This window comes from Zea mays, chromosome 6, assembly GCF_902167145.1.
Source record: "Zea mays cultivar B73 chromosome 6, Zm-B73-REFERENCE-NAM-5.0, whole genome shotgun sequence".
NCBI lineage: Eukaryota > Viridiplantae > Streptophyta > Magnoliopsida > Poales > Poaceae > Zea > Zea mays.
Genome location: NC_050101.1, coordinates 121,445,829 through 121,517,350, shown reverse-complemented (window position 1 = coordinate 121,517,350; position 71,522 = coordinate 121,445,829). Strand labels below are relative to the sequence as shown.

Sequence of the window (71,522 nt, the reverse complement as noted above, 5' to 3'; positions counted from 1 at the left end):
ATACTACAAAAAGAAGGGTGGCGACGCCCATGTATGCCGCGAGTGGGACTCGGACGAGAGCTCCTCCGACTCCTCCTCCGACAAGGACGCCGCCAACATCGCCATCAACAAGGGCCTCCTCTTCCCCAACGTCGGCCACAAGTGCCTCATGGCAAAGGACGACAAAAAGAAGAAGGTTAAATCCAAATGCTCCACTAGATATGAGTCCTCTAGCGATGATAATGCTAGTGATGAGGAAGATAATTTGCGTACTCTTTTTGCTAACCTCAACATGCAACAAAAAGAAAAATTAAATGAACTAATTAGTGCTATCCATGAAAAGGATGATCTCTTGGACTCCCAAGAGGACTTCCTTATTAAAGAAAACAAAAAGCATGTTAAGGTTAAGAATGCTTACGCTCTAGAAGTAGAAAAATGTGAAGAACTATCTAGTGAGCTAAGCACATGCCATGAGACCATAGACAACCTTAGAAATGAGAATGCTAATTTGTTAGCTAAGGTTGATTCAAATGTTTGTGATGTTTCAATTCCCAATCTTAGAAATGATAATGATAATTTGCTTGCTAAGATTGAAGAATTAAACATTACTCTTGCTAGCCTTAGGAATGAAAATGAAAAATTGCTTGCTAAGGCTAAAGAATTAGATGTTTGCAATGCTTCCATTTCCGACCTTAGAAGTAAAAATGATATATTACATGCTAAGGTTGTAGAATTAAAATCTTGCAAACCCTCTACATCTACCGTTGAACATACTTCTATTTGCACTAGATGTAGAGATGTTGATATTAATGCTATACATGATCACATGACTCTAATTAAACAACAAAATGATCATATAGCAAAATTAGATGCTAAAATTGCCGAGCATGAACTTGAAAATGAAAAATTTAAATTTGCTCGTAGTATGCTTTATAGTGGGAGACGCCCTGGCATTAAGGATGGCATTGGCTTCCAACAGGGAGGCAATGTCAAACTTAATGCCCCTCCTAAGAGATCGTCCAATTTTGTTAAGGGCAAGGCTCCCATGCCTCAGGATAACGAGGGTTACATTTTATACCCTGTCGGTTATCCGGAGAGCAAAATTAGGAGAATTCATTCTAGGAAGTCTCACTCTGGCCCTAACCATGCATTTATGTATAAGGGTAAGACATCTAGTTCTAGGCAACCAACTCGTGCTAAGTTGCCTAAGAAGAAAACTCCTAGTGCATCAAATGATCATGACATTTCATTTAAAATTTTTGATGCATCATATGTCTTAACTAACAAATCTGGCAAGGTAGTTGCCAAATATGTTGGGGGCAAGCACAAGGGGTCAAAGACTTGTGTTTGGGTACCCAAAGTTCTTGTATCTAATGCCAAAGGACCCAAAACCATTTGAGTACCTAAAGTCAAGAACTAAACATGTTTTGTAGGTTTATGCATCCGGGGGCTCAAGTTGGATTATCGACAGTGGGTGCACAAACCACATGAGGGGAGAAGAAAATGTTCTCCTCCTACGAGAAAAACCAAGATCCCCAACGAGCTATCACATTCGGGGATGGAAACCAAGGTTTGGTCAAAGGATTGGGTAAAATTGCTATATCACCTGACCATTCCATTTCCAATGTTTTTCTTGTAGATTCTTTAGATTACAATTTGCTTTCCGTATCTCAATTATGTCAAATGGGCTACAATTGTCTTTTTACTGATGTAGGTGTCACTGTCTTTAGAAGAAGTGATGATTCAATAGCATTTAAGGGAGTGTTAGAGGGTCAGCTATACTTGGTAGATTTTGATAAAGCTGAACTCGACACTTGCTTAATTGCTAAGACTAACATGGGTTGGCTCTGGCACCACCGACTAGCCCATGTTGGGATGAAGAATCTTCATAAGCTTCTAAAGGGAGAGCACATTCTAGGATTAACGAATGTTCATTTTGAGAAAGACAGGATTTGTAGCGCATGCCAAGCAGGGAAGCAAGTTGGTGCTCATCATCCACATAAGAACATCATGACGACTGACAGGCCACTGGAGCTCCTACACATGGACCTATTCGGCCCGATAGCTTACATAAGCATCGGCGGGAGTAAGTACTGTCTAGTTATTGTGGATGACTATTCTCGCTTCACTTGGGTATTCTTTTTGCAGGAAAAATCTCATACCCAAGAGACATTAAAAGGATTCTTGAGACGGGCTCAAAATGAGTTCGGCTTAAGGATCAAGAAAATAAGAAGCGACAACGGGACGGAGTTCAAAAACTCACAAATCGAAGGCTTCCTTGAGGAGGAGGGCATCAAGCATGAGTTCTCTTCTCCCTACACGCCACAACAAAATGGTGTAGTGGAGAGGAAGAATCGAACTCTATTGGACATGGCAAGAACCATGCTTGATGAGTACAAGACTTCGGATCGGTTTTGGGCCGAGGCGGTAAAGACCGCCTGCTACGCCATCAACCGGTTGTATCTACACCGAATCCTCAAGAAGACATCATACGAACTCCTAACCGGTAAAAAGCCCAATATTTCATATTTTAGAGTCTTTGGTAGCAAATGCTTTATACTTGTTAAAAGAGGTAGAAAATCTAAATTTGCTCCTAAGACTGTAGAAGGCTTTTTACTAGGATATGATTCAAACACAAGGGCATATAGAGTCTTTAACAAGTCCTCTGACAAGTTGAAGTTTCTTGTGACGTTGTGTTTGATGAGACTAACGGCTCTCAAGTAGAGCAAGTTGATCTTGATGAGATAGGTGATGAAGAGGCTCCGTGCATCGCGCTAAGGAACATGTCCATTGGGGATGTGTGTCCTAAGGAATCCGAAGAGCCTCCAAATGCACAAGATCAACCATCCTCCTCCACGCAAGCATCTCCATCAACTCAAAATGAAGATGAGGCTCAAGTTGATGAAGGAGAAGATCAAGCAAATAAGCCACCTCAAGATGACGGCAATGATCAAGGGGGAGATGCAAATGAGCAAGACAAGGAGGATGAAGAACAAAGACCGCCACACCCAAGAGTCCACCAAGCAATCCAACGAGATCACCCCGTCGACACCATCCTCGGCAACATTCATAAGGGGGTAACCACTAGATCTCGTGTTGCTCATTTTTGTGAACATTACTCTTTTGTTTCCTCTATTGAGCCACACAGGGTAGAGGAAGCACTGCAAGATTCGGATTGGGTGGTGGCGATGCAAGAGGAGCTCAACAACTTCACTAGGAACGAGGTATGGCATTTGGTTCCACGTCCTAATCAAAATGTTGTAGGAACCAAGTGGGTTTTCCGCAACAAGCAAGACGAGCATGGTGTGGTGACAAGGAACAAAGCCCGACTTGTGGCCAAGGGATACTCCAAGTCGAAGGTTTGGATTTCGGTGAAACCTATGCACCCGTAGCTTGGCTTGAGTCAATTCGTATATTTTATTGGCCTATGCTACTTACCATGGCTTCAAGCTTTTCCAAATGGACGTGAAGAGTGCCTTCCTCAATGGACCAATCAAGGAAGAGGTCTATGTTGAGCAACCTCCCGGCTTTGAAGATAGTGAGTACCCTAACCATGTTTATAAACTCTCTAAGGCGCTTTATGGGCTCAAGCAAGCCCCAAGAGCATGGTATGAATGCCTTAGAGATTTCCTTATAGATTGAAAGCATCTAGGCCCCTGGTTGGTTTCAGTGATTAATGACAACGTAATGTTATATGTGACTAACGTGTGTTTTGCAGAGACAAATGGTAAGTTAGGTCGCATGACAGGTAGAAGTACTACAACGGTGAAAACAATCCTAGAGATAAGAACTCGAAGCGACGGCTAAAACGACGAAACAAAAGGTGATGGACTACAGAGTCCGAGTGTCAGGGAGATGTAGACACTCGTGATTTAGTTAGGTCTTTTATTCTCTTTTAGCCGTTCTATAAAGAGGGGTTGTCGATGAGTAGTTTGACCAAGAGAGTTCTAGTGTAGTGTTGGTGCACAATCACACTCACATAAAGTGCTAGGTGTCACTCTAGAACTCACTCACAAGTTAGAACGAAAACCGATTTGAAAATCAGCTGAAAAACAAGAGTTAGGGTTTCTGGCCCTGGGGCACCGGACTGTCCGGTGTGCATCGAGCTGTTCGGTGCACCCTCTGCCAGGTGGCGCCAGGCTGGTCCGGGGAAGAAACTTCCCTTCACAGAAACCCGAGAGCACCTGTTTCAGAAAGGAATTTTAGTGGCGCACCGGACAGTGCACCGGACAGTGACTTTCACTGTCCGGTGTGCCATGAGTCCAACGGCTAACTTTCAGAACTAGCCGTTGGAAACGACCGTTGGCGCACCGGTGGCGCACCGGACTGTCCGGTGTGCCATTGCGCAGTGAGATGCCTGTAACGGCTAGTTGGTGGGTGAGGGCTATTTATACCCCTTCCACCCACCATATTCAATGTCTTGCACTCCACATTTATTCCAGCACATTGCTAGAGCATTGCAAGCACCAAAAGTCTAGTGAGGAGATTAGAGAATCTTAATCCGCGTTTGTTCCTCATTAGCGCTAGCGAGAGCCACCTAGAGCACACACCACTTGCATTAGGCTTCTCTTGGTCAAGTGAAAGTCTACGGCTTGTTACTCTTGGTGATCGGCATCACCTAGACGGCTTGGTGGCGTTGGGAGCTCGGTGATCACCGTGAAGATCTTGTTGGTGACCCGACTCAAGTTTGTAAGCGGTCTCGAGGGATCCACCGCGCCGGAGTGGCAAAAGATCATCTCGTAGTGAGCACTTGGTTCTTGCGAGGACCAAGGGGGAGCGATACCCTTGCGCGGGTGCTCCAACGAGGACTAGTGGAGAGTGCCGACTCTTCGATACCTCGGGAAAAATTGGAGGAGTCTTCTAAACCTTGCTTTACATTCCGCACTTAATTCAAGCACTTTACATTGTGTATTTTGTTTATCAAGTATTTGAAGTATTGTCTTAGCATTGTTGCATTTCTAGTATTATATTCTTAGTGCTAGTTGTTGGGGTGAAGTTGGGCTCTTGCTTAGCTCTTGCTTAGGTTTTAATTAGTGTTGATTTTTAGAAAAGCCCAATTCACCCCCTCTTGGGCATCGTGATCCTTTCAATTGGTATCAGAACCTTGTTGCTCGTAGATTAGCTTAACCGCTAGAGTTACGATGTCCGATGGGGATGGACCTCCTCCCGTTTTTGATGGTGACGATTTTCCTTATTGGAAAATTCGTATGGAAGCATATTTAGAGGCTATAGACATTGGTGTCTATAAAGCCGCCACACAAGGATTCCCCGAACCTAGAGATCCCACAAATCTTGTAGGTGATGAGTTCAATTATGAGAAATGGAATGCTAAGGCCAAAAACACCCTTTTTAGAGGCCTTTGCAAAGATGTGTTCAATAGAGTAAGAAATCATAAAAATGCTCATGATTTGTGGATGGACATTTGTGCTCTACACGAAGGAACTAGAAGTGAGCGTGAGGAGAGATATCACATAGCCATGAGAAAGTTAAATTCTTTTGAAATGCTTGCTAATGAAAATGCAAATGCTATGTACTCACGTCTCAATATTCTTGTAGAGGAAGTTAATGGATTGGGGCTTACTCAAATCTCACAACCGGATGTTGTGAGGAAGATTCTCAGTGTCCTCCCAATAGACAAATATGGACACATTGTCACTGTGCTACATCAAATGGATCTTTCAGTTACCACACCTACACAGATTTTGGGAAAGATCAATGCCCATGAGATGTACATGCACATCAACGACAAAGAAGAATCATCTTCCAAAAGAAAGGATTTGGCTCTCAAAGCAAATCATGAAAGAAAAGAAAAAGCAAAAATACAAGTTGAGGAAGAATCCTCAAGTGATGATGACCTTGATGCAAACATTGCCTTGATGGTAAGGAAGACCACCAAGATGTTGAAGAAGCTAAATAGAGAAGGCATCAAATTTGATTCAAGAAAGAAGAAATTCTTTTCCAACAAAAGAAAGCCCATTTCTGAGATGGACTGCTACAACTGTGGTGAGCTCGGTCATCTTGCTCATCAATGTAACAAGCCCAAGAAGAATAAGTTCAAGGGCAAGAAAGAAGATGACAGCGATGATGAAAAGAAGGAAAAGAAATTCTTCAAGAGGAAGGATGGGAAGCAAAAGAGGTTCCACAAGAAGAAGAATGGAAAGGCATATATTGTTGGTGACTGGCTCACCGACATTGAATCATCAAGTGGATCTTCTTCAAGTGAAGAAGAGAATGATGAAAAAGTTGCCGCCATCGCCGGGGACTTTTCTTCACCACCACCATCGCCATCATCGACTTCTCACCTATGCCTCATGGCTAGGGGTGAAAGGAAGGTACAAAATGATATTAATATTGCTGATGATAGTGATAGTGATAGTGATGAGGAATTTGCTTCACCTTCATATGATGAGCTAGCTGACTTGCTTAAAGAATATACTCAAATCATTAGAAAGTCAAAAGCTAAATGTGATAGGTTGAAAAATGAAAATGAATCTTTAAATGCCAAATATGACATAGTTATAAAAGCTAGTGATGAAATAAAAGAAGAAAATAAAACTATGTCATCAACTGTAAATGAGCTCACAAACTCCCTAAAAGATGCTAAGGATAAATGTGACAAATTAAATGAAGCTAATAGGGAGTTGCAAAATAGACTAGTAAAAATCAAGGAAGACTATACTCAAATTAAATTTGATCATGACAATCTTCTTGTTGAAAATGAACTTTTATCTTGCAAAACACATGAGGCTATTAACCCTATTGTTAAGATTGATGTAGCAACCTCATGTGATGATTTGAGTCAAGAAGAGCAAACTAGTCTACATGCTGAATTGACTGAAAAAGTTGAAGTCCTGACTTTAGACAACCAAAAATTGAAGAATTACTTGACTGATGCAACTACTAGAGGAAAGGTTGCTATTGAGAACAATGATTTCAACAATGAGTTGGCAGTGGATAATCAAAGGCTTAAAAATGAGGTCAAGAAACTAAAAAGTGAAAATGAACATCTTGCAACAAGTGTGCAAAAGTTCAACAAGGGTCAATACCTCCAAAATGAGCTGCTTATGAACACTGTCATGAAAAACAACAAGAGTGGTATTGGATACAATGCTTTTGTGCAAAAGAAAGCTACCACTCAATACAAGCCAAAGCAGACTCACAGGCCTATCAAATGCTTTGAGTGTGGAAATGAAGGTCATTTTGCCCACAACTGCAAAGCCAAACCACCAACTCCCTTGCCTAAGCACTCAAGACCATTTGCTTTCAATGCTCATTATGTTCTAAGAAAGGTTGCAAATGGAAAGGTCAAAGTTACATTCCTAGGTCCACCAAACAAGAGTGGACCTAGACAAATCTGGGTTGCAAAGTCCTTGATTGAGAGAGTCACTGGTCCTATGCAATATAGGGCCCTCAAAACTCAAGCTTGAATTGTCTATGGATGTAGGTGAACTACAAGACCGGTGGGAGCCATTGGGTTATTGACAGTGGATGCACACAACATATGACAGGCAACCCACGGATGTTCACCTCACTTGATGAGAATGTTGATGGACAAGATAAAATCACATTTGGAGACAATTCAAAAGGAAAAGTGCAAGGACTTGGCAAGGTGGCAATCTCAAATGATTTATCAATATCAAATGTTCTCTTAGTTGCACCTTTAAGCTTCAATTTATTATCAGTGGGTCAACTCTGTGATCTTGGACTTCAATGCTTATTCACTCCAACAGAGGTTATTGTAACAAAGATGGATGATGAATCAATGGTGTTCAAGGGATTTAGATACAACAACCTCTACTTAGTGGATTTCACTTCAGAAGATGCAGACTTAAGAACTTGCCTCTTCACCAAAGCTTCTCTTGGATGGCTTTGGCATAGGAGGCTTGCACATGTTGGGATGAGCACACTCAAGAAGGTATTAAAGAAAGACATGGTTAGAGGATTAAAGGATGTGGTGTTGGAAAAAGACAAGCCATGCAGTGCATGTCAAGCTGGAAAGCAAGTTGCTAATACACATCCTACTAAAGCTTTCATGTCAACATCAAGGCCACTCGAACTACTTCATATGGATTTATTTGGACCTACAAATTATGTAAGTGCTGGTGGCAACCTCTACTGTCTAGTGATTATTGATGACTTCTCAAGATACACTTGGGTGTTCTTTCTCCATGACAAATCAGAAGTTGCATCTATATTCAAGAAGTTTGCCAAGAAAGCACAAAATGAATTTGATTGCAAGATCAAGAAGATTAGAAGTGATAATGGCAAAGAATTTCACAACACCAACATTCATGAGTACTGTGATGAAATTGGGATCAAGCATGAAGTATCTGCAACATACACACCTCAACAAAATGGAGTTGTTGAAAGGAAAAACAGGACCTTGATCACACTTGCAAGAACAATGATTGATGAGTACAACACACCGGAGAGGTTTTGGGCCGAAGCTGTCAACACTGCTTGTTATGCATCAAACAGGCTATTTCCTCACCGGCTACTTGCGAAGACTCCCTATGAACTGCTAAATGGGAAAAAGCCAGACGTCTCCTTCTTCCGGGTGTTTGGGTGCAAATGCTACATCTACAAGAAACGCCATCACCTAGGGAAGTTTCAAAGACGTTGTGATATTGGTTTTCTTTTGGATTATTCATTAAAGTCCAAAGCATATCGAGTATTCAACCATGCCACTGGCGTGGTAGAAGAAACATATGATGTGGAATTTGATGAGACTAATGGCTCCCAAGGAGCACTTGAAAATCTTGATGATGTAGGTGATGAGCCACTTAGGGAAGCAATGAAGAACATGCCTATTGGAGCTATCAAACCAAAAGAAGATGAAGAAGAGGTGCAAATCATTGATAGGCCTTCTTCATCAAATGTACCACAAGATGATGAAAAAGATGAGAGGCATGCAAATGAAGATACATTTGTCTCTCATGAACAAGCAAGGGTACAAGCCGAAGATGTTGATGCTCCAGGATCTTCTTCCCAAGTGGTTGACAGGAGAAACTCATCACTACTTCAAGCTCATCCTCAAAACCAAATCATCGGGAGTCCTTCACAAGGGGTTATTACTCGATCACATAGACATGCTTCTTTTATTGAACATCACTCCTTTGTTTCTTGTGTTGAGCCTACTTGTATAGATGAGGCGCTACAGGATCCGGACTGGGTGAATGCCATGCATGAAGAACTTAACAACTTCACCCGTAACGAAGTTTGGACCCTGGAGAAGCCCCCACAAGATGCAAGAATCATTGGAACAAAGTGGGTGTTCAGAAACAAACAAGATGATCAAGGTGTGATTGTAAGAAACAAGGCAATACTTGTTGCAAAGGGATTCTCTCAAGTTGAAGGCTTAGATTTTGGAGAGACCTTTGCACCGATTGCTCGACTGGAAGCCATCCGTATCCTACTTGCATATGCATCATGCTATGATATAAAACTTTATCAAATGGATGTAAAAAGTGCATTTTTAAATGGCTTAATAAATGAACTTGTATATGTTGAGCAACCACCTGGATTTGAAGACCCTAGATATCCTAACCATGCTTACAGGTTGTCCAAGGCGCTATATGGGCTAAAGCAAGCTCCAAGGGCTTGGTATGAGCGCCTTCGCGACTTCCTCATCGAAAAGGGCTTCAAGATCGGGACCGTCGACACAACTCTATTCACAAAGAAACATAATTGTGATATTTTCATTTATCAAGTATATGTTGATGATATAATCTTTGGCTCGACAAATGACTATCATTGCAAGGAATTTGGTGAGTTGATGTCGAAGGAGTTTGAGATGTCAATGATTGGTGAGCTAACATACTTCCTCGGCTTTCAAGTCAAGCAAATGAAAGATGGTAACTTTCTCTCACAAGAGAAGTATACCAAAGACTTGTTGAAAAGGTTCAACATGGAGAAGTGCAAACCAATCAAGACCCCCATGCCTACAAATGGACATCTCGACTTAGATGAGGGAGGTAACCCGGTTAATCAAACTCTCTACCGTTCTATGATTGGTAGTTTATTGTACCTTACCGCATCTAGGCCCGATATTATGTTTAGTGTCTGCATGTGCGCTAGATTTCAATCTAATCCTAAGAAAGCTCATCTTCGCGCTGTTAAGAGAATTCTTAGGTATCTCAGGCACACCACAAGCGTTGGTCTGTGGTATCCCAAAGGAGCTACTTTTGATTTAATTGGCTATTCTGATTCGGATTATGCCGGTTGCAAAATTGATAGGAAAAGTACTTCTGGAGGATGCCATCTGCTTGGTAGATCACTAGTTTCATGGACATCCAAAAAGCAAAATAGTGTTGCCTTGTCAACTGCCGAAGCGGAATACATTGCCGCAAGTGCTTGTTGCACACAAATTTTATATATGAAACAAACTCTTCTAGACTATGGCGTAGTTCTAGAAAAGGTACCTTTGTTGTGTGATAATGAGAGTGCTGTTAAAATTGCTAATAATCCTGTACAACACTCTCACACCAAGCACATTGATATCCGTCATCACTTCCTTAGAGATCATGTTGCTAAAGGAGATATCATTTTAGAAGGAGTGAGGTCGGAAGATCAATTAGCGGATATTTTCACTAAGCCACTTGATAAGACCCGCTTTTGCATGTTGAGGAATGAACTAAATATTCTTGATCTCAGAAATTTTATGTGAAATGTCAAATAGTGTTGTCAAGCTTGCATTGCATGTTTAAATTTCTTGTATTGCATCTAGGGCTTGTCTAACCTAGTTGAGATAACCTCCAACAAAGCGAGTGAAAAAGCTTAACTCGGATCAAACTTGACAAGTCTTAGTTGTAAGCTTTTAGCACTTAAATTCTTACTTTTTATGCAATTGTTGGTTCTTGAAATATGCATGAGGTACTGCACTTAGGGGGAGTATTCAAAACTCAAATCACTCATGAAAACCCTAGTGCAAGCCAAAATGCAAATTTCACCATTTGCCTATTTTCTCTAAAAATTATCTAGCCTATGGCAAAATATTTTGAAAAATATGAGAAAATATATGAGGGTGTCAATACCTGTCCCAACAAGTGTTATTTTGTGTGTTTATAAGTTGGGATTTGGTTTGGTTGGGAACTAGATAGAAAATTTCAAAAAATTCAAATTTTCCCTCTGTCTAGGCTCACCGGACAGTCCGGTGTGTGCACTGTGCAATGTCCGGTGCACCGGCTGCCGCGCGCTAAAACTCCTTTCTCTTGTGCGCTGTCCGGTGGTTCACCGGACAACTAATGTGCGTTGTCCGGTGTGCACCGGACAGGCACTGTAGACTGTCTAGTGCGCCCATATCGCGTTTTTAAAAAACCGCCTCCAGCCCGAGACCGAGCCAGAGGCTCATTTCTCCCTCTGTGCTCTCTGTTCTCTGCGACTGCTCCCCCTCGCCGGCGATCTCCCCTCCCCGGCGGCGATCCTCCGGCGACCCTGTGCCTGCGCTCGTCTCTTCTCCCTCGCTCGGTGAGCAGTCTCCTTATCCCTCTGTCTACTCTCTCCTCTCTGATTCAAACCAGTAAAGCACTCCATTTCCACCCTTTGATCCAAATTCAAAATTCTTGTGAATTCCTGTGACTCCTTTTGGTTGGAAGTGTTCCTATGTGCTACATTGAATCCCCTGCAGGTTCTTAGCTCCTTCGGGAGGGTTTTCATACCTCAAATGGCCATTTCCCCGAAAACCTAATTCACCGCACGTCACGTGTTCGGTGAAATGCCCAAACCAGCCAAAAATGCCCCGATTGAACCCAAATTTTTTAGGCACCTTCACAACACTTCCAGTAACATATTTGCCAAATTTCACGCCAATCCGAGATTCGAGGCTTTAATTTCACCAAATTCCCCGTTTCGAGCGATCGTTTCCGAGCCGAGTGCCCAAATCTCTTTTTCTTCGCCTAAATTCAAACCAAGCACACACTTCACTCATATTCTCCTATATAAACCTATTCGTGAAGTATCGGCTCAATTCCATGTCGTTTCGTGCCTCAATTCAAATTCCAAACCTCCTATGGCACTGTTTATCGTTCAAACGTCGTTTTCACGTCGTTTGACCTCTCGATCGTCTCATCTCTTGTTTTATGTGCCATATTTCTCTGTGTATGTATTTATTCACATTTCATATACTTATGACTATGTGACTAATACATGCTCACCTCTTCTGTCATTTCAGTGACCTTGATTGCCCGTGTGCCGTCTCCTGTCCTGCCTGGATCGTCACCTCTCGTGTGAGCTTTCTAGGTAGTCATCTCATCCTTTGCTATTCTATCGGATATTATCGATTTGTGCTTAGTCACTCTCTCTCATTTGCAGTCATCAGTTCAGGATGCCGCGCACGAAGAATGTGTCGGCGCCAGGGGGAGGCGATGATGAGGATCCTCGTTGCCCCTTCAGGCAGGTCAAGGGCAAGACAGTTTACTTGGAGCAGCAGGAAGGCCGCAAGAAGCGGCGTACGGACAGAGCAGCCCGTGCAGCAGCAGCAGCAGCCGCTGCACAGGCTGAGCTTGGAGATCAGCCACAGACTCCGTCAGATCATATTGCATACTGTGTTCGTCGTCTCGCCTCCCGGCCTCGCTCCTCCACTCACACCACTGCTTCCACTCCACCACCCACTCTGCCTGCTCCCGTCACCCCTGTTGCGCCATCCACCACCACAGCCATACCCGCTACATCCACTACACTAGCTTCCACTGCTCCTCCTCCCGCTCCCGCTTCAGCTCCTCCTATCCCTCCACCTCGATTCCAGGAGCGCTATGAGACTGAGGTACGACCCCTTGCTGTGGATCCCAGACTTTTTGATCTTCAGCGTGCTACAGCGGCATGGGTACGTAGGTTTAGATACGTACCCGTAGAGTCTTGGTTACCGGCTCAGAGGGATCCTGCTGCAGTTGACCTATTCAGCACCCGTATTCAGGAGTCCTTCTTTAGGGCACATTTGTCTGCACAGATTGCTCTGCGAGTGCATCGACTTTTGGATCTTCCAGCTTTTCTGCTTGCCGCCGGTGCTGACTCTGAGGCGCACCTCACATATCTGCCTGGCCTTCTGACCCTTTTGACTACCAGCGGCAGGTATGTTGAGGAGTGGGTCCGAGTCTTCTACGCGTCTGTATGGATAGACCCGGATCATCACTAGATGAGGTTTCGTTTTGAGTGAGAGGATGTCACTATTACTGCCAGTCAGATTCGCCAGCTCTTTGGATTTCCCGAGTCGACGACTCGACTTCACAGCCTCTGCTACGGCACCTCTGACCCTCCTCGTCGCCCTCACGGTGGTGTGGCTCCGGGTACAGCTCACGTCGCGGCTCTGTTCCGCCCGCCCTTCTCAGATGGGTCGCGACGTTCACCGGCAGATTTTACTACAGCAGCCAAGTACTTATTTGAGCTTATCAGACAGACTCTTCTGCCGAGGATGGGATACAGGGAGGCTACCACACATATCCAGCTCTGGCTCCTTGGTGCCCTGGTCTCTCACTCTGAGTTTGACGTCATGGATTTCCTTATTTTTGAGATCGAGGAAACCGTTTTGGATGGCATTCATGCTCGTCAACAGTTGCCATATGCTCACTACTTGTGCCACATCTTTGTGCAGTTGATTCGGCCTCCACAGTTTCAGGGCACGCTTGAGGCCTCACGCCTTGTTTTTGGATCCTACCGTCCTGCACCTGAGGCTCCTGTGCCAGCTTCTGCTCCAGTTTTTGACTCTCAGGCCAAGGATGCTGCTCTTCGTCAGTTCAGAGCTCAGTATACAACAGTTGATGATGATGATGATGATGATTTTGGGGTTCCTCCTCCGCCTCCGCCTCCTATGCCTCCACGCTCACATGATCATGAGGCTGGGAGTTCTAGTGCTACCCCTGCTGCCCCTCCGGCTATTGACCCTGCTATTGCTTCGATTCTCCAGTCTCTCACTCAGCAGCAGGCTCACCTGGCAGCCGAGCAGACCTGGTTATCCGAGAGGATGCTCTCGATGTTTCAGACCATACAGGACAGGCAGGATTCGCTTCAGCAGCAGCTACTCCAGGATCGGGCTGAGAGCAGGGCATTCATGGCTCTTATGCTACAACATTCTGGTGTCTCAGTTCCTCCGGTTCAGTCTGCTCCACCTCCTCCGCTTCACGCTCCTGTTGTGCCAGCGATTCAGTCAGGGCCCCCTGTTCCTACTGTTGGTCCTTCTTCTCCGCTCCAGCCGGTCACTCTGGCTTTCACGTCACCGGTTCTCAGCTCTGTCTGCCCTCAGCCGTCAGTGCCACCAGCATCTGCTGTTACCACTACTGCTGTGGCAGTATCTGTGACCACTTCTGTTTCGGAAGCTTCTACAGCGCGGCCTCAGTCCGAGTCAGTACCAGCTCCAGCTTCTACAGCAGATCCTGGATCCGAGACTGACTCTGACCCCCTGCCGGCGTTCGCTCTGCTGCCTCGACCGCGACCGGATGCGCCCCCGCCTCCTCCTCCCGCTTCAGATGTTTAGGTTCGGGTACTCTTTTGGTGTTTGACGCCAAAGGGGAGAGATATGAGTTGTGAGAGCTAGGGGGAGTTAGAGAGTTAGTAGAGAGTCATTTTGATGTAATATATGTGCTTGCTACTCTCTGTACTAGCTTGGTGTTTTTGGCTCACAAACTCTATAAATACTCTCGTTGTTTATGATTGACTGTGTGTATTATGTTTTCACCTTATATTTTATCACCAGTCTTCTAGTTCTTGATTCATTGATTTAACTTCACTTTTATATGAACAAGAATATTACGATGTGTATGCGCTCACTCTTATTATTATGGTACACGTTCCTTCTGTCAAAGATTACTAAGTATAACTAACCATCCTTTTTATTGACAAAAACTTCAAAACAAACTACTCTCACAAATCTTGTAAGGTTGTCATCAATCACCAAAAAGGGGGAGATTGAAAGCATCTAGGCCCCTGGTTGGTTTTAGTGATTAATGACAATGTAATGTTATATGTGACTAACGTGTGTTTTGCAGAGACAAATGGTAAGTTAGGTCGCATGACAGGTAGAAGTACTACAATGGTGAAAACAATCCCAGAGATAAGAACTCGAAGCGACGGCTAAAACGACGAAACAAAAGGTGAAGGACTATGGAGTCCGAGTGTCAGGGAGATGTGGACACTCGTGATTTAGTTAGGTCTTTTATTCTCTTTTAGTTGTTCTATAAAGAGGGGTTGTCGATGAGTAGTTTGACCAAGAGAGTTCTAGTGTAGTGTTGGTGCACAATCACACTCACATACAGTGCTAGGTGTCACTCTAGAACTCACTCACAAGTTAGAACGAAAACCGATTTGAAAATCAGCTGAAAAACAAGAGTTAGGGTTTCTGGCCCTGGGGCACCGGACTGTCCGGTGCACCCTCTGCTAGGTGGGGCCAGGCTGGTCCGGGGAAGAAACTTCCCTTCATAGAAACCCGAGAGCGCCTGTTTCAGAAAGGAATTTTAGTGGCGCACGGGACAGTGCACCGGGCAGTGCACCGGACAGTGCACCGGACAGTGACTGTTCACTGTCCGGTGTGCCATGAGTCCAACGGCTAACTGTCAGAACTAGCCGTTGGAAACGACCGTTGGCGCACCGGTGGCGCACCGGACTGTCCGGTGCGCCATTGCGCAGTGAGATGCCTGTAACGGCTAGTTGGTGGGTGAGGGCTATTTATACCCCTTCCACCCACCATATTCAATGTCTTGCACTCCACATTTATTCCAGCACATTGCTAGAGCATTGCAAGCACCAAAATCCTAGTGAGGAGATTAGAGAATCTTAATCCGCGTTTGTTCCTCATTAGCGCTAGCGAGAGCCACCTAGAGCACACACCACTTGCATTAGGCTTCTCTTGGTCAAGCGAAAGTCTACGACTTGTTACTCTTGGTGATCAGCATCACCTAGACGGCTTGGTGGCGTTGGGAGCTCGGTGATCACCGTGAAGATCTTGTTGGTGACCTGACTCAAGTTTGTAAGCGGTCTCGAGGGATCCACCGCGCCGGAGTGGCAAAGGATCATCTCGTAGTGAGCACTTGGTTCTTGCGAGGACCAAGGGGGAGCGATACCCTTGCGCGGGTGCTCCAACGAGGACTAGTGGAGAGTGCCGACTCTTCGATACCTCGGGAAAAATTGGAGGAGTCTTCTAAACCTTGCTTTACATTCCACACTTAATTCAAGCACTTTACATTGTGTATATTGTTTAGCAAGTATTTGAAGTATTGTCTTAGCATTGTTGCATTTCTAGTATTATATTCTTAGTGCTAGTTGTTGGGGTGAAGTTGGGCTCTTGCTTAGCTCTTGCTTAGGTTTTAATTAGTGTTGATTTTTAGAAAAGCTCAATTCACCCCCTCTTGGGCATCGTGATCCTTTCATAGATAATGGATTCAAAGTCGAAAAGGCCGATCCTACTTTATTCACTAAAACTCTTGAAAATGACTTGTTTGTATGCCAAATTTATGTTGATGATATTATATTTGGGTCTACTAACGAGTCTACATGTGAAGAATTTAGTAGGATCATGACACAAAAATTCGAGATGTCTATGATGGGGGAGTTGAAGTACTTCTTAGGATTTCAAGTGATGCAACTCCAAGAGGGCACCTTCCTAAGCCAAACAAAGTATACTCAAGATATTCTAAGCAAGTTTGGGATGAAGGATGCCAAACCCATCAAGACACCCATGGGAACCAATGGGCATCTTGACATCGACACGGAAGGTAAGTCCGTGGATCAAAAGGTATACCGGTCGATGATAGGCTCTCTACTCTATTTATGTACATCTCGACCGGATATTATGCTTTCCGTATGCATGTGTGCAAGATTCCAAGCCGACCCTAAGGAAGCTCACCTTACGACCGTAAAACGAATCTTGAGATATTTAGTTTATACTCCTAAGTTTGGGCTTTGGTATCCTAGGGGATCCACATTTGATTTAATTGGTTATTCGGATGCCGATTGGGCAGGGTGTAAGATTAATAGAAAGAGCACATCGGGGACTTGCCAGTTCTTGGGAAGATCCTTGGTGTCTTGGGCTTCAAAGAAGCAAAATTCCGTCGCTCTTTCTACCGCCGAAGCCGAGTACATTGCCGCAGGCCATTGTTGCGCGCAACTACTTTAGATGAGGCAAACCCTTAGGGACTATGGTTACAAATTAACCAAAGTTCCTCTTCTATGTGATAACGAGAGTGCAATCCGCATGGCGGATAATCCCGTCGAACATAGCCGCACTAAACACATAGCCATTCAGTATCATTTCTTAAGGGATCACCAACAAAAGGGAGATATCAAGATTGCATACATTAATACTAAAGATCAATTAGCCGATATCTTTACCAAGGCACTTGATGAACAAACTTTTAACAAACTTAGGCATGAGCTAAATATTCTTGATTCTAGGAACTTATTTTGTTGATTTGCACACATAGCTCATTCATATACCTTTGATCATGTCTCTTTCACGTGCTATGACTAATGTGTTTTCAAGTAAATTTTCAAACCAAGTCATAGGTATATTGAAAGGGAATTGGAGTCTTCGGCGAAGACAAAGGCTTCCACTCCGTAACTCATCCTTCGTCGTCGCTCCGCGCATCTCTCCGTCTTAGGTATAATCTTCACTCGTATTTTATTTACCAAAGGGGAGAAAGTAATTCTAAGGGCTCTAATGACTCCGTTTTTGGCGATTCATGCCAAAGGGGGAGAGAGTATTAGCCCAAAGCAAAAGGACCGCACCACCACCTAATTTTAAAAAGAGTTTTTCAATTGGTATGATTTTTCAAATTGATATCTCATTGTGTTCAAAAAGGGGAGAGAGTAGTATTTTCAAAAACAATATCTTAAAGACCTCTTGAATACTAAGAGGAGGAATTCATTAAGGGGGAGTTTTGTTTAGTCAAAGGAAAAGCATTTGAAACAGGAGGAGAAAATTTCAAATCTTGAAAATGCTTCGCAAAATCTTATTCATTTACCTTTGACTATTTTGCAAAAGGACTTTGACAAGAAATTACAAAAGAATTTGCAAAAACAAAACATGTGGTGCAAGCGTGGTCCAAAATGTCAAAAATTAAAGAAACAATCCATGCATATCTTATAAGTATTTATATTGGCTCAATTCCAAGCAACCTTTGCACTTACATTATGCAAACTAGTTCAATTATGTATTTCTATACTTGCTTTGGTTTGTGTTGGCATCAATCACCAAAAAGGGGGAGATTGAAAGGGAATTAGGCTTACACCTATTTTCCTAATTGATTTTGGTGGTTGAATTGCCCAACACAAATAATTGGACTAACTAGTTTGCTCTAGTGTATAAGTTATACAGGTGCCAAAGGTTCACACTTAGCCAATAAAAAGACCAAGAAATGGATTCAACAAAGAGAGCAAGGGATAACCGAAGGCTGCCCTCGTCTGGCGCACCGGACTGTCCGGTGTGCCACCAGACAGTGTCCGGTGCACCATCGGATAGTGTCCGGTGCACCAGGGAACTCCAAGCCAAACTCTTCACCTTCGGGAAAACTCAGAGGCGCTCCGTATAATTCACCGGACTGTCCGATGTACACCGGACAGTGTCCGATGCTCCAAGGAAGAGCGACTCTGAACTCGCCAGCTTCGGGAATCCGCTCCGCTATAATTCACCGGACATGTCCGGTGAGCCAGCGGAGCAACGACTACTTCGCGCCAACTGTCACCTGCAGAAGCAATTAATGCGCGCCAGAGCACGCAGAAGTCAGGCACGCGCGAAGTGGCGCACCGGACACTCTACAGTACATGTCTGGTGTGCCACCGGACATCCAGGCGGGCCCAGCAGTCAGAGCTCCAACGGTCGAACCCAACGGCCTAGTGACGTGGCTGGCGCACCGGACACTGTCCGGTGGTGCACCAGACTGTCCGGTGCGCCATGCGACAGCAGCCTCCACCAAACGGCTAGTTTGGTGGTTGGGGTTATAAATACCCCCAAGCACCCCACATTCAAGACATCCAAGTTTTCCACCTTCCAACCACTTACAAGAGCTAGGCATTCAATACAAGACACACCCAAGTGATCAAATCCTCTCCCAATTCCACAAAAGCTTTAGTGTTAAGTGAGAGTGATTTGTTGTGTTCTTTTGAGCTCTTGCGCTTGGATTGCTTTCTTCTTTCTCATTCTTTCTTGAGATCAATACTCACTTGTAACCAAGGCAAGAGACACCAATTGTGTGGTGGTCCTTGCGGGGAAGTTTTGTTCCCGGTTGATTTGAGAATAGAAAGCTCACTCGGTTCGAGGGACCGTTTGAGAGAGGGAAGGGGTTGAAAAAGACCTGGCCTTTGTGGCCTCCTCAATGGGGAGTAGGTTTGCGAGAACCGAACCTCGGTAAAACAAATCCGCGTGTCACACTCTTTATTTGCTTGCGATTTGTTTTGCACCCTCTCTCTCGGACTCGATTATATTTCTAACGCTAACCCGGCTTGTAGTTGTGATTAACTTAGTAAATTTCAGTTTCGCCCTATTCACCCCCCTCTAGGCGACTTTCAATTCTCTTTTATTGTAAAAGAATTATAATCATTTAAAGCTAGGCAATGTTTTTGCTCATGAACATTTGATGTGCCATCATGGAGCTCATGCAATTTTAGCCAAATCTCATTAGCCATTTTCAAAGTAAAGATTTGTTTGAAAATATCTAGGCTAAGAGATTCATACATGCAATATTTCGCTCAAGCATTTAAATGAATTTCTTTTTCGTTAGTCGCGGTGAGCTTTTCGGGATTATTAGGAGGTTTCATCCCATCACGAGTGACTCTCCAAACACCTAGATCAACAACTTCTAGGTAGCAAGCCATTTTAGCACTATAATAGAAGTTAGTGCCGTCGAAGTCTGGTGGCCTATGGGTATCCATACCTTTCTCTAAAAACGTCAACTAGATTAGTGGTTAAGCTAAAAGATTTCTAATGAGCCAAACCTGGTTTTGATACCAATTGAAAGGACTACAAATGCCAAGAGGGGTGGGTGAATTAGAACTTCTATTTTTTTCTCACTAATCCAGGCCACAAATAATTCTACTAAGAAAAACCTATACAAATAACTAAGCAATAATGTGCAAACTAGGTTTTGTCTAAGCTGTTGCTATCTCTACCGCAAAAGGAGTTTAGCAACCTAAGTTCCAATTCTACATTCAAAGGTAGGAATAGAGAGATTGCAACTTAAGTAAACAATTAATGCGAAAGCTTAAAGACAAAGGTAGAGAAAGCAAACTCTTATGGACGTGTTGGTATTTTTTACCGAGGTATCCAGAACCGCACAAGGTTCTGACCAATCCTCGTTGGTACCTGTCGGGGACCATAATTAGGGGTACCCTCAAGACTCCTAAATCTCAGCTGGTAACCCCCATCATCACAAAGCTGCAAAGGCCTGATGGGTGCGATTAAGTCAAGGATCGGTCCATTCAAGGGACGCGATCGCGCCTCGTCCGAGCCCAGCCTCGGGCAAGGGCAGCCGACCCCGGAGGATCTACGTCTCGCCCGAGGACCCCCTCCAGCAACGGACACACCTTCGGCTCGCCCGAGGCCCAGTCTTCACCAAGAAGCAACCTTGGCCAAATCGCCACGCCAACCGACCAAATCGCAGGGGCATTTAATGCAAAGGTGGCCTGACACCTTTATCCTGACGCGCGCCCTCCGGTTGATAGAGCCAAAGTGACCGTAGTCACTTCGCCGCTCCACTGACCGGCCTGACAAGAGGATAGCGCCGCCTGCGCCGCTCTGACTGCTGTGCCACTCGACAGAGTGAAACTGACAGCAGCCAAGTCCGGCCTCAGGCGCCATAGGAAACTCCACTTCGCCCGACCCCAGGGATCGGACTCGGGCTCAGCCCCGGAAGATGACGAACTCCGCTTCGCCCGACCCCAGGGCTCAGACTCGGGCTCAGCCCTGGAAGACGACGAACTCCGCTTCGCCCGACCCCAGGGCTCGGACTCGGGCTCAGCCCCGGAAGACGACGAACTCCGCTTCGCCCGACCCCAGGGCTCGGATTCGGGCTCAGCCCCGAAAGACGACGAACTCCGCTTCGCCCGACCCCAGGGCTCGGACTCGGGCTCAGCCCCAGAAGACGACGAACTCCGCCTCGCCCGACCCCAGGGCTCGGACTCGGGCTCAGCCCTGGAAGACGACGAACTCCGCCTCGCCCGACCCCAGGGCTCGGACTCGGGCTCAGCCCCGGAAGACGACGAACTCCGCTCCGCCCGACCCCAGGGCTCGGACTCGGGCTCAGCCCCGGAAGACGATGAACTCTGCTTCGCCCGACCCCAGGGCTCGGACTCAGCCCTGGCCCCAGCTGACGGTCTCCGCCTCGCCCGACCCAGGGGCTTGGACTCGACCTCGGCCTTGGAAGATAGACTCGACCTCGACCTCGGAGGAGCCTCCACCTCGCCCAACCCAGGGCTCGGACCGACCACGTCACAGGAGGCGCCATCATTACCCTACCCCAAGCTGGCTCAGGCTACGGGGAACAAGACCGGCGTCCCATCTGGCTCGCTCCGCTAAACAAGTAATGATGGCGCCCCACACGCTCTATGACGACGGCGGCTCTCAGCCCCCTTACGGAAGCAAGAAGACGTCAGCAAGGACTCGACAGCCCCGACAGTTGTCCTTCCGCCAGGCTCCAGTGCTCCTCCGACGGCCACGACACCACACGAACCGGGTGCCAAAACCTCTCCGACTGCCACGATGGCATGTACTTAGGGCGCTAGCTCTCCTCCGCTAGACACGTTAGCACACTGCTACACCCCCGTTGTACACCTGTATCCTTTCCTTGCGCCTATAAAAGGAAGGTCCAGGGCCCTCTTACAGAGGGTTGGCCACGCGGGGAAGGACGGGACGGCGCTCGCGCAAGGCCGCTCGCTCCCTCCCGCGTGGACGCTTGTAACCCCCTACTGCAAGCGCACCCGACCTGGGCGCGGGACAAACACGAAGGCCGCGGGATTCCACCTCTCACGCCTGTCTCCCTCCGGCTCCTTCCCCCCTTCGCGCTCCGTCTCGCGCTGACCCATCTGGGCTGGGGCACGCGGCGACAATTTACTCGTCGGCCCATGGACCCACCGGGTTCGAAACGCCGACAATTGGCGCGCCAGGTAGGGGCCTGCTGCGTGTTGACAAACAGCTTCCCGTCAAGCTCCAGATGGGCAGTCTCCAGCAACCTTTCCAGCCCAGGACGGTACTCCGTTTCGGGAGTCTTGAGTTCATGTCCCTCGATGGCAGCTACGACATGATACTCCTTCCCCCGCCGCGCAACAGCGACAATGGCGGCCGACAACCCGCCCGCCGGCGGCGGAGTCGACGACATCTTCCCCACGTGGTGGAAGAACAACATTCGGGCTTTTCCCGTCCCCTCCCCCGCCGACGGAGGAGGAGGCGGGGCAACCAAGGCCAAGCAGGAGACGGCACCCCGTCGGATGTCGAGCGAGTCGACGGCACCGGCGCCCCAACGGGGGGCACGCCGGGCATCGACCTCGCGTCTGAGACGAAGACGAGCGTCGTCTCCCCGCAACACGCCAACCCCAAGCAAACGGACGACGCCAGCACGCTCGCGAAGTACTTGCTGGACGTCACCCTCGTACCTAAGGCGATAGTGCAGTCAGTCCCTGACGTGACTTCGTCACCGCCCGTCGACCAAGAGGTACCAATCGATTCCCTTCTCGCGCCTTTTGGATTCAGCCTTGACCCACCAAGCGACTTCGCTTCGGTGGACGCTCTCATAGAGGCGAATCCAAACCCTCTAGAGTATCGTATGCGGTCACCCTGGGACCGGCTGACGGCCGTCTCGACCTATGGGCCCTCGGGGTCCGAGGAAGATGACGAGCCCGACTTCTGTTGGGATTTCTCTGGACTTGGTAACCCCAGTGCCATGCGGGACTTTATGACCGCGTGCGACTACTGCCTTTCCGACTGTTCCGACGGTAGCCGCAGCCTCGGCGACGAGAACTGCGGCCCAAGTCGTGAATGTTTCCACGTCGATCTAGGGGGTCCCGACGAAGGCAACCATCTTGGTATGCCGGAGAACGGTGATCTCCCTAGGCCTATGCCTCGCGTTGACATCCTTTGGAAGCTAGCTGTGGTCCCCGTCCCGACGGGGGGTCATGACCCACAGCTCGAGCAAATCCGCGAGATACAGGCCAGGCTCGACGAGGGAGCAGGAACACTTGAGCCGATCCACCGGGACATCGGGCAGGAATGGGCGGGCCAACCTCCGGCCAGAGAAGTGCGTCATCTCCCCCAGGGCTTCCAGCACCGCATCGCCGACGATGTCAGGATAAGGCCGCCACCCACTTCCAGCTGAGTCGGCCAGAACCTGGCTGCAGCGGCAATACTTCTCCGCGCAATGCCGGAGCCATCAACCACCGAGGGGCGGCATATCCAGGGAGAGCTCAAGAATCTCCTGGAGGACGCCGCGGTCCGACGGGCCGAAAGCTCCGCCTCCTGAAGGCAGGGGTGCCCCTCGGAACGTCGCGCCGCGACTTCCCGATTCATGCGGGAAGCCTCGGTCCACACTGGGCACACGCGCAACACAGCGCCTGCGGCCCCGGGTCGCCTCGGCAACGAGCACCATCCCCGCAACCGTCGGGCCCACCTCGACGAGAGGGTGCGCCGAGGCTACCACCCCAGGCATGGGGGACGCTACGACAGCGGGGAGGATCGGAGTCCCTCGCCCGAACCACCCGGTCCGCAGGCTTTCAGCCGCGCCATACGACGGGCGCCGTTCCCGACCTGGTTCCGAACCCCGACTACTATCACAAAGTACTCGGGGGAGACGAGACCGGAACTGTGGCTCGCGGACTACCGGCTGGCCTGCCAACTGGGTGGAACGGACGATGACAACCTCATCGTCCGCAACCTCCCCCTGTTCCTCTCCGATACCGCTCGGGCCTGGCTGGAGCACCTGCCTCCGGGGCAAATCTCCAACTGGGACGACCTGGTCCAGGCTTTCGCCGGCAACTTCCAGGGCACGTACGTGCGCCCTAGAAACTCTTGGGATCTCCGAAGCTGCCGACAGCAGCCGGGAGAGTCTCTCCAGGACTACATCCGACGATTCTCGAAGCAGCGCACCGAGCTGCCCAACATCACCGATTCGGATGTCATCGGCGCGTTCCTCGCCGGCACCACCTGCCGCGACCTGGTGAGCAAGCTGGGTCGCAAGACCCCCACCAGGGCGAGCGAGCTGATGGACATCGCCACCAAGTTTGCCTCTGGCCAGTGGCGGTTGAGGCCATCTTCCGGAAGGACAAGCAGCCTCAGGGCCGCCCACCGGAAGATGTCCCCGAGGCGTCGACTCAGCGCGGCGCCAAGAAGAAAGGCAAGAAGAAGTCGCAAGCGAAACGCGACGCCACTGACGCGGACCTTGTCGCCGCCGCCGAGTACAAGAACCCTCGGAAACCTCCCGGAGGTGCCAACCTCTTCGACAAGATGCTCAAGGAGCCGTGCCCCTATCATCAGGGGCCTGTCAAGCACACCCTTGAGGAGTGCGCCATGCTTCGGCGCCACTTTCACAAGGCCGGGCCACCCGCGGAGGGTGGCAGGGCTCGCGACGACGATAAGAAGGAAGATCACTAGGCAGGAGAGTTCCCCGAGGTCCACGACTGCTTCATGATCTACGGTGGGCAAGTGGCGAACACCTCGGCTCGGCACCGCAAGCAAGAGCGTCGAGAGGTCTGCTCGGTAAAGGTGGCGGCGCCAGTCTGCCTAGACTGGTCCGACAAGCCCATCACCTTTGACCAGGGCGACCATCCTGCCCGCGTGCCGAGCCCGAGCAACGTCAGACTCACCAAGGTCCTCATGGACGGAGGCAGCAGCCTCAACATCATCTACGTCGAGACCCTCGGGCTCCTGCGGATTGATCTGTCCTCGGTCCGGGCAGGCGCTGCGCCTTTCCACGGAATCATCCCCGGGAAACGCGTCCAGCCCCTCGGACGACTCGATCTACCCGTCTGCTTTGGGACGCCCTCCAACTTCCGAAGGGAGACCCTCACGTTCGAGGTGGTCGGGTTCCGAGGAACCTACCACGCAGTACTGGGGAGGCCTTGCTACGCCAAGTTCATGGCTATTCCCAACTACACCTACCTCAAGCTCAAGATGTCGGGCCCCAACGGGGTCATCACCGTCGGCCCCACGTACCGACACGCGTACGAATGCGACGTGGAATGCGTGGAGTACGCTGAGGCCCTCGCCGAATCCGAGGCCCTCATCGCCGACCTGGAGAGCCTCTCTAAGGAGGTGCCAGACGTGAAGCGCCACGCCGGCAACTACGAGCCAGCGGAGACGGTTAAATCCGTCCCTCTCGACCCCAGCAACGACGCCTCCAAGCAAATCCGGATCGGCTCCGAGCTCGATCCCAAATAGGAAGCAGTGCTCGTCGACTTTCTCCGCGCGAACGCCGACGTTTTCGCGTGGAGTCCCTCGAACATGCCCAACATACCGAGGGATGTCGCCGAGCACTCGCTGGATATCCGAGCTGGAGCCCGACCCGTGAAGCAGCCTCTGCGCCGATTCGACGAAGAAAAGCGCAGAGCCATAGGCGAGGAGATCCACAAGCTAATGGCGGCAGGGTTCATCAAAGAGGTATTCCATCCCGAATGGCTTATCAACCCTGTGCTTGTGAGAAAGAAAGGAGGAAAATGGCGGATGTGTGTAGACTACACTGGTCTAAACAAAGCATGTCCGAAAGTTCCCTACCCTCTGCCTCGCATCGATCAAATCGTGGATTCCACTGCTGGGTGCGAAACCCTGTCTTTCCTCAATGCCTACTCAGGGTATCACCAAATTAGGATGAAAGAGTCCGACCAGCTCGCGACTTCTTTCATCACACCTTTCGGCATGTACTGCTATGTTACCATGTCGTTCGGTTTGAGGAATGCGGGTGCAACGTACCAACGGTGCATGAACCACGTGTTCGGCGAACACATTGGCCGAACGGTCGAGGCCTACATCGATGACATCGTAGTCAAGACGAGGAAAGCCTCCGACCTCCTTTCCGACCTTGAAGCGACATTCCGATGTCTCAAGGCGAAAGGCGTGAAGCTCAATCCCGAGAAGTGTGTCTTCAGGGTTCCCCGAGGCATGCTCCTGGGGTTCATCGTCTCCGAGCGGGGCATCGAGGCCAACCCGGAGAAGATCGCAGCCATCACCAGCATGGGGCCCATCAAGGACTTGAAAGGCGTACAGAGAGTCACGGGATGCCTTGCGGCTCTGAGCCGTTTCATCTCGCACCTCGGCGAAAGAGGCCTGCCTCTGTACCGCCTCTTAAGGAAGGCCGAGTGCTTCACTTGGACCCCTAAGGCCGAGGAAGCCCTCGGGAACCTGAAGGCGCTCCTCACGAACGCGCCCATCTTGGTGCCCCCAGCTGCCGGAGAAGCCCTCTTAATCTACGTTGCCGCGACCACTCAGGTGGTTAGCACCACGATCGTAGTTGAGAGACGAGAAGAGGGGCATGCATTGCCCGTCTAGAGACCAGTCTACTTCATCAGCGAGGTACTGTCCGAGACCAAGATCCGCTACCCACAGATTCAGAAGCTGCTGTACGCGGTGATCCTAACACGGCGGAAGTTGCGACACTACTTCGAGTCTCATCCGGTAACTGTGGTGTCATCCTTCCCCCTGGGGGAGATCATCCAGTGCCGAGAGGCCTCGGGTAGAATTGCAAAGTGGGCGGTGGAAATCATGGGCGAGACGATCTCGTTCGCCCCTCGGAAGGCCATCAAGTCCAAAGTCTTGGCGGACTTTGTGGCTGAATGGGTCAACACCCAGCTCCCAACAGCTCCGATCCAACCGGAACTCTGGACCATGTTTTTTGATGGGTCGCTGATGAAGACAGGAGTAGGCACAGGCCTGCTCTTCATCTCGCCCCTCGGGAAGCACCTATGCTACGTGCTACGCCTCCACTTCCCGGCGTCCAACAATGTGGCCGAGTACGAGGCTCTGGTCAACGGGTTGCGCATCGCCATCTAGCTAGGGGTCCGACGCCTCGACGCCCGCGGTGACTCGCAGCTCGTCATCGACCAAGTCATGAAGAACTCCCACTGCCGCGACCCGAAGATGGAAGCCTACTGCGATGAGGTTCGGCGCCTGGAAGACAAGTTCTACGGGCTCGAGCTCAACCACGTCGCCCGGCGCTACAACGAGACTGTGGACGAGCTGGCTAAAATAGCCTCGGGGCGAACAACAGTTCCCCCGGACGTCTTCTCCCAAGACCTGCATCGACCCTCCATCAAGACCGACGACACGCCCGAGCTCGAGAAGGCCTCGGCCCAGCCCGAGGCACCCTCGGCTCAGTCCGAGGCACCCTCGGCTCGGCCCGAGGCACCCTTGGCCTAGCCCAAGGTACCCTCGGCTCGGCCCGAAGCACCCTCGGCTCGGCCCGAGGCACCCTCGGCTCGGCCCGAGGAACCCTCGGCCCCCGAGGGTGAGGCACTGCGCATTGAGGAGGAGCGGAGCGGGGTCACGCCTAATCGAAACTGGCAGACCCCGTACCTGCAATATCTCCACCGAGGAGAGCTACCCCTTGACCAAGCCGAAGCTCGACGGTTGGCGCGGCGCGCCAAGTCGTTCGTCTTGCTAGGAGACGGGAAGGAACTCTACCATCGTAGCCCCTCAGGCATCCTCCAGTGATGCATTTCCATCGCCGAAGGCCATGAGCTCCTACAAGAGATACACTCGGGGGCTTGCGGCTATCACGCAGCACCGTGAGCCCTTGTTGGAAATGCCTTTCGACAAGGTTTCTACTGGCCAACGGTGGTGGCCGATGCCACTAGAATTGTCCGCACCTGCGAAGGGTGTCAGTTCTACGCAAGACAGACCCACCTGCCCGCTCAGGCCCTGCAGACCATACCCATCACCTGGTCGTTTGCTGTGTGGGGTCTGGACCTAGTCGGCCCCTTGCAGAAGGCACCCGGGGGCTACACGCACCTGTTGGTCACCATCGACAAATTCTCCAAGTGGATCGAGGTCCGACCCCTAAACAGCATCAGGTCTGAACAGGCGGTGGCATTCTTCACCAACATCATCCATCGCTTTGGGGTCCCGAACTCCATCATCACCGACAATGGCACCCAGTTCACCGGCAGAAAGTTCCTGGACTTCTGCGAGGATCACCACATCCGGGTGGACTGGGCCGCCGTGGCTCACCCCATGACGAATGGGCAAGTAGAGCGTGCCAACGGCATGATTCTGCAAGGACTCAAGCCTCAGGTCTACAACGACCTCAACAAGTTCGGCAAGCGATGGATGAAGGAACTCCCCTCGGTGGTATAGAGTCTGAGGACGACGCCGAGCCGGGCCACGGGCTTCACACCGTTCTTTCTAGTCTATGGGGCCGAGGCCGTCTTGCCCACAGACTTAGAATATGGTTCCCCGAGGACGATGGCCTACGCCGACCAAAGCAATCAAGCTAATCGAGAAGACTCACTGGACCAGCTGGAAGAGGCTCGGGACATAGCCTTACTACACTCGGCGCGGTACCAGCAGTCCCTGCGACGCTACCACGGCCGAGGGGTTCGGTCCTGAGACCTCCAGGTGGGCGACCTGGTGCTTCGGCTGCAACAAGACGCCCGAGGGCGGCACAAGCTCACGCCTCCCTGGGAGGGGCCTTTCGTCGTCGCCAAGGTTTCGAAGCCCGGAACGTACAAGCTGGCCAACAGTTAAGGCGAGGTCTACAGCAACGCTTGGAACATCCGACAGCTACGTCGCTTCTACCCTTAAGATGCTTTCAAGTTGTTCGTATACCTCGTTCACACGCAAAGTTTAGTCATCAAGGAAGGGTCAGCCTTGCCTCGGCAAAGCCCGACCCTCCCTCGGGGGCTAAAAGGGGGAACCCCCTCTGCGCCGAAATTTTCAATCGAAAAGGCTTCTGCGTCCCCCGGCTATATCAGTAGCAGGACCCCAAGAAGCGAACGCACGCGCATGAAAGTAGCAAGGCTGACTGAGTCGAGGGACTCCTACGCCTCTGGGATACGGATACCTCACTCGTCACCTACCACGAAAAATGACTCCTACTTGGGCAAGCCACCCTGCTACTGACGAACGGGGCTGGACACGCAAAATGGAAGGAAAAGGAGCACGACTTTATACTACGATAATAAGGTGTTCGGGCCTCAGTGGCCGCAAAAGGCACACGTGCATTCAAGGAAAACTGCTCCGGCAGAGTTAGGCATCGCCCGGAGAAGGAGTCGCGCCCTCGGCTTCGTCCCCGCCTTCGGCAAAGTCCACCCCGGCCTCGGACGACGGCGCAGGCAGGAGGATCTCTGCCTCGAAGGTGGTTGCCAGCACCGTGCTTGGGCCCGCGGCGGCCGCGTCGAGCCTCTGGACTTCAGCCAGGGCGGCTTCATCTTCGTCAGGGAGGCAATACCCCTCGCTGACCCGCTCCAGATCCACGACGTAGTGGGAAGCAAGCACGGCGAAGGCCCGCCTGACGCCGTGATGTAGCGCCTCACGGAGTCTGCCGCGCACATGGTCACCCAAGGCCTGCAGGCGACTTTGAGGGGAGCTTCCTGAGGGGACATCGCCGAAGCCAAAGACCCGGCAGAAGTCCGAGATGGCCTCGGACATGGCCGCGTGGTCAGCCTCCCTCTGCTCGGCCTCCTGGGCAACCGCCCTGGTGGACTCATCAAGGGCAGACTCGAGCTCTGCGAACAGCCAGAGCGCAAGGCCTCAAACACAAGTGGAGGAAACAAGCTGAAACGAAAACCGAAGACAGCCAGGACATACCTCCGGCTCGGGCACGCTGCTCCGAGGATGCGGCTTGGGCTACGGCTAGGTCTGCTGCAAGGGCTCCGGCCCGGCTTTCGGCCTCGGCGGCCCGGCCCCGAGATTGATCCCGCTCATCGGCGACCTGGTCAAACTTCGACTGCCGTCGCTGCACCTCTGCCCGTGCCGCTGCCGCCTCTGCTCTCAGATCGGCACAGAGCAACCGAAGGTCCGCCACCTCGGCACCCTGCTGGGAGAGGCGCACGGTAGCCCTGGCAAGCGAGGTCCTCAGGGATCGCAGCGAGCCCCAGACATCGACCTCGCGGCGGATGAACGAAGACTTGGCGGCGCTCAGATCCGTCAGATCCTGAGGGAAGGAAGCGAGGCGTCACAAAGGACGCCTTGGTCACAAAAAAAAGAGGGGGGTATGCCCGAAATCATTACCTGGAGGATCTTGGGGACGTCCCTGCAAAAGACCTCCAAGGATGACCGGAGCGACCCCACCATTGCCTCGGCGCACTCGCGGAGCTCGTCCCAAGACTGCTCCTCCCGCTCATCGTCAAGAACGAAGAAGGGATCCGAAGCCTCACGGGTCCGGAACCGGAGCAACTGGCGCCGCCCCTCGGAGCTCCGCCGCGCAGGGACAAGGCTGCCGCTCGACGGGACGGGTCGCGTTTCCACGCCCCCCTCCTCCGGGGCACCATGAGGCGACGCCTCGGCCATCTCAGCGTCGGCGGCGACAGGTCGCTCCACGACCAGGACGGCAGCGGCTTCGGCAGCAGCTAGCGCTGGCGCCGGCGGCATGTCTAGTGGGCCCGAGGCCACGTCCGCGCCAGCCGCCTCCCCCAGCGCGACGACCACCTCGACAGAAGAGCTGGCCTCAGGAACTCGCTCCACGGCAACTGGTGCCGCCTGAGCCCCCCGCTGTGGGGCGTCTTGCAAGAAGGTCAGCTGAACGGCGAGGCCCGACGTGGCACCGGCTGCGGAAGCCGACGCCATCTTGAGGACTTTCCGGGGAGCCAGATCGGTCAGGCCATGGCTCCGCTTGCTGAGGAGGAAAAGAAAGTCGCGGTCGGGACATACAAATGAGGAGCGAGGACGAAGACGTTCTAAGGTACTTACCCGCTCCGGGCCATGATCAACCGTGCCTGTGGGGAGGTCTCTCGGATCTCGACCCCCGATGGTACCGCCGAGGTCCGCCTCGCCGCCAGCTTCGGTACCATCCTCGCCTTGGGCACCTTGGACGCCCGGGAGATGGACTGCCCAGGCGCTGCCACGGCGACCTGAGGGTCGCTCTCCTGCGCTGCCGGCATGGGCGACGGTTTTCGGGGAACAGGCACCTCGGCCTGACTCCCCGGGGTCACCTCAACTTCCCCAGCCGAGGGGTCGAGTACCCCCTCGGTCTGCCCCCGCTCTTCGGGTCGGGACCTCGGCGTCCCGACCCCGGGAACTGACGGCGCCAGCCCGCACGGGGGCTGGCTTGACGACTCCTGGTCTAGCCTCAAACCCGGGCTGAGGCCAAGGCGGGCAGCCATGTCGTCATCCTCGTCATCGTCTTCATCATTATCATCGTCGTCAGGCGTTTCTGGCGACGGCTCCCTCAGGAGTCCATCCCTCTCCTACCGACGACGGAGCTTTTCCAAGGCGTCTCGGGCCCGTGTCTGCTCGCGGGCCCGAGCCTTCTTCGCGTCCTTTTTCCTCTTCTTCTCCTCCGCGGCAACCCGCCGCGCTGCTCGGTCCACCGCGTCCTCCGGGACCCGTGGCAGGGAAGGCTTGTGACACCCTACCTCCTGGAGATAGATGAAAAGTCTCGACCGTAAGGACCAAGGGCAATCCGACGCAAGGAGAAAGAAGGAGCGGACACTCACTAGGGACACACACCCGCGGTCGGGACGCATCAAGGGCTGAGAGAGGGCGCTGGCGTCCGGTTTTCCCAACGCGACGGCCACCCGCCCGTGGAGAACGTCGACGGGAAGGGGATCCGAGGACATCCGCGAGCCCTCCAAGTCGGCCTCTAGCGTCATCTCCCAAAGCGGCAACCGCCGCTCCGCCAAGGGAAGCACCCTCCGGCGATGAATGGCGGCAATCACTCCTGCAGCGGTGAGCCCCCATTTCCACAACACCTCCAGGGCCTTGAGAAGGGGCTCGAGATTCTTCTGTCTGTCGTGCGGGGTCCCGTAGCGCCAAGCATCGGAGGCGACGGTGACCACTCGCTGAGAAAACGACGGGAGCCTCCCGTCGTCATTCCGGAGATAGAACCATCGGCGCTGCCACCCTTTATTTGAGGAAGCAAGGACGGCGGGAATATACTGCGACGCCCGTGACTGCCTCAGCTGGAGGATGCAGCCGCCGGCCCGCACTGCCGCGTGGACCCTTCTCTCCCCCGTCGGCGAAGCAAAAAGCTCCACGGAGAAGAAATGAGTCCACAGGTCCCAGTGGGGGTCGATCCCCAAGTATCCCTTGTAAACCGCTGCGAAGATGGCGGCTTGCGAGATGGAGTTGGGGCTGAGGTTGTGCAGCTCCACCCCGTAGTTATGCAGAATCGCCCGCATGAAGCGGCTTGCGGGCACTCCGAATCCCCGCTCGTGGAAGGAGACGAAGCTCACGACGTACCCCGACGGCGGGGACGGGGCGGCTCCGCTCGGGGGGGGGATCCACTCCGGCTGCCTCTCATCAGAGAGAGGGCGAAGTAAACCCTCGGCAACGAGGTCCTTCAGGTCATCCGCCGTGACTGTGGAGAAAGGCCATGGGTCGCGTGGCGGAATAATGGTCACCCGGTCGGCCATCACCAAGCAGGGGAGGTGGCGGCGGAAAGGATTGGGTGGGCAGATTCCTTTTCTCTGGCTAATCCCTCAGGTTGCGAAAACCTAAGAAGGAGGCGAGTAGCAGAGCAAAGAACCATCACCGAACTCTCCCCCGAGTATATAAAGACCCCGGTGAGACCCGTTCAACGCGTCGCCCGAACCCGCCGCGGGATTCAAAACTCAAAGCGAAACGGCCATTCCTCGAACGGCTCGCGCACGCGCAACGGCTGCCCCGCGAACCACTCGCCCCGTCGCATTAACTCCACGGCAGGACAGGCGGCGCCTTTGGCAGGAGAAGCGAGCGACGCTTCGCCTTCGCCATAATGACCGCGTCAAAAAAGGTGCGCCACGCCATCTCGATTTCATATTCTTTCCCTTTTCCTCTTTCTCTCTCTTACAACAGGGACCGGGAAAGGGGGATACCCTGAAAGGGATCCTTCTCCGTGAAGGAAACAGGCCCCGAGCCTCCCTACTGATCAGAGGTTCAAAGGCTGGCCCCTCGGAGGGGTTCAACAGCCGCCTTAGAGCGCTTGGGCTCCGCGCCCACTACTGGTCAGAGGTTCGAAGGCCGGCCCCTCGGAAGGGTTCAACGGCCGCCTCAGGCCACTCGGGCTCCGTGCCCACTACTGATCAGGGGTTCGTAGGCTGGCCCTCGAAGGGTTCACAGCCGCCTCAGACACAGAGCGAGGGATGACCCTAGGTACGTTCGATACATAACCAAGGCTCGGGCTACGCTCCCGAGGTACCCTAGGACATTTCCGAGACCAGCGGGAACGATCGTGTAACGGAATCCCATCAGAGGGAGGCGTCGAGCCCTCGAACCCCATCAAAAGGGGACCGGGTCCGGCAGATCACCCGCAGGTACTTTTGGAGCGCGCCTCCGGGCCTCTAGCCAACCCCTAACAAATGGGGCACGGGCGTCCACTCGGATTACCCGTCAGCAGCTCGCTGGAGACATCATGTTCGGCGCCCTCCAAGGGCAACATGGTGCTTTCCCCCCTCCTCCTTGCGGAAAGGCGACGCAGGGGCGTATGTAAAAAAGCCGAGTCTGTCCTTGACCGTCCTCTCGCCCTGTGCAGAGGCTCGGGGGCTGCTCTCGCAAACCCGGCTCCGGCCAAACCGTTGACAGCGTCAACATACCAGCCCGAGAACTTGGGACCCGACCGTGCACCCGGGCTACGGCCAACTCGCATGAGGGAACAACCAGACCAGCCGAAGCGTTGCGAAACGCACTAAGACCTCGAAGGAGTTAAACCACTCCTCCGAGGCCTCGGGGGCTACACCCGGCGGGTGCGCTCGCGCGCACCCACCGGAACAAGACGCAACCGAGAAAGGCTGGTCCCCTTGCAAAAAAGTGCGACAAAAGCCTCCAAGTCCAAGTGAGTATTAACACTCCCTTCGAGGCTCGGGGGCTACTGTCGGGGACCATAATTAGGGGTACCCTCAAGACTCCTAAATCTCAGCTGGTAACCCCCATCAGCATAAAGCTGCAAAGGCCTGATGGGTGCGATTAAGTCAAGGATCGGTCCATTCAAGGGACTCGATCGCGCCTCGTCCGAGCCCAGCCTCGGGCAAGGGCAGCCGACCCTGGAGGATCTACGTCTCGCCCGAGGACCCCCTCCAGCAACGGACACACCTTCGGCTCGCCCGAGGCCCAGTCTTCACCAAGAAGCAACCTTGGCCAAATCGCCACGCCAACCGACCAAATCGCAGGGGCATTTAATGCAAAGGTGGCCTGACACCTTTATCCTGACGCGCGCCCTCCGGTTGACAGAGCCAAAGTGGCCGTAGTCACTTCGCCGCTCCACTGACCGGCCTGGCAAGAGGACAGCGCCGCTCTGACTGCTGTGCCACTCGACAGAGTGAAACTGATAGCAACCAAGTCCGGCCTCAGGCGCCATAGGAAACTCCGCTTCGCCCGACCCCAGGGCTCGGACTCGGGCTCACCCCCGGAAGACGACGAACTCCGCTTCGCCCGACCCCAGGGCTCGGACTCGGGCTCAGCCCCGGAAGACGACGAACTCCGCTTCGCCCGACCCCATGGCTCGGACTCGGGCTCAGCCCCGGAAAACGACGAACTCCGCTTCGCCCGACCCCAGGGCTCGGACTCGGGCTCAGCCCCGGAAGACGACGAACTCCGCCTCGCCCGACCCCAGGGCTCGGACTCGGGCTCAGCCCCGGAAGACGACGAACTCCGCCTCGCCCGACCCCAGGGCTCGGACTCGGGCTCAGCCCCGGAAGACGATGAACTCCGCTCCGCCCGACCCCAGGGCTCGGACTCAGGCTCAGCCCCGGAAGACGACGAACTCCGCTTCGCCCGACCCCAGGGCTCGGACTCAGCCCTGGCCCCAGCCGACGGTCTCCGCCTCGCCCGACCCAGGGGCTCGGACTCGACCTCGACCTTGGAAGATAGACTCGACCTCGACCTCGGAGGAGCCTCCACCTCGCCCAACCCAGGGCTCGGACCGACCACGTCACAGGAGGCGCCATCATTACCCTACCCCAAGCTGGCTCAGGCTACGGGGAACAAGACCGGCGTCCCATCTGGCTCGCTCCGCTAAACAAGTAATGATGGCGCCCCGCACGCTCTATGACGACGGCGGCTCTCAGCCCCCTTACGGAAGCAAGAAGACGTCAGCAAGGACTCGACAGCCCCGACAGTTGTCCTTCCGCCAGGCTCCAGCGCTCCTCCGACGGCCACGACACCACACGAACCGGGTGCCAAAACCTCTCCGGCTGCCACGATGGCATGTACTTAGGGCGCTAGCTCTCCTCCGCTAGACACGTTAGCACACTGCTACACCCCTGTTGTACACCTGGATCCTTTCCTTGCGCCTGTAAAAGGAAGGTCCAGGGCCCTCTTATAGAGGGTTGGCCGCGCGGGGAAGGACGGGACGGCGCTCGCGCAAGGCCGCTCGCTCCCTCCCGCGTGGACGCTTGTAACCCCCTACTGCAAGCGCACCCGACCTGGGCGCGGGACAAACACGAAGGCCGCGGGATTCCACCTCTCACGCCTGTCTCCCTCCGGCTCCTTCCCCCCTTCGCGCTCCGTCTCGCGCCGACCCATCTGGGCTGGGGCACGCGGCGACAATTTACTCGTCGGCCCAGGGACCCCCCGGGTTCGAAACGCCGACAGTACCCCTATACAAAGGGAAGCCCACGCGAGGGCCAAGCACCTGGTCGAGTAACTCCATAGAGAGATGCTAGCCTTCTCCATGTGCAAGTGGTGCTCCGCTTCTGGCCTCCTTTCGGACACTTCTCATGTTCTTCACTATCAAGCTTCCGGTATAAACGCTGTGGACCTTGTTCTATCCAGTACACGGTGGTGGACACACCACAAACTCGGTTGGTGTGATCTTGCAAGACTCTCACCCCACCCGGTACAATTACAATGGCTCGTACAAAAGCAGAAGGGTTTGTGGGATGTCTAACCTCACTCAATCGACTAGGAACAAACCTAGAGCAAGCACAATAGCGGTCTAACTAACCTAAGCACTTCATAAAGCACCTATGCTAATCACGAGTGATTCTATTAAGCACTTGGGTGTGTGGAGCAATGGATATGTCATATGTGTACCGACTCAATAGCAAGGTTTCCCAACTCTCCACGCCTTCAAATGGCCGGTAGGCGGTATATATAGAGTCCCCATCCAAATAGAGTTGTTGGAGGAATGTAGGTTTTCTGCATCGCACCAGATCAGTTTGGTGCCCTCTATGTTAGCTAGCCATTGGTCGGTTGACAGATTCTTTGCAACAGTGTAGAGGTCTAGTATGCGCCACCGCATCAGCCCAAATACCGCCAAGTCCTCGGTCAGGTGCACCACTGGATCGGTCTGGATAGCCAGCTAGCCGAGAGCCAATTGTAGAGCTCTTTGTGTAACTGGTCCGTTGCACCACCAGACAACCCACTTCTTGATTCTTCAATCTTCTTTGCTCGGGTTCTTTTGATCTTGTGTCTTGGACTTATGTTGAATATTTTTAAGTCTTCTTTAAGTCTTTTGATGTCTTCTTTTAAGGTGTTGCACCCTCAGAGCCTTAGTCCAATCCACTTTGCATCTCGTGAACTACAAAACACAAACACTTGCAAATACATTAGTCCACATGTTATGTTGATCATCAAACACCAAAATCACTTAGTCAAATGGGTCGAGGTCCATTTTCCTTACACATGTTTGCAAACTTGATAAAGCAATATATGGATTGAAATAAGCCCCTAGAGCCTGATACTTCCGACTAAGTAATACAATAACCTCTCTCAAATTCCATGCATCAAAGGTAGATATGTCATTATTCTTTTATAACAAAGAGAATATAACAATTTTTGTGCTTGTCTATGTGGAAGGCATTGTTGTTGCTAATTCATCATAGAAAGCCACTATAGTTTTGTTGCAGGACATATAAAAAGAATTTGCTCTTAAGGACTTAGGAGACCTTTGCTATTTTTTGTATAGAAGTAACAAGAACTTCAAATGAGATTGTACTTAGTCAAGAAAAGTATACTACATATGATCTTCTTAAATGAGTTGGGATGGCAGATTGAAACACGTGTTGCCATGCCACTTGTAGTAAATAAGAAGTTATCACTTCATAAAGGATCTTCTTTAGGACCAAATGATGCTACAAACTATAGAAGTGCAGTATGAGCTTTGCAATACGTAACTTTGACTAGACTTGATATTGTGTTCTCAATAACAAGGAATATTAGTTTTTGCATGCTCCTACTATTAATTGGATAATAGTAAGAAGATATTGAGATATATCAAGTACACCACTAATTTAGATCTAGAAATTATGAAGTCAAATTCTCTAATGCAGATTGGGCAAGATATATAGATGATAGAATATCTACAAGTGGTTTTGGATTTTACTTAGCCAGTAATTTCATCTCATGGAGCGCACGTAAGCAAGACACTGTATCAAGATCTAATACTAAAGTTGATGATAAAATCATAGCAAATGCTACAACAAAAGTTATATATGTGTAACTTTTTCTAAAAGAGCTTAATATTCCTATTCCAAAACGACAAGATTGCGGTGTGACAATATTAGAGTAAAATATTTATCATCTAATCCGGTGTTCTATGCTAGAACAAAGCATGTACAAGTTGATTATCATTTTATTTAAGAAAAATATTAAAAGAATGCTCGAGATTGATTTTGTTTCTTCAAAGGATCATGTAGTTGACAAATTTACTAAAGCTTTACCTATAAGATTATTGGAGAATTTTAAGCACAATAGATTTAGATTGAGAGAGGTTATTAAGAGATACTTATACGATGATGATTTACAATCGAACATATGTTTTGATTTTAAGGTAGATTAGAATCTAAATTAAATCTGAATTGTTTTATCCAATACTCTTAGAATCAGCTCCTATATATGTACACAATTGTAAGTGACTATTCCTCGTCAACATGTAGGGATAGATCTAAATATCCAAATTATATAACAAATTTGATATTTTAAAATAAATATACATAGAATTTTGGTGTTAATCTTTAGTCATATTATTAAGTATATTATAAAATACAAGAATCCCAATAATAAAAAATGGAAATAGTGAAACAAAATCCGAATCCGTATCTGTATTTTGTATCAATTATTTAAGAAGATATAGAACAAATTTAAGATACACTTTTTATGGATCTTAATAAACTCAATGCTAAAAGTAAGGATATAAATTTACATAGTAAATTCTATAGCCTATTTGTTCGTGATCGAATAAAGAAAACAAAAAAGTGCAACATCTAAATAAGTATCCAGATCTATCCATATCAACATGCAAAACTGAATTTGGACTGTCTGCTATTCTTCCTAGCGCCTGTGTACTTTTACAGAAAACCCTCAATCTTTAGCCAAAAAGTTTCAAAGCTAAAACGGGGGAGCGGGATTTCTTTCATGGCAAGATATTCAATCACTTGCAAAATCGACCCATCATCGTTCAATTTATATTTGAGTTGATTTTACCCTCGGCTATTAATGAAATTGAAATCCCTCGCAAGTTCACTGGTCACCACAAACTTGTATAAGCAGATGACACGCGGTATTACAATTCTAATTTCTACAGTAATTATTATTTAATTATTAATAACAATCAGATACAAGGATAAAGAGTAAAAATCTCGATTTGAAGTATGGCAGATAATGAGAAAAATTGAACGTAGCACTCATTATTTACCGGCAGCTGCAAGGCAATCAAGATGGAAGGTCGACCTCAATTCCACGGAATATAGGTTGCTAGTTTCAAGTCATGTATCAAAGACATGTTTTGTCCATCATACGAGTTTCCTTTTGAAATAAATTTGACAATTGTCCTCCTAAGGTATTTAACACGGGAAGTACACACTGATAAAACGTGAATTTAAATGAGCTTCTTCTTCCGGAAGAACCCTTGAAGGTGCCACAGCTGCAGCACAGAGACGGCAACGCAGACTCCCAATGACAGGATGCTGAACCAGGCAACTCTAGAATTCGTTCTCTCGCTCACTGTTCGCATGTCAGCTTCCCTGTATTAATAACATTCAAGAATGCATCAGACCATGCACCAGCAGCTGCAAATAATCTCCGGGCTAGTTTGGAAACTCCATTTTCCTAAGGGCTAGTTTGGGAACCACATTTTTCTAAGGGCTTGTTCGGTTAGCTCTCAATCCATTTGGATTGAGTGTGATTGGGTGGGTTTAAATTCCAAGCAAGTCAAACTTCTTCTTAATTTTTTCGATCTCATCCAATCTATGGGTAACGGGATTAACCGAACAAGACCTAAGGGATTTTCATTTTCCCAAGGGAAATTAGTTCACTCTCCCTTGGGAAAATAGAGTTCCCAAACTAGCCCTAAGTGATTTCTATTTTCGTAAAGGAAAATGAACTAATTTCTCTTGGAAAAAATGGAAATCCCTTGGAAAAAATTGGGTTCCCAAGGGCTAGTTTGGTAGTCACAAAACCGGAGCGAATTAGAGGGGATAGAATCCTCTCCTTATTCAATTTTGAATAAGGAGGGGCTAAAAAGCCCCTCCAATCCCCTCCAGTTTTTGAACTCCCAAACTAGTCCTTTTGGAGCCAGAAAACCAGAGAGGATTGGAGGAGATTCCCCTCCGGTTTTCTGGCTCCCAAACAAGCCCTAACTAGGTTGCAATAGTATCAATATGAGTATATGACAACGAGTTCCATGCAGGTACTCTTTTTTTTATTTGAAAAAGAGAGCAGCGAAATTCATATAAAAATAAAGAGAGACAGATTACCTTGCTTTGAGATACAGCAAGTTATGATGGATGGACTCGACTGCAGCTTCAAGTTTCCTAAGCTCTAGTTCTACGCCCTGAATCCAGATTGCACAAAGTCAGAAACCAAGAGCAAAGCGTTACTGGAGTGGGTGGACTTCAATTACACTGTATTTAGCCACACCTCAATTTTCTCTTTCTTAGCAATAGTATCCCAGTCCTTTGCAGCAATCCCTATCTTCCAATCAAGATTTAGAGATGTTCCTGATCCTTTCTCCACGCTGTCTATCCAGAAACATGCAAGGTAGTTTCCAGCTTCTGAAGTGGTGAATGCAAACTGGCCCGTTGTAGCATTTTCATTATGATGCACAGTATTGCCATAGGGTGATGTAACCTATAAAAAACATTTAGGGGTAATTAGGATAGCAAAGGGGGAAAAAGCTCTGACACATTCAACAAGGAGCACTGCTTAGGGTGTGTTTGGTTCAACTTTTTGAACAGGGCCCCCATTTTTTTGGGCCCCCTAAACTTCCATCTATGAAGGCATATTAGTAATTAGGTCATTAGGATATAGCGGGAACCTAAAATACTTGATGCATCATCTTCGTTTGCCGCCAGCGCGCTCCTATCATTCTGCACCGATCTCGCTCGCTCTGCCATAGTGTCGTCATTGCACATCTATGGAACGGTACATCTAGGAAAAGATCAAAGATACATCCAGGAGGCAGGTCCCTAGACCTAGGTATGTCTCCACTCTACAGAAACACATTGATCCTATCCTATCTAGATTCATTAGATTAGATACTCAAATAGCATCTATAAGGTGTTAACTTTCAAGCTTTGATCGTAAACGTTCAAAGGTACTTAAGAAAAAACCAATCAAATTACAAGGTACCTACAATATCTTAACTTAAGGTATGCATGCATATTTATTTGCTTACTTTGTTAATGAAATAATTTATTGATTATTTTATTTATCTATATTGTTATCGTTTTATTTTTCTAGTGATTTGATGAGAAAGGCCTTTATTCAATAGTTTCGTACAGGGCCTAGGCTTTTGCTGGCATGGCCCTGCGTCTCATCACATCCTGTCATTGCAACCAAATGCACGGTAGAGTTGTGGCAGGAGACTAGAGTGCAAAGGTTTTAGTTTAGACTTTGTAGAATTAAAACTAAGCGAAAGGGTCTCTAGCGTAATGGTTAAGGCTTCCGAGTAGCACCTCCAGGTCTCGGGTTCAATCCGCCTCGGAGGCAAATTTCTAGCTTGGTTAAAAAAAACCCTCGTTGTGCCCCCCCCCCCCCCCCGCTTCCGGGTTATGTCCTGCACGCCACCCACTGGCTGGGCTGTTGCAGAGTGGGCGGTGACGTTCCGCTAGTGATGGGGGGGGGGGCAGGGTTCGAGGATTTTCTCGACGGGGACCATGTTTCGGTCTCTTCTTAATATAATACCGGGAGGGCGGTCTTTCCCTCCTCGGCCAAATTTTTTAGAATTAAAACTAAATATACGAAATGTGACTTCAACACTACTACACACGAGGAGGCAGATGTTAGTTTGGAAGGTCAAGTAGTGTCTAGTAAGAATACCTTTCGATATTTAGTATCAATGCTACAGAGAGACATGGATATTGATGAAGATATTAACCATAGAATCAAAGCATGGTGGATAAAGTGGCGACAACCATCTAGTGTTATATGTGACAAGAGAGTACCACAAAAGCTAAAAGGCAAGTTTATGTTGTACGGTGCAGAATGTTGGCCTACAAAAGACTACATTTCCAATAGATAATTGTTGCAGAAATGCGTATTGTGTCCATACAAGAAGGGACCGAGTCTGGAACGATAATATACATGATAGTCTAGGGGTACACCAAATAAAAAAAGCTTGTCCAACGCTGATTTGGATGATTTGGACATGCCTAACGAAGACCTAGCAATAGGAAAGGGAGGCAAGGAAGGCCGAAGTTGACATGAGAAGAGACAGTAAAAGGAGACTTGAAAGGATGTAATATACCTAAAGATTTAGTCTTGAATAGGAGTGCATGACAAACAACTGTTTATGTGCCTAAAGCTTGACTTATGGTTTCTGTCGGGTTTCAACTCTAGGCTACCTCAACTTACTTGGGACTAAAAGGCTTTGTTGTTGATGTTGTGAAATCATGAAACCCCAATTAAAAGGCATACATACAAGTTCTTGAAAATTCTTCAAAACTCCATACCTTTAAATGAGGGGTGACATGCATGCATATAAAACTTCATGTCCAAACTCAATTTGTTTATTAGTATGAAATTGACAAATCATAGACAGAGAGCAAAGAAAAAGACAGAGTACATGTGCTTTATGTCTTCTTTTCTCTGAGATTTGTCAATTTCATTACTCATAAATGAAGTTGAGTTTGATTATAAAATGTTACATGCGAGCATGTTACTATCTCATCTACATGCATGGAGTTTTTTAGAATTTTTTTTCTAAAAAAAAACTTCAAGTATGTCTTTTTTTGGATTTTCACAATTCCACCGGGAAGAATGATGCATTGAATATTTTCACCATATGCAAATATAAACAAGTCAGAGACCCCACTCATACATGCTGAAGTTGTTTTTTGAAAATGAAGGTACTCCGAATTATATCAACCGTTTGTACATTGAAATTCCAATATGATTCCTAAAACTAGAGTTAGGGGGACAAAGATCCCTCTCGAAGCACACAGAGCTTTCTTTAACATGCATTCTGGGATTAAAAAACAAAATTGATCACAGAAATGCCAATAAAATGCAAGGCTGCCATAGGATAACAAGATAAGACATGAGCATCAGACTTGTGGTAAATATGTTCTTAAGTTGGCAGATATGGTACAGAAGTGCTGTTGCCCATAGTGCACCTTGTCACTTTGATCATCAAATCTTGTCTTCGGAAGTTTGTAAAATTCAATCTGGATCTGAAGTTCTCTAAAAGAGTCAGCAATTGAGCAGGGTTCAGGGTGGAACTCCAGTCAAAAATTTTAGTCTAGACTAGACTCTAGTGACACTATATGCATTAACTCGTCTGCTCATGCACACAAATGATTACAAGGTACTAACTACTAAAACAATCTATTAATGTGTATTTTGGATATAAAAATATATTAATGTGCATAACACTTAGGTATATAAACAATCACAATAGCAAGCACAATCCAACATCTGCTGCAACTTAGTGTTATGTTCAACCCCATTACATTAGGGCTAATAACTAAGAATGGTAATATAAGAATTCGATTCCCAAGAGAGAATGAAAACCAAGCATAGCACATGCTAGTTACTTGAGAGAGCGCCATCCAGCATAGCAGTACCCAAATTGAAGATTATCCCCATCTGAAGCAATGGCCAAGTGCAGTTTTGACTCATAAATCAATTTCCCTAATGTCTCGAAACCATGAATTAGTAAGGTGATACTATGACCAGATTCATGATGAATTGTCAACTTGCAGATTTCCCCTTGTACAAAATTCACGCTGAGCTACTTAAGACTAATTTGTAGCGAAAGAGCCCCGTACTAGGAACTAGAACACGTATAATTCCTCCCTCCATCAATCTCCCCTAAGTGCTAGTTTTGACTCGTAGAAGCTCAATCAGACAACAACAAAATTGCAGGGCTTAATTCGCACGAAAAATAGCGCAATCTAGCGCCTCAGCTGCGTCCCAATTCGCCTACACCGAGATCACAGAACACACCGGTTCACCGGCCCAGATCGAGATCAAACACGAGAATGAACGAGACGAAACCGCACGCCAAGGGCATCCGAGAGCGAGTTGTGGCCGCGTACCTTGACGGCGACGGTGGGATGCGAGCTGGGGTGGGACTCGTACATGATAGCGTAGTCGGCGAGCACTACGACGTTGGGCTGGATCTCCTCGGAGACGCACTTGGTCCCCGACGGCGGGAGCTCGAGCCACACGGCCTCTGCCACCGGTAGGAGAAGCACCGCCGCTACGGCCAGCAGCAGCGCTGGAAAGACCGACGCCGCCATCCCCGCCGGACGATCTGGAGGCGGGCGTCTCTCTCTGACTCTCTCCCGGTCGCGGTGGAGTCGTGGGAGCTTGGACTTGCACGAGGCGATAGGCGAGGGCAATGGCTTGCAGGGGTAGGTTGGGAACGCGAAGGTTCGCACCTTAGACTGTCCAGCCTATATATCTTTACTACCCTATAACACTCTATTACCCTATAACACTCTATTATAGACCGTGCATCGTGTTCTGCCCTGCACCCGTAACCACGCCGACGCACCCAACCTCGCCCCCATGCCGCTGACTACGCGACCTTGCTTTCTAGCCACCACGCTGGGCCCACATCACCCCACGCCGCTAAGGCGCCAAGGCACCAATTGTGTGACCTTCTTTTCTCACCCTTTCCCACCCAACTGCCCTGCCCTCCCTCCCCGAGATCGCGCAACAAGTCCCCCTTTTTGGGAATCCCCTCTGGCCTGGACGGCGGAGGAGGCATCTTTGGCATCGATCTCGGCCGAGCAGCTCGACGTGGAGGTGTACGCGACATAGTGTGCGGTGCAGACCAGCCTCACACACCTCATCTAGGACAGCAACCAATTAGGGATGCACTGATGCAGCAGGCGGCGTTGCGTTGGGGACGTGTCGCGGGCTAGCCATGGCTAGCAGCTAGGCGGCGTCGACTATCCCTGTCCAGGCTAGCAGGCTATCGGGCCCCGTGCGGGTGCTTGTCTCCGAGGCCATCGACGAGCGAGTGGCGGAGGGTGAGGAAGGGGATGGCGCGATGAGGCTATTCGTGGGCCTCCCGTGGACGCGGTGGTCTCTGGCAGCTAGCATCACCCTTCCTCCTTCCTGTTGGATTGGTTTCGCTTGCACTCACCAGGACACGCATTTCAGGTGACGAGAAGACAGACCACCTGAAGCACCTCGAGATCAGCCCCAAAGATTGTCTTCGATATCCAGGTGAGGGTAACAGCAGCGGCTGCATCATGTGGAAAGATAACATCGTTGATGTCAAGTACAAAGAAAATGGGCAGGATCTCTATCTTGGGCTGGCAAACTCTGAAATAGGTAGCAAAAACTGAAGCAGTCAAGATTCTGATGCAAAACTCAACATCTTATCAGCTGCTACTAATAAATACATTTATGTAGCTACAAGGAAGAATATGGGGCGTGTGGCAAAGATCTCGGTCCCGGTGATGGCTTCTGTGCTTGCACTCATGGCCACCGGCATGTACCTTGTTTGGATATGCAAGCTTAGAGGTACAATTGGAGGGAGCCAATATATTCACCATAAAGAACTATCCAGCTCAGTTTTTTTGTATTGCTAGCATAAGGTTTATCAATAACAATTGGAGTGGCTCTTCCTGTCAGCCAAACGTCAGAACAAGGATAATTTGAGCAAAGCGATCCTAGGATACTTGAGTGCGTCAAACGAACTCGGTGATGAAAAATGTAGAGCTTCCATTTGTCATCTTTGGAAACAATGCAACTGCAACAGACAATTTTTCTTCTGAGAACATGCTCGGGCAAGGTGGCTTTGGGAAGGTTTACAAGGTCAGTAATAAAAAATGCACACATCTTCTAAATAAATTGTAGAACCGTGAGAATTATGGCATTGCTTGTTCAGTACAACAATGGCGAAACAAAACAACGCAGGGTATGCTGGGACACAACATAGAAGTCGCAATCAAAAGGCTCGGCCAAGGTTCAGGACAAGGCGCGTAGGAATTCAGAAACAAAGTTGTTCTAAATGCAAAGCTGCAGCACAGAAACCTCGTTCGACTTATTGGATGGTGCATCGACAGAGATGAGAAGTTGTTGGTTTACGAATACTTACCAAACAGAAGCTTGGATTATGTTATCTTTGGTATGTCTCCAAATTATAACTTCATGATTAATTTCCCAGGAAAAAACATCATCCTTTTCCACAAACAAAAAATATGTGACATGTTTACTTATGAAATTGCTTATTACTTTAGATGCTGCAAGGCAACATCTCCTCTGTTGGCCAACACATTTCAAGATAATCAAAGGAGTGTCTAGAGGGCTTCTCTATTTTCACCATGATTCAAGGTTGACTATAATTCATAGAGATCTTAAGACGAGTAACATACTATTGGACGCGGATATGAACCCCAAGATATCAGATTTTGCAATGGCAAGCATCTTTTGTGCATACCGGAATGAAGCAATTATGAATCGAGTCGTTGGGACATAGTGAGTAATCATAACCCTGACTCTAATCTTAAAGTTAATTCTATTTCCTTTGTATACCTAATAACTTACTCAGATCTTAAAGTCAGTAATCGTAGCCTTGACTGTGATCTTAAACCAGCGAGGGGTGGTTGTGTCGTCCATGGTTGCTGTCAGCCCCAAAGATTGGCCTGAAGGTAAGGTCCAAGATGAGACGTGCTGGTCAGATCAAGAGTTCTACAAGAGCATTAAGGGAACCTGTGCAGAACTTGTTGCGGGTGTTACCTATCGTCTACTGATACATGACGAGCAGTAGCTCAATAGTGTGCGACAATGTAAATGGGTACTTTCCTGTGTCTTCCTATGCCATCATTATCGACTTCTCTTTGTCATTTTATTACTACTCATGTTCATGTAGACCAATGTTAATCCTTTTTTATGTTGCAGACAAGTAGTGATTGTGATGTAAAGCCAATGGTTAGACTCTTAAGTCAATATTCTATTGGTGAAACACTTTTATCAAGCGTCTGCTAAGAACAAGTCATCCTGATTTTTATATCTATCTGATGTACCTTCTATTGTTTCCCAAGTTTGTTCGAGTAACATGTTGACTGACAGTTTATGGTCTGTATTTGCATGTGCACATACTGGACTAGAGCCGACAACAGACATATTTGTTGACTAATAGTTTATGCTATTGCTTGTCATATGCATGTTTCATCTTCCAAAACTAGAAGAAAGTTCTTTACTTGTTTCATTGGGAATAGGTGCATGATATTTAGTTTCCTTCAAATGGGAAGTGAGAGTGGCGTGGTCAAACGTGGGGATTAAAATCAAATCTAGCAGCAGAATGTCGGGTTGGTTAGATGTTACTAGAGATACGCTCAAGCTCAACCAATACTTTCTTGCAGTCAAGATGTTCATTGTTGGATGTGATGTTCATTGTCGGATGTGTTATCTGTCTGGGCTCCTATTGCCTTAATTTCCTTGTAATGTGATAGTGTACTGATTTCTCACTCGACCATTGAGAAGCTATGGTAGGTGATAGCTATGCAATGGAATTTAATAAGGAATCTGAAAGAAGTATTAAATTTGGTCTTTCTTCAAATGAGACATAACAAAGAATATAGTGTATAAAGAAGTCCTCAATTCTTAGACTTTGTTTTTGTGACATTCACATTGTAATAGAGATTTGATTTATATCAATTTAGTTATGTATTGGTTGTTGCCAAAGAATCTATGAGATATTAAGATCGATAATATGTGTTTATGATATATTGAGATTGATAATATATGTGGTGTTCGTTTTTATGCAATCGTTTTTCATTAATATTTTTCCGAATATTTTGTATGTCGTTGCAACGCACGGGCACTTAACTAGTATCATATAAAAAATTGTATCCACTATATCTTTTTTCTCTCTAACAACGTCCTCTATACGCAAATATCTAGATTAGAGACATTTTTTAATTTTTAATTTTTGTACATATATATTTTTCATAATCTTAAATATATTGTACATATTTTAGTTTTGCTAAACCGGTTATTTAAAATATTCAAATGGATAGAGAAACTCTATATATAGAGGATCCAATAGTGTTCTCTAAATTTAAAGGATCGCTGCTGAAGGGAGTAGAAGACGACATCATCATCTAAATTTAGGGTATATACATAGAGATGATAATGGATACCTGAAACCAGATGAGTTTTTACCCCATTAGGGTACGAATTTGCGTTAATTTCCATACTCATGGGTTTGTTAATGAGCATAAATGTATACCCGAATGGTTCATGGGTACGAGTTTATTTCTACAGTGCCCAAACCCGTTAACTCATGGGTTTTTAAACCCGACCAAACCTAATGTATATTGTCATTTTATTTTATAAACAAATAACAAACTTGTTATGTCCCTATTTACTTCCTAATTTTTATCAAATGATGAATGTATAGGTAGTTGGTGAGAGTGTTGTTTGCTTGCTATTATAGTTTTTTCTATGGTTATATAAGTGGTAGATGAATAACTTAGTGTAAGGTCACTTGATTATACAACTTATTATTTGTATTTCATTCTCTCTACTAATATTTTTTATACTAAATCATGAACTCGTTGTTCATCACATAAATTTTGGACCATGATCTCATTAATCATTATGATACTTATTGATCACGAGAAGAATAATCATATTGGAGATAAACCACGCAGGTACATGGGTACCCGCTAACCCGTTGGGTACGGGTTTGGGCAAAATTTCAAACACATCATAAGTATATATTTTTTATTAGATATAGATATTTTTCATGGTACAGGTTTGGAATGTCAAAACCTAGCGGGTTTGTACTTGCCATCTCTGCCCGTACACCGTAGATCACCGGTACATGAAGAAATTGCCTTCGCATTGTGTGACCTGGCGGTGGGGCCCACGAACATTGGTTAGAAGCGCTTCGTCGTCGGTCGTGAACTCGTGACTCGTGTGAAGCCAGCATTTGGGCACATTAGACCTTGTTCGCTAGACTATTATTTTAATATATAGGCTAGTACTAAAAATATGGGCTAAGTTTTTTAATAGCACAACCACGTCTAAAAACAGGAGATTAAAACACGGTCGAGTACGAAATAATATAGTCTGGACTAACATGGCTCAAAGACGGGTCTGAATCAGGTCTCAAATTCCGGCATGTCGGGCCCTGTCACGCCCGCACACATGGGTTGAGTTTGGGTCGGCTCGACCCAATGAAACCCACAATATCTAATTTCTTTACTTTAGTAATCTATGAACTTTATATTGTTGTAATATTTAGATTTTATATGGTTCAAATATATAGGCCAGGCTTGGGCTGTCACGACCCGATGGAGACCCGACGTGCTTTAGAGTCGGGCTAGACCACTGTTTCTAATATTTGGGCTAGCACGCTAATCTTTGGGCTAGCACGACCAGAAATTCTTTTGGCCTTCTCGGCTCGAGCCTGTTTAGCTCGAAGCATGATGAGCTTGGGGCGGGCTAGCCCGGCATGGCCCCATTCCCAGCACTACACACACTACACACGAGGTTTCAATACAAGTAGAGATGGTAATAGGGACCCAATCTTCGAATCCCCGCAGGGAATTCTTTCATTACGAGATGGGATGAGGAAGTTTCTTCCCCCGTGAGGATGTAAAAGGGGGAAAATTTCCCCATATCTGTTCCCCAGCCCCGTTAAACTTACATGTGACGACGTTTTCATGTAATAATTAGTTATAAAAATAAATATTTATCTTATCAAGAGATTACTCATTGTATAGATGTGTTTATTTTGATGTACATATGACAATTTTTTACATCTGACAATGTGTATAAGTCACAATGTTTTGCATTAATAACATGAATTACGTCATAATTATAATTTAAGCGGGGACGGGGATCCCCGATAGGGATTTATCCCCGCGGGGAATGGGGATGGGGAAAATGTCCCCTGCAAGCATTCGTGGGGATCCCTGTGGAGAAAATTTTTCGTCGCAACGATGGAGATGGGAGTTAAAACCAAACGAGAAATTCTCCATCCCTAAATACAAGGCTAGATTGAGTGAATCCGTCATATGTCACATAAACCATGTGTGTTTCAGTTGCATATGGGATTTAATACATCTCTCATTCTTCATTGTTCGGTTACATCACTTGTATAAACGCAACACTTCCAAATTTGATAAACTGCTGCAATACACAAGTATTAATAAAATGCAACACCAATACGCAAGTATTGATAAACAGCAACATCAGTCTTGTACATAATTATGGATAAACAACAACATCAATATGCAAGAAACGTCAACATCAGTCTTTGTACACAAGTATTGATATAACATCAACATCTTGCAACATCAATATGCAGGTTATAAACTGCAACATCAATACACAGGTCTAGTGTATCCAAACAACATGCATGCTTTTCCACAATTGCTCAAGAATTCGGCCGACTTTGTAGCACAATTGCTCAAGAATCAGTGCCAAGCACGATTAACTGAAACAAACTGGACAACCAATCAGACTCTCGCTATATGTCGGCGTTCCGAGACCAGGGGGGTCCCTTGGGCCGACGAGTGAGTGTCGCCGCGTGCCCCAGCCCAGATAGGTCGAGCGCGAGGGCGAGCGCGAAGGGGGGAAGGAGCGAGGTGGCCGGAGACCGGCGTGAGAGAGGTGGGAATCCCGCGGCCTTCGTGTTCGTCCCGCACCCAGGTCGGGTGCGCTTGCAGTAGGGGGTTACAAGCGTCCACGCGGGAGAGGGAAGCGAGCGGCCCCAAGAGAGCGCCTGTCTCGTCCTCGTCCCCGCGCGGCCAACCTTCTCTAAGAGGGCCCTGGTCCTTCCTTTTATAGGCGTAAGGAGAGGATCTAGGTGTACAATGGGGGGTGTAGCAGAGTGCTACGTGTCTAGCGGGGGAGTGCTAACGCCCTAAGTACATGCCGATGTGGCAGCCGGAGAGATTTTGGCACCCAGCTGGTGTGATGTCGTGGCCGTCGGAGGAGCGATGGAGCCTGGCGAAGGGACAACTGTTGGAACAGTTGGGTCCTTGCTGACGTCCTCTTGCTTCCGTAAGGGGGCTGAGAGCCGCCGTCGTCACGGAGCAGGCGGGGCGCCATCATTGCCTATCTGGCGGAGCTAGCCAGATAGGACACCGGTCTTGTTCCCTGCGGCCCGAGTCAGCTCGGGGTAGTGTGATGATGGCGCCTCCTGTTGACGTGGCGAGCCTGTGCCCTAGGTTAGGCGATGTGGAGGCTCCTCCGAAGCCGAGGTCGAGTTTGTCTTCCGTGGCCGAGGCCGAGTCCGAGCCCCCGGGTCGGGCAAGGCGGAGGTCGTCGGCGGAGGCCAGGGCGGAGTCCAAGCCCTGGGGTCGGGCGAGGCGGAGTTCGTCGTCTTCTGGGGCTAAGCCCGAGTCCGAGCCCTGGGGTCGGGCGGAGCGGAGTTTGTCGTCTTCTGGGGCTGAGCCCGAGTCCGAGCCCTGGGTCGGGCGGAGCGGAGTTCGCCGTCTTCTGGGACTTAGCCCGAGTCCGAGCCCTGGGTCGGGCGGAGCGGAGTTCGCCGTCTTCCGGGGCTTAGCCCGAGTCCGAGCCCTGGGTCGGGCGGAGCGGAGTTTCCTATGGTGCCTTTGGCAGGGCCTGACTGCCTGTCAGTCTCAATCTGTTAGGTGACACTGCAGTCGGAGTGGCGCAGGCGGCGCTGTCCTTCTGTCAGGCCGGTCAGTGGAGCGGCGAAGTGACGGCGGTCACTCCGGCTCTGCCGGAGGGCGCGCGTCAGGATAAAGGTGTCAGGCTACCTTTGCATTAAATGCTCCTGCGACTTGGTCGGTCGGTGCGGCGATTTAGTCAGGGTTGCTTCTTAGCGAAGGCAGGGCCTCGGGCGAGCCGGAGATATGTTCGCCGTCGGAAGGGGGGCCTCGGGCGAGACGGAAATCCTCCGGGGTCGGCTGCCCTTGTCCGAGGCTAGGCTCGGGCGAGGCGTGATTGAGTCGCTCGAACGGACTGATCCCTGACTTAATCGCACCCATCAGGCCTTAGCAGCTTTATGCTGATGGGGGTTACCAGCTGAGAATTAGGAGTCTTGAGGGTACCCCTAATTATGGTCCCCGACAGTAGCCCTCGAGCCTCGAAGGGAGTGTTAGCACTCGCTTGGAGGCTTTCGTCGCACTTTTTTGCAAGGGGACCAGCCTTTCTCGGTTGAATTTTGTTCCGGTGGGTGCGCGCGAGCGCACCCGCCGGGTGTAGCCCCCGAGGCCTCGGAGGAGTGGTTTCACTCCTTCGAGGTCTTAATGCCTTGCGTAATGCTTCGGCTGGTCTGGTTGTTCCCTCATGCGAGCTGGCCGTAACCCGGGTGTACGGTCGGGTCCCAAGTTCTCGGGCTGGTATGTTGACGTTGTCAACGGTTCGGCCGGAGCCGGGTTTGCGAGAGCAGCCCCCGAGCCTCTGCACAGGGCGAGAGGGCGATCAGGGACAGACTCGGCTTTTTTACTTACGCCCCTACGTCGCCTTTCCACAAGGAGGAGGGGGGGGAAGCGCCATGTTGCCCTCGATGGGCGCCGAACATGGTGTCTCCGGTGAGCTGCAAGCGGGTAATCCGAGTGGACGTCCGTGCCCCGTTCGTTAGGGGTCGGCTAGGGGCACAGAGGCACGCCCAAGAGTACCAGCGGGTGATCTGCCGGACCCGGTCCCCTGGCGACGGGGTCCGAGGGCTCGATGCCTCCCTCTGATGGGATTCCGTTACAAGATCGCTCCCGCTGGTCTCGGAAATGTCCTAGGGTACCTCGGGAGCGCAGCCCGAGCCTCGGTTATGTATCGAACGTACCCATGGTCATCCCTCGCTCGGCGTCTGAGGCGGCTGTGAACCCTTTGGGGGCCAACCTTCGAACCCCTGATCAGTAATGGGCGTGGAGCCCGAGTAGCCTGAGGCGGCCGTGGAACCCTTTGGGGGGCCGGCCTTCGAACCTCTGACCAGTAGTGGGTGTAGGGCCCACGCGATCTGAGGCGGCTGTCGAACCCTTCGGGGGGCCAGCCTTTGAACCTCTGATCAGTAGGGAGGCTCGGAGCCTGGTTCCTTCACGGGGAAGGATCCTTTTCGGGGTATCCCCCTTTCCCGGTCCCTGTTGCAAGAGAGAGAGAAAGAGGAAAAAAGGAAAAGGATACGAAACCGAACGACGCGGCGTACCTTTTTTGGCGCGGTTATTTCGGCGAAGGCGAAGCGTCGCCCGCTTCTCCTGCCAGAGGTGCCGCCTGTCCCGCCGCGGAGTTAATGCGACGGGGCGAGTGGTTGGCGGGGCGGCCGTCGCGCGTGTGCGAGCCGTTCGAGGAACGGATCACGGGCGCGTTGTCTTCACGCCGTGAGAGGGGGTTCTCTTGCTGCCCCGGATGGGACGTGAGCTTGGCTGACGACGTGACCGCTGCTCCCGCCCGCCTGCCACCGTCATTACTGCCGACCCACCTTTGGCCGCATTGACCGCCGTGCCAGGCTAGCGCTGCTGGGTCGTGCGCTGGGTCGCCTCGAGTCACGGTATTGATTCCGCAATCGAGGAGGCGCGGTGGTGGCGCAAGTGGCGGTGCAGTTGCATGCATGAAGCAGTCGGCGCGCCGGTTGCGTGACGCGTGGGCCTGGGCCTCCAGGCTGGGCGTGTTGGGAGTCGAAGGAGCACGCCCACTTGGCGCGGTTACATGCCGCCTGCATGGCTGCCCGCCCCTTTCGCCCGTTGGTCTGGGCAAAAGTGGAGGGTCACTTGTAACCGCTGGGCGGTCGTGTGCACCGCGCGCGGCGGTTTGGCTTCTTCTGCTCTGAGCCGGCTTGCATGACATGCGGGACCCAGCCCCCATGCCGCAGGGGAGGGCCTTGGAGCGTGTTGGAGAAGACTCAGCCCGTGACGGCTGGGGGCGCGAGTAGGGAGAGCTGCCTTTAAAAGGAAGGTGACCCCCTTTAGAAGGCGACCATGTCTTCGCGCTCCCTTATGCACCGCGTCTTTCCACCTTCCAAGCCCCCGGATGGGGGGTGCCCGCCGTCTTCTCGCCTCATCGTTGGAGGAACGCAACTCCGTGGGAGTTGGTGCCTTTCAGCCATCGTTCGGTTTCAAGGATTTTCATCATGCAGCCCGGCTGCACCCCTCCGCCGGCGGTCACCCAAGATGGTGACCTCCAGCTTGATGGTGGGGGAAAGCGAGCCGGGCTGCGGCCTCTGCCCCTCCCTCAGCCTCAAGGATTTTCATCACCAGGACTGGGGAGGGGAGTGTGCCGAGTTGGGGTCGGCCCCTGCGTGGGCGGTGGCCCGCTCCTTCACTCAGTGATCGGAGGGAAGGGCGGTCGTCGTCCGTGGCGCCGGCAGCTGCACCGTGCCTGGCTCTCGGACGCGAGTGGCTTCGGAGCCGCTCGCGGCGCCGACGTCTGCCACGGCAGCTGGAAGAGGTTCTTCCGCCGGCGAGATAGCCAGGGCCGGCCACGGACCGACCTCCAACTCTACGGCCTTTTGCCCATCCTTGCCTCACGAGTTTGGGCATGGGCGGGGGCCTCCTGGCAGCAGCATCCGCCCTGAGGTCAGTGCTGCCGCTGTTCGCCCCCCCGGAGCAGAAGTCGTCGTCGTCGCTGCTGTTGGAGCGGGTGACGGCGCGCCGTTCGTCGGTCTTCTGTTGCTCCACAGGCCCTCCCCTATCGAGTGGGGTTGTTCGTACCTGCGGAGGGGGAACCGGAGTTCCGTTTGTAATGGCACTTTGAATGCCAGTGTTTTTGTTCATCGTGGCTGTCGAGGCCTGAACATGTATGTAATTTTGGCACGGAGCCGTGTTTTTTCCTCATTTTCGTGCACTAAGACTCGCCTGTTGATTATCTGAACCGCTTCACCAAGCATGAGTCGCCCCGTGTCAAGGTGACGAGTGAGGTATCCGTATCCCGAAGGCGTAGGAGTCCCTCGGCTCGGTCGGCCTTGTTGTCTGAGGCTCCTCTAGCTTAGTTAAAGGGACCCCTTGGCCGCTCTTCGACGAGCCGAGGCCAGGGGTAGCGATATCAGTATGAACAGAGGCGGAGTTGGCTCGAAAATGAAACCTGGTTGGCCGGAGCCTAGCCGGGTTGTCCGTTAGCGGGACCGACGCCGGAGTTGACCAGCCGAGGCCTCGGGTCAGGCTGGCGCCCTTGGAAGATGGTTGGCTGAGGCCCTAGGGGTAACCGGCCGAGCCGCCTGCTCGGGCCGGATTCCCGGAGAAGTCCCTGGCAGCGATTGCCCGGGCGTGGCGATGACGTCGTCCTCCAGAGCGGAGATCTTCGGACCGCGTCGCCGTCCGAGGCTAGGTCGAACCTCGCCGAAGGTGTAGTCGATGCCGAGGGTGCTACTGCCCCTTTCCAGCGTCAAGACCCGAGCCTGCAGGATCAGAGTGTCTTGTAGCGTGTGCCTTCTGCGGCCGCCGAGGCCAGAATACACACCCTCGCTGTGTTGTAAATCTGCGTCTCTTTTCCTCTTGTTTCGAGTATCTGGACTTTTTTGTCGGTAACAGGGTTGTTTGTGTGAGCGAGAGTTGCTTCTCGCGGAAGGTGATGAGTGAGGTATCCGTATCCCGGAGGCGTAGGAGTCCCTCGACTCGGTCAGCCTTGGCTGCTTACGTGTACTCCGTCGTTTTCAGGATCCACTTTTCGAAGTAGTCAGAAAGCACGAAAGATATTCTGGCAGAAGAGATCTTTTTTCGAGGAAAATTTCAACGCAGAGGGGGTTCCCCCCCTTTTAGCCCCCGAGGGAGGGTCGGGCTTTGCCGAGGCGAGGCCGACCCTTCCTTGATGACTAAACTTTGCGTGGGTGCGAGGTATATGAACAACTTGAAAACATCTTAAGGGTAGAAGCGACGTAGCTGTTGGATGTTCCAAGCGTTGCCGTAGACCTCGCCTTGACTGTTGGCCAGCTTGTACGTTCCGGGCTTCAGAACTTTGGCGATGACGAATGGCCCCTCCTAGGGGGGCGTGAGCTTGTGCCTCCCTCGGGCATCTTGTCGCAGCCGAAGCACCAGGTCGCCCACCTGGAGGTCTCGGGGCCGGACCCCTCGGGCGTGGTAGCGTCGCAGGGACTGCTGGTACCGCGCCGAGTGTAGTAAGGCCTTGTCCCAAGCCTCTTCCAGCTGGTCCAGCGAGTCTTCTCGGCTAGCTTGGTTGCTTTGATCGCTGTAGGCCCTCGTCCTCGGGGAGCCGTATTCCAGGTCAGTGGGCAAGACGGCCTCGGCCCCGTAGACTAGGAAGAACGGCGTGAAACCCGTGGCTCGGCTCGGCGTTGTCCTCAGGCTCCAGACCACCGAGGGGAGTTCCTTCATCCATCGCTTGCCGAACTTGTTGAGGTCGTTGTAAATCCGAGGCTTGAGCCCTTGTAGAATCATGTCGTTGGCACGCTCTACTTGCCCATTCGACATGGGATGAGCCACGGCGGCCCAGTCCACCCGGATGTGGTGATCCTCGCAGAAGTCCAAGAATTTTCTGCCGGTGAACTGGGTGCCGTTGTCGGTGATGATGGAGTTCGGGACCCCGAAGCGATGGATGATGTTGGTGAAGAACGCCACCGCCTGCTCGGACCTGATGCTGTTCAGAGGTCGGACCTCGATCCACTTGGAGAATTTGTCGATGGCGACCAGCAGGTGCGTGTAGCCCCCAGGCGCCTTCTGCAAGGGGCCGACGAGGTCCAGACCCCACACAGCAAAGGGCCAGGTGATGGGTATCGTCTGTAGAGCCTGAGCGGGCAGGTGGGTCTGCTTCGCATAGAATTGACACCCTTCGCAGGTGCGGACAATTCTAGTGGCGTCAGCCACCGCCGTTGGCCAGTAGAAGCCTTGCCGGAAAGCATTCCCGACAAGGGCTCGAGGCGCTGTGTGATGGCCGCAAGCCCCCGAGTGTATCTCTTGCAGGAGTTCCTGACCTTCGGCGACGAAGATGCATCGCTGGAGGATGCCTGAGGGGCTGCGGTGGTAGAGCTCCTTCTCATCGCCCAGCAAGACGAACGACTTGGCGCGTCGCGCTACCCGCCGAGCCCCGGCTCGGTCGAGGGGTAGCTCTCCTTGGCGGAGATATTGCAGGTACGGGGTCTGCCAATTTCGATCAGGTGTGGCCCCGCTCTGCTCCTCTTCGACGCGCAGTGCCTCACCCTCGGAGGCCGAGGGTGCCTCGGGCTGAACCGAGGGCGCCTCGGGCTGTGTCGAGGGTACCTCGGGCTGGGCCGAGGGTACCTCGGACTGGGCCGAGGGCGCCTCAGGCTCGGGCGTGTCGTCGATCTTGACGGAGGGTTGATGTAGATCCCGGGAGAAGACGTCCGGGGGAACCGTTGTTCGCCCCGAGGCTATTTTAGCCAGCTCGTCCGCAGTCTCGTTGTAGCGCCGAGCGATGTGGTTAAGCTCGAGCCCGTAGAACTTGTCTTCCAGGCGCCGAACTTCATCGCAGTAAGCCTCCATCTTCGGGTCGCGGCAGTGGGAGTTCTTCATGACTTGGTCGATGACGAGCTGCGAGTCACCACGGGCGTCAAAGCGCCGGACCCCTAGCTCGATGGCGATCCGCAACCCGTTGACCAGAGCCTCATACTCGGCCACATTGTTGGACGCCGGGAAATGGAGGCGTAGCACATAGCATAGGTGCTTCCCGAGGGGCGAGATGAAGAGTAGGCCCGCGCCGGCTCCCGTCTTCATCAGTGACCCGTCGAAAAACATGGTCCAGAGCTCCGGTTGGATCGGAGCCGTCGGTAGCTGGGTGTCGACCCATTCGGCTACGAAGTCCGCCAAGACCTGGGACTTGATGGCCTTCCGAGGGGCGAACGAGATTGTCTCGCCCATGATTTCCACCGCCCACTTTGCGATCCTGCCCGAGGCCTCTCGGCACTGGATGATCTCCCCCAGGGGAAGGATGACACCACAGTTACCGGATGAGACTCGAAGTAGGGTCGCAACTTTCGCCAGTGTCAGAATCACCGCATATAGCAGCTTCTGAACTTGTGGGTAGCGGATCTTGGTTTCGGACAGTACTTCGCTGACGAAGTAAACTGGCCTCTGAACGGGCAATGCATGCCCCTCTTCTTGCCTCTCGACCACAATCGCGGCGCTAACCACCTGAGTGGTCGCGGCGACGTAGACCAAGAGGGCTTCTCCGGCAGCTGGAGGCACCAAGATAGGCGCCTTTATGAGGAGCGCCTTCAGGTTCCCGAGAGCTTCCTCGGCCTCAGGGGTCCAAGTGAAGCACTCGGCCTTCCTTAAGAGGCGGTACAGAGGCAGACCTCTTTCGCCGAGGCGTGAGATGAAGCGGCTCAGAGCCGCGAGACATCCCATGACCCTCTGTACGCCTTTTAAGTCCTTGATGGGCCCCATACTGGTGATGGCTGCGATCTTCTCCGGGTTGGCTTCGATGCCCCGCTCGGAGACGATGAACCCCAAGAGCATGCCTCGGGGGACCCCAAAGACACACTTCTCGGGATTGAGCTTGACGCCTTTCGCCTTGAGGCATCGGAATGTCACTTCAAGGTCGGAAAGGAGGTCGGAAGCTTTCCTCGTCTTGACTACGATGTCATCGACGTAGGCCTCGACCGTGCGACCGATGTGTTCGCCGAACACATGGTTCATGCACCGCTGGTACGTCGCGCCCGCATTCCTCAAGCCGAACGACATGGTAACATAACAGTACATGCCGAAGGGCGTGATGAAAGAAGTCGTGAGCTGGTCGGACTCTTTCATCCTGATCTGATGATACCCTGAGTAGGCATCGAGGAAAGACATGGTTTTGCACCCAGCAGTGGAATCCATGATTTGATCGATGCGAGGCAGAGGGTAGAGAACCTTCGGACATGCTTTGTTGAGACCAGTGTAGTCTACACACATCCGCCATTTCCCCCCTTTCTTTCTCACAAGCACAGGGTTGGCAAGCCATTCGGGATGGAATACCTCTTTGATGAACCCTGCTGCCATTAGCTTGTGGATCTCCTCGCCTATTACTCTGCGCTTCTCCTCGTCGAATTGGCGCAGAGGCTGCTTGACGGGTCGGGCTCCGGCCCGAATATCCAGCGAGTGCTCGGCGACATCCCTCGGTATGCCGGGCATGTCCGAGGGACTCCACGCGAAGACGTCGGCGTTTGCGCGGAGAAAGTCGACGAGCATTGCTTCCTATTTATGGTCGAGCCCAGAGCCGATCCGGATCTGCTTGGAGGCGTCGCCGCTGGGGTCGAGGGGGACGGCCTTGACCGTCTCCACTGGCTCGAAATTGCCGGCATGACGCTTCACGTCTGGCACCTCTTTGGAGAGGCTTTCCAGGTCGGCGATGAGGGCCTCGGACTCGGCGAGGGCCTCGTCGTACTCCACGCACTCCACGTCGCATTCGAATGCGTGCTTGTACGTGGGGTCGACGGTGATGACCCCGTTGGGGCCCGACATCTTGAGCTTCAGGTAGGTGTAGTTGGGGATGGCCATGAATTTCGCGTAGCATGGCCTTCCTAGTACCGCGTGGTAGGTTCCTCGGAACCCGACCACCTCGAACGTCAGGGTCTCCCTTCGGAAGTTGGAGGGCGTTCCGAAGCAGACGGGAAGGTCGAGTCGTCCGAGGGGCTGGACGCGCTTCCCGGGGATGATCCCGTGGAAGGGCGCAGCGCCTGCTCGGACAGAGGACAGATCGACACGCAGGAGCCCGAGGGTCTCGGCGTAGATGATGTTGAGGCTGCTGCCCCCGTCCATAAGGACCTTGGTGAGCCTGACGTCGCCGATGACGGGGTCGACGACGAGCGGGTATTTCCCCGGGCTCGGCATGTGGTCGGGGTGGTCAGCTTGGTCGAAGGTGATGGGCTTGTCGGACCAGTCTAGGTAGACTGGCGCCGCCACCTTCACCGAGCAGACCTCCCGGCGCTCTTGCTTGCGATGTCGAGCCGAGGCATTCGCCGCATGCCCACCGTAGATCATGAAGCAATCGTGGACCTCGGGGAACTCTCCTGCTTGGTGATCTTCCTTCTTGTCGTCGTCGCGGGCCCTGCCACCCTCCGCGGGTGGCCGGGCCCTGTGGAAGTGGCGCCGAAGCATGACGCACTCCTCAAGGGCGTGCTTGACGGGCCCCTGATGATAGGGGCACGGCTCCTTGAGCATCTTGTTGAAGAGGTTGGCAACTCTGGGGGGCTTCCGAGGGTTCTTGTACTCGGCGGCGGCGACAAGGTCCGCGTCGACGGCGTCGCGTTTCACTTGCGACTTCTTCTTGCCTTTCTTCTTGGCGCCGCGCTGAGTAGACGCCTCGGGAGCATCTTCCGATGGGCGGCCCTGGGGCTGCTTGTCCTTTCGGAAGATAGCCTCGACCGCCTCCTGGCCAGAGGCGAACTTGGTGGCGATGTCCATCAGCTCGCTCGCCCTGTTGGGGGTCTTGCGACCCAACTTGCTCACCAGGTCGCGACAGGTGGTGCCGGCAAGGAACGCACCGATGACATCCGAGTCGGTGATGTTGGGCAGCTCGGTGCGCTGCTTCGAGAACCGCCGGATGTAGTCCCGGAGAGACTCTCCCGGCTGCTGTCGGCAGCTTCAGAGGTCCCAGGAGTTCCCGGGGCGCACGTACGTGCCCTGGAAATTGCCGGCGAAGGCTTGGACCAGGTCATCCCAGTTGGAGATCTGCCCCGGAGGCAGGTGCTCCAACCAGGCGCGAGCGGTGTCGGAGAGGAACAGGGGGAGGTTGCGGATAATGAGGTTGTCGTCGTCCGTTCCACCCAGTTGGCAGGCCAGACGGTAGTCCGCGAGCCACAGTTCCGGTCTCGTCTCCCCCGAGTACTTTGTGATAGTAGTCGGGGGTCGGAACCGGGTCGGGAATGGTGCCCGTCGGATGGCCTGGCTGAAGGCCTGTGGACCGGGTGGTTCGGGCGAGGGACTCCGATCCTCCCCGCTGTCGTAGCGTCCCCCACGCCTGGGGTGGTAGCCTCGGCGCACCCTCTCGTCGAGGTGGGCCCGATGGTCGCGATGATGGTGCTCGTTGCCGAGGCGGCCCGAGGCCGCAGGCGCGGTGTTGCGCGTGCGCCCGGTGTAGACCGAGGCTTCCCGCATGAACCGGGAAGTCGCGGCTTGAGGTTCCGAGGGGTATCCCTGCCTTCGGGAGGCAGAGCTCTCGGCCCGTCGGACAGCGGTGCCTTCCAGGAGATTCTTGAGCTCCCCCTGGATTCGCCGACCCTCGGTGGTTGACGGCTCCGGCATCGCGCGGAGAAGCATCGCTGCTGCGGCCAGGTTCTGGCCGACGCCACTAGATGCGGGTGGCGGCCTGACCCTGGCGTCGTCGGCGACGCGGTGCTGGAAACCCTGGGGCAGGTGACGTATTTCTCCGGCCGGGGGTTGGCCCGCCCATGCCTGCCCGACGTCCCGGCGGATCGGCTCAAGCGCTCCTGCTCCCTCGTCGAACCTGGCCTGCGCCCCGCGGACTTGCTCGAGCTGTGGGTCGTGACCCCCCGCCGGAAACGGGGACCACAGCTAGCTCCCGCGGGATGTCAGCGCGAGGCACCGGCCTAGGGAGATCACCGTCCTCCGGCATGCTGAGATGATTGCCTTCGGAGGGACCCCCTAGATCGACGTGGAAACATTCGCGGCTTGGGCCGCAGTCCTCGTCGTCGAGGCTGTGGCTACCGTCGGAACAGTCGGAGAGGCAGAAGTCACATGCGGTCATGAAGTCCCGCATGGCACTGAGGTTGCCAAGTCTAGAGAAATCCCAATAGATGTTGGGGTCGTCGTCTTCCTCGGACCCAGAGGGCCCGTAGGTCGAGACGTCCGTCAACCGGTCCCAAGGCGACCGCATGTGAAACCCCAGAGGGCTTGGACTCGCCTCTACGAGAGCGTCCGCCAAAGCGAGGTCGCTAGGCGGGTTGAGGCTGAATCCAAATGACGTAGGATGGGAATCGGTCGGTACCTTTTGGTCGACGAGCGGCGATGAAGTCACGTCGAGGACTGACTGCACCGTCGTCTCAGGTACGAGGGCGACGTCCTGCAAGCTTTTCGCAAGCGCGCTGGCGTCGTCCACTTGCTCGGGATTGGCGTGTCGCGGGGAGACGGTGCTCGTCTTCGTCTCAGGCGCGAAGTCGATACCCGGTGCACCCCTCGTTGGGGTGCCGGCGTTGTCGACTCGCTCGACAGCCGACGAGGCGCTGCCTCCTGCTCGGCCTTGGTTGCCCTGCCTTCCCCTCCGCCGACGGGGAAGAAGGCGGGACGAGCTCGAAGATTGCTCTTCCGCCACGCGGGGAAGACGTCGTCGATTTCGCCGCCGGCGGGTGGGCTGTTGGCCGCCATTGTTGTCGTCGCGCGGCGGTGGAAGGAGTATCATGTCGTAGCTGCCGTCGAAGGACATGAACTCAAGACTCCCGAAGCGGAGCACCGTCCCGGGTTGGAGAGGTTGCTGGAGACTGCCCATCTGGAGCTTGACGGGAAGCTGTTCGTCAACACGCAGCAGGCCCCTACATGGCGCGCCAACTGTCGGCGTTCCGAGACCGGGGGGGGTCCCTTGGGCCGACGAGTGAGTGTCGCCGCGTGCCCCAGCCCAGATGGGTCGAGCGCGAGGGCGAGCGCGAAGGGGGGAAGGAGCGAGGCGGCCGGAGACCGGCGTGAGAGAGGTGGGAATCCCGCGGCCTTCGTGTTCGTCCCGCACCCAGGTCGGGTGCGCTTGCAGTAGGGGGTTACAAGCGTCCACGCGGGAGAGGGAAGCGAGCGGCCCCAAGAGAGCGCCTGTCTCGTCCTCGTCCCCGCGTGGCCAACCTTCTCTAAGAGGGCCCTGGTCCTTCCTTTTATAGGCGTAAGGAGAGGATCCAGGTGTACAATGGGGGGGTGTAGCAGAGTGCTACGTGTCTAGCGGGGGAGTGCTAACGCCCTAAGTACATGCCGATGTGGCAGCCGGAGAGATTTTGGCACCCAGCTGGTGTGATGTCGTGGCCGTCGGAGGAGCGATGGAGCCTGGCGGAGGGACAGCTGTCGGAGCGGTTGGGTCCTTGCTGACGTCCTCTTGCTTCCGTAAGGGGGCTGAGAGCCGCCGTCGTCACGGAGCAGGCGGGGCGCCATCATTGCCTATCTGGCGGAGCTAGCCAGATAGGACACCGGTCTTGTTCCCTGCGGCCCGAGTCAGCTCGGGGTAGGGTGATGATGGCGCCTCCTGTTGACGTGGCGAGCCTGTGCCCTAGGTTAGGCGATGTGGAGGCTCCTCCGAAGCCGAGGTCGAGTTTGTCTTCCGTGGCCGAGGCCGAGTCCGAGCCCCAGGGTCGGGCGAGGCGGAGGTCGTCGGCGGAGGCCAGGGCGGAGTCCGAGCCCTGGGGTCGGGCGAGGCGGAGTTCGTCGTCTTCTGGGGCTAAGCCCGAGTCCGAGCCCTGGGGTCGGGCGGAGCGGAGTTCGTCGTCTTCTGGGGCTGAGCCCGAGTCCGAGCCCTGGGTCGGGCGGAGCAGAGTTCGCCGTCTTCTGGGACTTAGCCCGAGTCCGAGCCCTGGGTCGGGCGGAGCGGAGTTCGCCGTCTTCCGGGACTTAGCCCGAGTTCGAGCCCTGGGTCGGGCGGAGCGGAGTTCGCCGTCTTCTGGGACTTAGCCCGAGTCCGAGCCCTGGGTCGGGCGGAGCGGAGTTCACCGTCTTCCGGGGCTTAGCCCGAGTCCGAGCCCTGGGTCGGGCGGAGCGGAGTTCACCGTCTTCCGGGGCTTAGCCCGAGTCCGAGCCCTGGGTCGGGCGGAGCGGAGTTTCCTATGGTGCCTTTGGCAGGGCCTGACTGCCTGTCAGTCTCACTCTGTTAGGTGACACTGCAGTCGGAGTGGCGCAGGCGACGCTGTCCTTCTGTCAGGCCGGTCAGTGGAGCGGCGAAGTGACGGCGGTCACTCCGGCTCTGCCGGAGGGCGCGCGTCAGGATAAAGGTGTCAGGCTACCTTTGCATTAAATGCTCCTGTGACTTGGTCGGTCGGTGCGGCGATTTAGTCAGGGTTGCTTCTTAGCGAAGGCAGGGCCTCGGGCGAGCCGGAGATATGTTCGCCGTCGGAAGGGGGGCCTCGGGCGAGACGGAAATCCTCCGGGGTCGGCTGCCCTTGTCTGAGGCTAGGCTCGGGCGAGGCATGATCGAGTCGCTCGAACGGACTGATCCCTGACTTAATCGCACCCATCAGGCCTTAGCAGCTTTATGCTGATGGGGGTTACCAGCTGAGAATTAGGAGTCTTGAGGGTACCCCTAATTATGGTCCCCGACACTATACTTTCAGGATTAACTCAAACAAATTTCTAGCATTTCTTTCAGAACTAACTCAAATAAATTTGAGGATTAACTCAAACAATTCAGGCTTCCATAGCACTTAACAAGTAAAATTAGACTATCGAATTACTCAAAAGTAAATTAACTTAAGTATTGAAATCAAGATGAATATGTTAGTGTATAGATATTCTTCTTCTAGTGTATTTTTTCTAGAACCTAAGGTTATGTAAATGTTACCACATGTACTTTTGCCCTTTGGGCCCTATGGAATACACTAGTTGCCATTTTCACATTCTAACATGGTACCACAGAGCTTGGGTTTTGCAGTAGCAGCTGAAAGGGAATTAGGCTTACACCTATTTCCTAATTGATTTTGGTGTTTGAATTGCCCAACACAAATAATTGGACTAACTAGTTTGCTCTAGTCTATAAGTTATATAGGTGCCAAAGGTTCACACTAAGCCAATAAAAAGACCAAGAAAAGGGTTCAAACAAAGAGAGCAAGGGAAAACCGAAGGCTGCCCTGGTCTAGCGCACCGGACTCCAAGCCAAACTTCGCACCTTCGGGAATTCTCAGAGGCGCTTCGCTATAATTCACCGGACTGTCCGGTGTACCACCGGACAGTGTCCGGTGCCCCAGAGGAGAGCGACTCTGAACTCGCCAGCTTCGGATTTCTGCTACGCTATAATTCACTGGACATGTCCGGTGCACACCGGACTGTCCGGTGAGCCAGCGGAGCAACGACTACTTCGCGCCAACGGTCGACTGCAACGCATTAAATGCGCGCCAGCGCGCGCAGAGGAGCAGAGCACGCGCGGGTGGCACACCGGACAGTCTACAGGACTTGTCCGGTGCGTCACCGGACAGCCAGGCGGGCCCACAAGTCGGAGCTCCAACGGTCGGAACCCAACGGCCTGGTGACGTGGCTGGCGCACCGGACTGTCCGGTGCGCCATGCGATAGCAGCCTCCACCAAACGGCTAGTTTGGTGCTTGGGGTTATAAATACCCCCAACCACCCCACATTCAAGTCATCCAAGTTTTCCACCTTCCAACTACTTACAAGAGCTCTAGCATTCAATTCTAGACACACCCAAGTGATCAAATCCTCTCCCAATTCCACAAATGCTTTAGTGTTTAGTGAGAGAGATTTGTTGTGTTCTTTTGAGCTCTTGCGCTTGGATTGCTTCTTTTTCTCATTCGTTCTTGCGATCATCTCAATTGTAAACAAGGCAAGAGACACCAATTGTGTGGTGGTCCTTGCGGGGAAGTTTTATTCCCATTTGATTGAGAAGAAGAAGCTCACTCGGTCCGAGGGACCGTTTTGAGAGAGGGAAAGGGTTGAAAGAGACCCGGTCTTTGTGACCACCTCAACGGGGAGTAGGTTTGCGAGAACCAAACCTCGGTAAAACAAATCCGCGTGTCACACTCTTTATTCGCTTGCGATTTGTTTTGCACCCTCTCTCGCGGACTCATTTATATTTCTAACGCTAACTCGGCTTGTAGTTGTGATTAACTTTATAAATTTCAGTTTCGCCCTATTCACCCCCCCTCTAGGCGACTTTCAGCAGCCGTCGCCGGTCACCGCCGCCGCCGGCTAGCCGCTGTCGGCCGCCCTAGCCATCGCACGGCCCGCGTGCCCGCGCATGCTCATTGGACGGCCTACGCGCCCACGCGATCGTGCTCGTCATGTCCCACGTCGCCCCGGCCGTGCTACGCGTCGGGCCCACGCCACTGCCACCGCTAGTCACCCCTCTACCGTCGGTCATCCAAGCCACCACATGGCCCGCGTGACCCCTGACGCTCGCCGAGTTCCACACCGCCACAACCGTGCTCTGCCCCCGTGCTCGCCACCGCCGCCAACCTCACAGGCTCACTCGACCTCACCGTCACGCTGCTACTAGTCATTTATTGTGGTTGCGATTTCCACACCTGTCACCATCGTGCTTGCGGCGCTGGTTGACTGCTGCACCACGCCGCTCTGCTTCTAGCCCGCGCTCGCCCTCTCCCTCCCTCGTTCGGAGGTCTCCTGCTCGCTGCTATCCATGGTGGCTGTTCTCGTGGTCCATGCCTGAGCACATGCCACAACACTCCACTTCTCATGTTGTGCCCTCCATTTTCTCTACCCAGTAGCTAAACCCCACTTCTCACTCCACTTGACATGGCGGCACCTCCAAGATCCACCCCTGTTGTGCAACATCTTCCCTCCATCACCTTCGTTGGCACTAATTTTTGGGAGTGGTCCACTATGCTTCGTGTATGTCTCAACAGCCACCGCATATGGGGTCACCTTACCTGCCTGTCTCCTTCTCCTCCTGTTTCGGCACGTCTTGAGGAGCTAACTGCAGGGCCTGATGTATTCCTCCTTCTGCTGAGGTCATGGATGCTTATGCCCAGGCCGTTTAGCACTGCATGGCTGACTTACCGATTATGATGCCTGGCTTGCTATTGAGGCTCGGGCGACTCAGATTCTTCTTGGCAGTATGGAGGTGAAATTTGCTATGGATCTCTCTACTTTGCCGTCCACTCAGGCGATGTGGGAGCGCGCACAGGCTCTTTACCAGCCGAGCAACACTGCTCTCTACATCTCCACCCTAGAGCTTGCTAGCTCTATTCGTCAACAGGACTCCTCGTCGATGCCTTCTACCATGAGTTGACTGATGTGTGGTGCTAGCTCGACTCGCTAGAGCCATCGTACTGTCAGACTTGTCCCTATTGTGTCCTCCAGCAGGGGCACACCGGTGTTCTTCGCATCCATGAGTTTCCTCGACGTCTTCGTTTGGAGTTTGAGCAGCTTTGGGCTCAGCTCCTCGCTCGTTCTCCTCTCTCATCCCTGGTTGAGGCGGTCACCTTAGCCCGGGTGAGGACATCCGTCTTCGTGGTGTGCTATCGTTTTCCTCGACAGTTCTTATTGCTCTAACTGCGTCGCCTGCCCCAGCTCCTACTACTTCGGCTCCAGCAGTGGTCCCTCTTGCTCTAGGGGCAATGTTGCAGTTGTCTTCTGCCACTACTCCATGGCGACAACACACACCATCAAGAAATGTAGGCATTGTCCTCCACGTCGTCGTGGAGGTGCCCCACTCCTGCTGCCACTGCCTTGCCTTAGTCTCTTCACGATTGGGCCCTCGACCTGACTCGACGCATGGAGTGCCTTTGTGTTATTTCGTCAGCTTCTTCTATGGTCTCCTCAGTTGTCGCTCGTGTGCCCCTACCAGGGCCACCATCAAGTGCCTCGTCGTCAGGTTTGGTTGTGCTTAGATTCTTGACTCAGGAGCTTCTTTTCATATGACTCATGATTCTACCTCTCTTCGTTCCTTAAGTCCATCATCTGCTTCCTTGCTTGTTACCATTGCAGATGGCACTTCCCACCTTGTTCTTAGCCATGGAACTCTTCACACTTTGTGTTTTAGGGTCCCTTCTGTTTCTCATGTTCCTAATCTTAACTTGTAGTTGTTGTCGACTGGTCAGATCACTGATCATGATTGTCGTATCATTCTTGAGTCTGACTCTTGCCTTATTCAGGATCATCATACGGGGACCCTGGTTGGTACTGGTCGCCTCGTCTTGGGGAGCTTGGCTGGCTGCTTCTTTCGTCAGCTTCCACTCGTGGCCAGTCCTCCTCCACCATCAATACCATAGCTTTTGCCGCCACTACTTCTATCAGCTTTGCTTAGTGGCACCATCGCCTTGGTCACATGTGTGGGTCTCGTTTGTCACCACTTGTTCGTGGTTGTGTCCTTGGGACGTTTCTAGTGATACCTCCCTCCCTTGTATGGGTTGTAAGCTTGGCAAGCAGCTGCAATTTCCCTATTCTAGTAGTCAGATAGTGTCTACTAGACCTTTTGATATTGATCACTCTAATGTATGGGGCTTTGCTCCCTTTGTTTTGAAAGAGGGGCATCATTATTATGTGACTTTTATTGATGATTTTTCTTGTTTCACATGGGTGTATTTCTTGGATTCACATGCTCAAGTGCTCACTACATATCAGGATTTTTCTGCCATGGTTCATACCCACTTTGATTCACCTATTCATGTTTTTCAGGCTGACTCTGCTGGCGAGTACTTGTCTCGTGCTCTTCGCTGGTTTCTTGCTGAGAATGGCACCCTTCCTCAGTATTCTTGTACAGGTGCTCATGCTCAGAATGGGTTTGCTGAGCGTAAGCACTGCCATCTTCTTGAGATTGCCCGTGCATTACTTCTGGCATCATCTGTTCCTCCTCAGTTCTGTGCCAAAGGTGTGTCTATAGATGTGTACCTTGTGAACATTAAACCTTCCATTGCTCTTCATGGTGTCACTCCTCTTGAGCGTCTTTTTGGTCGGCCACTGTAGTATACTCATCTTCGTGCTTTTGGTTGTGTTGCATTTGTCCTTCTTTAGCCTCATGAGAGGACAAAGCTCATGGCCTAATCTATTTAGTGTGTTTTCCTTGGATATGACACCGAGTGTAAGGGATATCATTGTTGGGACCCTATCGCTCGTCGCATTCGAGTATCTCGGGATGAGACCTTTGATGAGTCATGTCCTTTCTTTCCTACTGATTTGTCCTCTTCTTCCTCTTCCTTTGAGTCTATTGATTTTCTCCGCTCGGTTCCACCTCTTCCTACCACCTTGTCTCCGCTATCCTCCCCTATTCCTATTTCATCACCATCACCTCCACATCCCTCACCTCCACCACTATCGCCTTCTCCCCCTCCAGCATTGCCTCCACCTCCATCTCCACCATCCCCTCCATCATGTCCTCCTATTCTTTTCCACTACACTCAACGTCCATGTCCTCCACTGTCCCCCTTGGCATCATCTAGCTCATCCCCTTGTGTGCTTGGTGCGCCTCCTCCAAAATATAACCTTCACGGTCGTCGTACGATTTGTCGTCCGGCTCGTCTTGGTTTTGTCGCTTCTGCTTCTATTCTCTCTAAGCCTACTTCCTACTGTGATGCTCTTTCCCATCCTGAGTAGCAATTAGATATGGCCGAGGAGATTGCTACTCTTGAGCGAACCGACACTTGGGATCTTGTCCCACTTCCTTCCTCTACTTCTCCTATCACGTGTAAGTGGATCTATAATATTAAGACCCGCTATGATGGCTCCATTGAGCGCTACAAAGCATGACTTGTTGCAGGTGGTTTTAAACAAGAGTATGGGCGTGACTATGAGGAGACCTTTGCTCATGTTGCCCATCAGACCATTGTTCATACTCTTGTTGATGTTGCCTCTGTTCATTGGTGGGCTATCTCACAACTGATGTGAAGAATGCTTTTCTTCATGGTGAGTTGCGTGAGGAAGTCTACATGCACCCTCCCCCTAGTTACCTTGTCCCTGATGGTCATGTCTGTCGACTTCGCCGTTCTCTTTATGGCCTCAAACATGCCCCTCGTGCCTGGTTTGAGTGCTTCACCTCTGTTGTCACTAATACCGGTTTTGTTGCTAGCCAACATGATCCTACTCTCTTTGTTCACACTTCACCTCGAGGTCGCACCCTCATTCTTCTATATGTTGATGCTATGTTGATCACTGGTGATGACCTTGATTATATTGCCTTTGTCAAGGCACGACTTAGTGTGTAGTTCCATATGTCTGACTTAGGTCCTCTTAGCTTCTTTCTTGGGATTGAAGTCACCTCCACGCCCGATGGTTATTACCTCTCTTAGCGCAAATACATTCATGACATCCTTGATCGTGCTAGACTTGCTGATCACTGTTCTGTGGACACTCCCATGGATCTTCAGCTTCGTCTTCGTGCCACAAATGGTGTTCCTCTTGCAGATCCCACTTGCTATTGTCACCTTGTTGGTAGTATTGTCTACCTTGGCATCACTCATCCAGATATCTCCTATGATGTCCACATTCTGAGCCAGTTCATGTCTGCCCCCACTAGCATCCAATATGGTCACCTTCTTCGTGTCCTTTGGTACCTTTGTGGTACCATTGACCGTCGTTTGTTCTTCTCTAGCACTAGCTCTCTTTAGCTCTCTACCTATTCTGATGTGACTTGGGGTACTAATCCTTTGGATTTCAGGCCCATCTCTATCTATTATGTCTTTCTTGGATCCTCCTTGGTTTCATGGAAGACCAAGAAGCAAACTATTGTTTCTCGTTCTAGTGCTGAGACTGAGTTGCGTGACTTGGCTAGTGTGACGGCTGAGGTGACATGGTTTCGGTGGCTGTTGGCTGACTTTGGCATTTCTCTTACTACTTCTATGCCTGTGCACTGTAATAGCACTGGTTCCATTAGTATTGCTCATGATCCGATGAAGCATCAGCTCACTAAACACATTGGCATTGATTGTTTTTATGTTCGGTCTGTAGTTCATGATCATGTGGTTTCTCCTCACTATGTGCCTTCCGAGTTACAACATGTTGATTTACTTACCAAGGCCCATACTAGAGCTCAACATAGTTTTCTCCTCTCCAAACTCGGTGTTGTTGATCCATCATGAGTTTGAGGGGGGTGTCAGTGTATAGATATTGTTTCCTTCTTCTAGTGTATTTTCTCTAGAATGCACATGTTGTCTAGAGATGAAGTAGACATACACCAATACCAATTTCGGTGCAATAGAGAATAAGTAGCAGCCAGTTAGACACAATCAGTTCTAGAGGTTGTCTAGAGAAATAGATAGACACCACTACCAATTCCAATGCAACACAAAGTAACTAGCAACCAATCAGATAGACAATTTAGGTTCTAGAGCTCTACTTCTACATAGTTCCACTACCACCAAATTAAGAATTACGTAGCACGATGAACTGAAATAGAATAGTTTGGCATTTAGACTCCTGTGTCACCAATTTCAAAATAAGACGAACATAGAATGACAGACACATTCCCAACATTCAAGATAAAGTAGGGATAATGAGGTGTTTCTAAATAGTTTATATACAGCAACCATTCATGATTCCTTAACACTAGTTAGTAACCTATTAAAGAGAGCTCAATCTGATTTGGATAGAGTCCAGACCATGTTCAAATACATCATTTACTCTCTAAGATGCAGATAAACCAGCTCACCGTACCATACATATCAAGCAATTTTTGTAGAATTGCAAAACTACAATACAATTTCGGTTAAGCTAATCCCAAGTAGAATAGCTTTGGTTCAAGCTATGCGAAGTCAATTGTTGCATACCTAGGAACTAGGTGTCCAATATGGGCCCAAGCGTCTTAACGACCCATTTGTCGATCAAACCATTGTTGAGCAACCCTACGAGGCGCAGCGGCCAACCAAGTGTTTGCCGAGCAACCCTGCGAGGCGTAGCATACGACCAAGTCTCTATCGAGCAACCCTACGAGGCGGAGCGTATGGCCAAGTTTAATCCTATGAGGCTAAGGGTACGAACTAGCCTCTACAGAGCAACCTTGTGAGAGGCAGAGGAAAACAAACTCCCTACCAAGCAACCCTACGAGGCGGAGCTACCGACCAAGTCCTCACCAAGCAACTCAGCGAGGCGAAGGCGCCGATCTAGTACTCGTTACAGGGACCTGTATGCCAGACGGACATGGCAGTACGCCATGCTGGGAGTACGCCTACACATGACCTACAGACGACGTCAGAGGCACTACGTCCACCGGGGGTGATGGATCACGCCTTTACCACTCTTATTAGTAGGAAATAAGTCTCCGCTGTAAGGTCCTACCCTTGAGTTATAAAAAGGGTATGACTCCTTCCTTCTTCAAACACACGCACCAGTTGTAACACAGTCCTCAAGCAATATTACGATCAACACTACACTGGACAAGGGCGCAAGCATGAACTAGTATAACTCTCTGTCTCAACCTTGTGCTCGAATCCCAGTGATTCACCATTCGGAGTGAGTCTGTGCTAGTAGCCCCTCCCGAACACAAATTCCTTGTCCCTGAAACCACGACAGTTGGCGCACTAGGTAGGGGACCGTTAGCGTGCCAAGTGACATCTTCCACTCTAATGGCTTAGATTTTAACTCTCACCAGCGGCAAGACCTTCGCACTAGGAAGCCACATCATGTTCGTCACCCTCGATTTCCTCTC

General features: G+C 51.4%; 1 protein-coding gene and 1 long non-coding RNA gene across 2 annotated transcripts; one reads left to right on the top strand and one right to left on the bottom strand.

The window, feature by feature from the left end:
* Positions 1–38,673: 38,673 nt before the first annotated feature.
* Positions 38,674–43,809, bottom strand: LOC100273431 (Transmembrane emp24 domain-containing protein 10). The gene is made up of 4 exons (NM_001147868.1): positions 43,486–43,809; positions 39,866–40,075; positions 39,703–39,779; positions 38,674–38,970 (listed from the first exon to the last, which is right to left on the bottom strand). Exons 1-4 carry the CDS (start codon positions 43,687–43,689, stop codon positions 38,826–38,828), a joined length of 636 nt encoding a protein of 211 aa, NP_001141340.1. The 5' UTR covers positions 43,690–43,809; the 3' UTR covers positions 38,674–38,825.
* Positions 43,810–44,090: 281 nt separating this feature from the next.
* LOC111589576 (uncharacterized) lies at positions 44,091–46,419 on the top strand. Its single transcript, XR_002748659.2, has 3 exons — positions 44,091–45,533; positions 45,646–45,883; positions 46,002–46,419. It is a non-coding gene; the product is annotated as an uncharacterized lncRNA (long non-coding RNA).
* Positions 46,420–71,522: the final 25,103 nt, after the last annotated feature.

Bases quoted from the DNA above. Each gene is read 5' to 3' on its own strand.
- LOC100273431 (NM_001147868.1), bottom strand. From the start codon at position 43,689: ATGGCGGCGTCGGTCTTTCCAGCGCTGCTGCTGGCCGTAGCGGCGGTG. The intron at 40,076-43,485 runs GTACGCGGCCAC...TGTTTTTTATAG, and splicing joins ATCCCACCGTCGCCGTCAAG to GTTACATCACCCTATGGCAA. The intron at 39,780-39,865 runs GTGTGGCTAAAT...ATCTGGATTCAG, and splicing joins CTAAGAAAGAGAAAATTGAG to GGCGTAGAACTAGAGCTTAG.